General features: G+C 42.7%; 3 protein-coding genes across 5 annotated transcripts; 2 read left to right on the top strand and 1 right to left on the bottom strand.

The window, feature by feature from the left end:
- The first annotated feature begins 702 nt into the window (after nucleotides 1-702).
- On the top strand, nucleotides 703-12,725 carry fam167aa (family with sequence similarity 167 member Aa). Of its 2 annotated transcripts, none has more exons than XM_064330694.1 (4): nucleotides 703-1,059; nucleotides 9,046-10,014; nucleotides 11,291-11,576; nucleotides 12,418-12,725. In XM_064330694.1, exons 2-3 carry the CDS (start codon nucleotides 9,652-9,654, stop codon nucleotides 11,552-11,554), a joined length of 627 nt encoding a protein of 208 aa, XP_064186764.1. In that variant the 5' UTR covers nucleotides 703-1,059; nucleotides 9,046-9,651; the 3' UTR covers nucleotides 11,555-11,576; nucleotides 12,418-12,725. The 2 variants fall into 2 exon arrangements, with proteins under 2 accessions (XP_064186764.1, XP_064186753.1); XM_064330683.1 differs by having other exon boundaries at nucleotides 713-1,059; nucleotides 11,291-11,566.
- A 144-nt stretch (nucleotides 12,726-12,869) lies between these two features.
- Nucleotides 12,870-15,965, top strand: LOC135252513 (ras-related protein Rab-39B). The gene is made up of 2 exons (XM_064330670.1): nucleotides 12,870-14,082; nucleotides 15,132-15,965. Exons 1-2 carry the CDS (start codon nucleotides 13,868-13,870, stop codon nucleotides 15,547-15,549), a joined length of 633 nt encoding a protein of 210 aa, XP_064186740.1. The 5' UTR covers nucleotides 12,870-13,867; the 3' UTR covers nucleotides 15,550-15,965.
- An 8,802-nt stretch (nucleotides 15,966-24,767) lies between these two features.
- Nucleotides 24,768-55,556, bottom strand: LOC135252502 (XK-related protein 6-like). Of its 2 annotated transcripts, XM_064330654.1 has the most exons (5): nucleotides 54,606-54,746; nucleotides 41,510-41,623; nucleotides 38,020-39,127; nucleotides 31,901-32,097; nucleotides 24,768-31,245 (listed from the first exon to the last, which is right to left on the bottom strand). In XM_064330654.1, exons 3-5 carry the CDS (start codon nucleotides 38,208-38,210, stop codon nucleotides 30,275-30,277), a joined length of 1,359 nt encoding a protein of 452 aa, XP_064186724.1. In that variant the 5' UTR covers nucleotides 38,211-39,127; nucleotides 41,510-41,623; nucleotides 54,606-54,746; the 3' UTR covers nucleotides 24,768-30,274. The 2 variants fall into 2 exon arrangements, with proteins under 2 accessions (XP_064186724.1, XP_064186716.1); XM_064330646.1 differs by lacking the exons at nucleotides 38,020-39,127; nucleotides 41,510-41,623 and having other exon boundaries at nucleotides 54,606-55,556.
- Between the last annotated feature and the right edge of the window lie 5,392 nt (nucleotides 55,557-60,948).

Genomic DNA, 60,948 nt, shown 5'->3' with positions numbered 1-60,948 from the left:
ACATGGGAATCATGTACATATCTGTGTGCATTCATATTTTATGAACAGCATGTCCACTTACTGTCAGACAGGGTGTTGGGGGGGTTAGGCAGGCCGATAAAGAGGGAGAAAGAGGGAGGAGCCAATTATTGGTGTTTCTAAGGAAACAGCTGCCATTGTAATCACATTGTTACACAGTAGGAAGTTCTGCCTAATTAGTGATAATGTTTTATCCCAAAGCTAATGAGAGGGAATTTTCTATAGTGTGTGTGTGTGAGAGAGAGAGAGAGAGAGAGAGAGAGAGAGATGCCTGCAGGACCTGGCCCTATAGACCCAAACACCCAAGTCTCAGTAGTCCATGTCCATGAGTGAACATCGTTGTATTTTAGGGCCAATCATCTCAATGGCATGGAGGGCCCTGGTGAATTAGGGATTCGGCATTCATTTTGAGATGAATTTATTATTGAGACTGGCCAAAATGACTGAACAGACGATATGTTTGGTTTCTCTTGGTCAAGACAAATGTTCTAAATAAATAAGATGCCAATTTTCTGTTATTTGTAATATGTAATATCTCAGTTTTTCAGCGGGTTATTTACCTTACAATTTCTCGAAAATTTAAGTTTGAGTCAACTTTGCGTCGACCTTTCTCAATATTCATGCACTAAACAAACTCATCTGGGATTCAAACAAATTTGCCGATGTTAATCAACTCCACGGCTTCTCTGAAGTTCTGCCGAATGCCCCAACCAGAACGGCTTTCGAACACGTGATGCATGGGGCAGGTCTGGGAAATTTTGCCGGTGGTCAGGAGGACGTTGCAGCAGCAGTAGTTAAAACAGAGATAGGGGAGTTGCTGAGCAGAGCAGAATCCTCTCCCATCGGAATCGAGAAAAACAAAATAAATAAATCATGCCTCACCCTATAAACGTGACGTCTATCATTAAAAATGACAAACAAGGGCATCGAGTGCTTTTGCATACACTACATTGAAGAAATGATTATGTTTCCGTCACTTAAGTGGTACTGAGGTGGAGACAGCGATCTGGAACAAGAGTCACAGCATCCACAATTAGACAGGTGAGTCACCGCGTTAATATATTTTAATGTCGGTTTATCGGATTACAAACGTCATGCCTGTGATCCGACCACGCAGTTGCTTTGTATCGTGCCCGATATTTCTCAACTCTTAGCTATACTTTATGGATTATTTGGTAGGCTATAGCTTGATGTGGCAAGCTATATTATTTACATTTTTTATGTGGCACGTCATTCTTGAGTCTTAATTATGCACGTACTGTTCCTCGGTTCGTTCACATTTTGTAAATATCCTAAAATGCATTTCGTCTGATAAATTAATCTAGGTTCCTTCCTTCCTATTTATAGAGAATATGAATTGAAACACGCGTATTGAGGCAAACTAATCCGCTATTATTTTTCGATGTAATTGTTTATGATCTGAATCAAGCAAAATACCAAACTATTCATATGTAAACTACGTCGTGGCGCTTTTTTCGGGCACACCCGTCTGGTCTGAAATCTAAGCGGACCTTCCTTACATACAAGTAGACAGTGACTTGTACAATGTAAACGCAAAATATAATTCCACGTCAAAACGCAGCCTCCAAAAACTCACATAATTATCCTTAATCATGTTAACGAAGAATGTGACAATTGCTTTTTGACAACAAAATTTGCAAACTTGATTTTTTTGGTACTGATTTTTTTGTACTGTGGTGGAATTGCATTGTGCTGCAGCATGCGCAAAAGGGGATGGCAGTGTTGCTGCAGACATAGCTTACCTGTATAATATGTATAATATAAATACGTTAAAATACGTTAAAATACGTATTTCAGGCGGCCAATGTTCCGCATTTTTTGGCACTTGATGTCTAGGTTCTGTTCTGGGTATCCGGTTGTGCTCACCCGCAATTCCTCTGCAGAGTATTGACGTTAATTACCTGATTACGCGCGTGATCTTAATGCAGGCTCGAGGTATGCACGTGGAAGCCTAGTGCTGCATCATCCGTCGGTCATATTCTCTGCTTTCACGATGCACGGTCGGGATTCTGTCTAAGAAACGCACCTGTTTGCACAATATGGCTATTAAGTGAAACTGCGACCCAGAAATACAAGCGTATTTGTGTGTTCAGTTTGGACAGAAATGTACGGGGAACTTCGTGTTTTACCTTTGAAAAACATTATACTGAGGCGATTCCGCTAATAACCAGTTGTATAAAGGCAAATACTATACTGTATGTAAACAGTGTGTGTGAAAATGAGCTTTGCCTTTGCTGGTCTGTCACAAGCATTTCTGAGTAACATTCATGTAGCCTATTTTCAATATCTACAAGGATCCAATTTCATGATTTATTTCTTAGAGAAACATACAGTAAATTAATCTGAGTTCAACCATCCAAACTCTACAGTGAATGCATGATGCTGATGTCAGTGGTATGTATCAGTGTAGCACAGCAATACTTGAGAAATTGAATATGTGCACCCCACCGAACCATAATGTTGTGAGATTCTGATTATGCAGAATATGCACCTTAGTACAGTGGATTCACACTTTGGTATGCTGTATACACCCTATTATACTTCATACAAATCCAAGTGTTCTGAAAGTGGAGTTATACCTGTCCTCCCAATCCTTATTGTGTTCTCTCAGTGTACTTCTGTGCATTTGTGCCTTATTTCCTGTACACTCTGCGCTACCTACAGCGTGGCCAGCATGAAGTTTTCCATGTGGGCTGATGTCATCTTAAAGGCGAGAAGTTTGCCAAATGCCAGCATTGCGCCAGCTCTGTGTGACATTCTGTTCCTGCTGCGAACTGGAACACAACTCTGAGCTGGCTGTCCAGCATGATCCATGTGCTGTTCTGTCATAGCCCCTCAAATCTGCTACCTTCTGTTCAGACTCTGTGTGGCCTGAGTCATGCTGGCTTAGAATTAATCAGCAAAACAACATGAATTACAGCATTAACAACAAGTACTGCATTATAGCGACAGAGTTGTAACCAAGTACTATGCTATGACCAAGTACTGTGTTATAACAAAATACTGCGCAAATACAAAGGACAGCTTTGTAATAAAGTATGGCATACCTTGGCTAATATGCCGAATATTACTCATGTTCACCCATTAAAGTTTGAGTGAATGTTGATCTGCTTGCGCTGAGTCATTGTTTACTCACATTCAGAAATTGCAGTGTTCATGGAGCCATTGTTTAAATATTTGAAGATTTGATGCTGTGAACTGTAGAATATTTAGAACATTCCTATACTCTAAACACACCCCCCTCTTCTCCAGAATAGTCTCTGATATGTGAGCAGAACAGTGTTTTACTGAGCCTCAAAGGTGCTGAGCTTCTTCCTCAGGCAGTGTTGACATAGTACGCTTGCTGTCAAAATGCTGGCACATTTTTCCTGCAGTGGTAAAACACACCTTTTACGGGCAAGACAAGCCTCACCCACACTCTCACAAGGTCACTGCAACTCATTCATTCAGCTTTTCACAGGACACCTTCAGGCTGTGAAGAGAATCTGATTCAACAAACAAAATATTCCTTGAAAATTATTAAGGAGATCACAGCAGTGTTTTTTCCTGTATCAAATGATGTCATTGCAATGACACGTCTTCTTTGTTTTTGTGTTTAAAAAGGAACACACATAAAAGTTCCAATTTTTAAAAGTTTCTTAGATGATCGGAAGAATACGCAAATTGAATTTTTGGTTCAGTCAGAACCAACAGGTTCAAGGGTCAGCTTTCTGCAAAGTGTTTTGCTTTGATGGGGTGGAACTGAAGCCTGGGTTATATCGAGGATTATCAGCCTGACCCAGTCTGTCTCAGAGACTGCTGATTGATGCCTCTCCCAAGTCCTGGAGGTTTCAAATGGTGTTTAGAACTCATTAATGTCCTAACTCTGGCTTTTCTAACACCACCATCAGCTTTGTAATTTATCTGATTGGCAGACATCCTTAATGCAGACATTCCACCTGAACTGTTGCAAATAAAATCCATATGGGTGCTCAGTGCTGTTGGGCCTTTGAAAAACACTATTATACTGAGATGATTTAACTTACAGAGCGTTGGTGCAGTGCAATACAATATATTAGTCTAAACTATGTTTTTCTGCAGTCAGTAATGCCATGAATATATATGAGTATATTGTTAGTAATAACATTTGCGTATGCTAGAAGAATAGCTGTTATCTTGTAGTGAAAGACCTTCCAGGGTAGCTTGTTTCTGGAAAGTTTCAGGAGTTTCTGGCCAAAATGGGGGTTTGTTCTGTGGGTGACTGTAAAACTGTTCAAATAAAATAATTTTATTATGAAGGTCTCACAGTCCATGGAAGTCTGGAATGGTTTCCAAAGTCAATTGAGAAGTTTGGAAGTTGTTTTCTCCAGAAAGAAACTCAGCAGCGCGCAGATTTAAACAAACATAACTTGTTCTAAAGCAGGGGAAAGTGCTGATGGTTCATCTTAGATGTCACTTTGTGAATGCCACATTTTTTTGGGATTGGATACAGACCATTTCTGGTTGGACACGGTTCTTTTGTGGTTGCAGGGAGGAAATGAGTCAAAGAAGCCTCCTTGTGTGCTTCTGTCTTTTGACTCTAAAGGTCTGTCAATTCTCCAGGGGCAAACCCCCAAAGTTGTCTGCAAGTCAAAACCCATGTTGTCATGGAAACCTCCACTGCTGGTCAGCGATGCAACGGTTAACCCCATCTGCCAATAACCCCATTTATATAACCATGGCAACCTCCTTGTTAGCACTGAACACCCCCCGCCAAACAAAGGTCCTTCATGACAGGCTAACAGACAGTGTAGCTACGTGACTTCTAACAGACAGTGTTTGCAGCTATGCTTCCTTCATATGCTCCACTTTCTTGTGATGTCCCTCATGGATACACGCACATACGAAAAACATTTTGTGGACTAGACCTCAGAAAACAAAGTAACCAGTTCAGGAGAATGTGAAATTGGTCTAATTGTGCATTAAAACAAATTGATACTTAATTTGCCCCAAATCTGTCCCACATCTTTGTGGCTTTTGCAAAATCACACAGCCAATGATTAATGAAGTACAGCTGGCTGTGTGTGAATCTTTATGAAATGCCAAGGTAGTTCCTTTTTCAACATTTTTGTCCAAAAAATAGTCTGGATAAATCCGTAGCCGGCCTCCTTGTGTGTTGCATTTGAGCTACTGAATGTCGGACTATTCAGCATTAGCCTGTAGCTTGTCTGGCTAATATGGAAGTCAGTTAAAGTGCGAAGTGCTGACTATGATATGACCTGCAGCATTTGGATTATTCTATTTAGCCATTTCATTTAATTTTAGCATACTGTATTCAGAGAAACATACACTGATTATTCTTAACATTTGTACTTTTTACATGCAGTCAATTAAACAGCTGGATGTTTTTATTGAATTTTTAAACTGATATCTTTACTGATGCAATGCAGGCTACAGTAAGTATCTTGCTTAAGGGTATGAGGGCAGCTGGGAATTGAACTTGCAACCTTTGTGTTTGAACCTGCAATATTTGTGCCCAGTTCTCTAACCATTATACTACTATACAACTTCTGCCCTAGTTACTCCATGAGAGATTAGTAGTAAAGCTGAGAGGTACTGCATAATTGCAAAACATTATCACCTTGGTAAATGCACCACATTCTGCTGAATTGGGGTCTATCATCTGCAGAGTTAGAGGTTCTTACCATGGTATATCCATATCCTATCTGTACCTAACCAGCACATCATCTTTTATAGCTATGGTTATCTGGCAGTGTACTCTCAGTGTTCACAAACATTAAATCCTAGACCTGGTATCACATTGCTGGAAAAGCCCTGGACTGTTTTTGTTTTTGAAATGAATTGCTCTAAACCTGTGGGTTGACATAGCTCAGGAGGTAAGAGCGGTTGTCAGGCAGTCAGAGGGTTGCCGGTTCGATCCCCGCCCTGGGCGTGTCGAAGTGTCCCTGAGCAAGACACCTAACCCCTGCCTAGTGCTGCTGCTCTGGTGAATGAGAGGCATCACTTGTAAAGCGCTATATAAATGCAGTCCATTTACCATTTAAACCTGTTGACGTTTGCAGCCAGTTCTATTACCTCTCCAATACAGTTATTTTGCCTAATGCGAGATTATTTGCTGGATTGAGGACATCTCTTAGAGATGCAGCATTAGGTGGTGTTCATATTCAGATGTTCCAGTGAGAGTGAGTGGGACTGGCTCTCTGCTTCCTGTGTGAGAGAATCAGACCTGCTCTCGGGGGGATCCCAACTTAGAAGGCAGCTGCTGTGGCCTAAATTCAGTCAATTTAGTGCCTCGGAATCTCAGAGGCCACAGGTTCACTAAATAAAATGTAATAGAGGCCCAGTCTGAGTGTGTCAACCAGGGCCGATTAAAAGCCTGGTATGGACATCACAATGTTAAAGCATCATTCTAATGGAACTCAGGATATCTGTTCCCCACACTGCCTGTAGATTGTGGTTTAAACTGTGACTTCAGTAAAGGATTGCGTTACACGGAGCAGGCTCTGCAAAGCAGTGAGGTCCTGAAACTCAGCTTGCAGCGCAGCCTTGGGGGTTCGTCGGCAGCTTTCATGCAAATCAGAGCGCAAAACAAAGCGATAGTGGTCTGCATAACTGCTACCAATGAATAATATATGAATTTTCTGACTAAGTATTCGACAAACTGCAAGTCTGCTGATATTATGTGGCATAGTGCCCACACACATGTAGCATTTTGCCTGTATAATTTGTGCTGCAAATGATGTATGTTAGAATGTATCTCTTTTAATGAAAACATTTGCATAAGTACATTTCAATGTTTTTTCCTGAGCAAAGGTCTCCAAAGCCCTCTGCTCTGTGCACTGTAGTTTATTTTTCTTTATAGTTTCTTCGCCTCTTTTTTTAGACCACCTTCCTTACACCACCCTCCTTACTCCTTTCTTACACCCTTTCTGACAGTCTGTCAAAGAGCTCATCAGCATGCTTCTCATTCCTACTTGTCTGATGTGTTAATCCCAGCGTTCAGGAGGAAAGCAGAGCAATTACTGAGCATCGTGCGCCCTCCCGGTTTATCTCCACCAGCACAGGCATAAGGGAAGCGCTTGCCACCCAGTGCAGTGCGCTGACCCAGGAAGTGCAGGACTTTCCTGCTGATGTCTGTTGCCATGGCAACTGCGCATTTGAAGTCACAGTAGCAATGTGACTGAGAAGGAAGCCTCTCTCTGCATTCTGAATACTACACTTTAGAAAATTCTTAGTATATTTATGGTTCTCCAGTGATTCAGGGAGACTGTGAAAGAGATAAGGAGAGAACGAAATTCTATTTAATGTGCATAATAATTATTATTATGTGCTTTGTTCATAAAGATCTAAAGATAAGGACCTTTATGCTGCTTGTGGTGAAATTATGCTGGGAAGCAGGTGCAAGAGGGTGTGACATGCTGTTTTGATTGACAGCTATAAAGGACTGGCATTAAAGGACAAACAGGACTGCCAACACTGATGCGCATTTATGGGATGAGTGAGAGACAGGGTGTGGAATAAAAAAAAAGAGAGTACAACAAAGGATCTGAAGATAGGAGTGCATTCCTGTCACGGGCATGACGTTGACCCTCAATAAGTCCCAGTGTGGAATCGAGCTTTTAGTTTCCCACCGCAGGTCAGTGCATTAGAACCATAAAGAGGCTTTACACATTGCCTTACAGGTCTTGAGTATTACAACACTGAATCCTGCGTGTTATGTTACTGTATCCTTCACAGTTCACGCAGTTACAGCACAGGCAGTTACTAGGCAGTTACAGTACGATGTTACAAAAGAATGATTAAAATATTTGGTGTTACCTGTTGTCTCTTACACAGGCTGTTGGCCTCAGTTTACTGTCACTAAGTGGTATCCAGTGGTGCTTATTTGTTTTTGCCGTTGTTGGATCATCAGGCGTGGAATTGAGTGGAGCAGCTGTTTCACAGCAGGTATTCTCTGAAACGAATGCAGGGTGTGAATGACCTGTATGTGAATGACACGCTTCCCAGAGATCGGGGAACTGATTTAATCCCGAAAACACACCGAGGACTATTTCATCTGACTCTTAAATGAATCAATGAGTCCAAGGGAACTGTTAGGAGACTGTGGTGCCATTATTATATATTTGCTCTTCAAACGCCCTTATTTAGACTGATTTAATTGGCTTATATTATTACTGCAAATGGACGGATATTTACAAAAGGAAATGTCATTTACGACAGCAGCGCCACTTCCAGGACTCAGCAGACGTCTGGGTAGTAAGGCCTTTTCTTTGCTACACCGCACCCCCCTCCCACTCCCACATTGTGTTTGTTTTCAGTTCTGAGAAAGACATCCTTCTGAAAGGCACGTCCCCTGTAGGCAATACTACAGCCTCACACCTTCATTGGATATCAATGGATGTTGTGTCTTAATCTACCTGCAAAGCAAATTTCCTATCTGGGACAGTAAATGTATTGATTGATTGACTGACTGACTGACTAACTGAGTGACTGTTTGATTGATTGACAGCTGAGGTCAGAGTCGTGTTTACAGTGGTACATAAAATGGATTCCTTTGGAAAGAGCTCAGCAGGATGGTATGCAGTGTGACCCCAGATACAGAAAACTTCAACTCATCATTTATCACCACCAGCAGAGGAAAATTAATTATGTGTTGTGTTTATCTTTTGAATATTAAATCAACCTTATTCATTTTTGCAAAACATTATGTGAATCATTTTATATGTGGGGAGAGACAATGGAGGGGGGATGTAAATATTAAAGGGAGGTGGATAAACTGTCTTAATAAATACAACCTAAAGGCCAGTAATCTGCACTTTATGACTAAGATTAACAGAAAAGTGCATATTAGCTCACCATTGAAGGAAATCCTATTTTAATGCCATTATACCTAACAGTCTATTCTCTGAAATAGGTTAAGGCCATTGCGCACACTTGATCACATGTATTTACTATAAAAATATTCTGACTACATGTGCATTTGCATGACAGATTCAGCACTTAATTCACTTTTGTGTTTTTCTCTAGATCCAAAGTGCTCAGCCCTTCTGCCTGCTGGGTCTGGTGAAAATAAATAGCTAGAATACACACCTTGGATATCCAACAAGAAGAGACATTTGTTTTTATTTCATCACATTATATCATTACCCAAGAGTTTTCTAATATTTAATGAATGCAAGATTATCAGCTCAAATCTGTGCCATCATCAGCCTGCAGTTCAGTGCATTTCTACAAGGCTTGCACCTGGTAGCTGGAGGATAAGGAAGCCATGGCCACAAAGCAGCCATAGCAGGAAGCCTGGTGTCGAGAAACTGGTGCTTTCCTGGAATACGCCTGGAATACGGAAGCGCATATTTTCAATTGAGTGTCATTTTTTTTTTTTTAAATGGCTTAGTTAAGGAGAATGGAAAGGAACCAGAATTACCAGAACACCTTGATTTGGAAGAGGAAGAGTTCCAACAAGGTAGTTTGTGGTAAAAGCCTCAAATAAATGCCATTGTCAACCGCCTGAGCTTCAGTGGAATGGAGATGCTATGAGCCCTGGTCACTGTGCTCATCCTGACACTTTTGTAGTTTTTTGGTCGTAGTTATTTGTCTTCCTCTTTTAAAAAATAAATAAAATAATTCAACGGAATGTCCGTGGACAAAGCGGTGCGGGCGAAGATGAAGACGGAGGATGCGAGCGGGGGGCGGGACCAGGGCGGAGCGGGAGTTGTCCATGACGACCACCTGCGGAGCCTGAAGGCCCTCACCAAGCGGCTCCGGCTGGAGACGGGGCGGCCCTCGTACCCCGAGTGGAAGGCCCAGGTCGAGGCCCAGCGGGGAAAGGGCCTTGGGGGTGCAGGACAGAGGGAGGAAGATCCCCGCACCTCGCTGCGCTGGCCCAAACGATCAGCCCAGGCCCCTGACGCCACCCTGGAGGGTCACCTGCCCACGGGGGGGCTTGGTGGGTTCAGGGATGTCGACGAGGCCCTCGCCTGGCTCAGGAAAGAGTTGGTAAAGACCGCCTGTGCGACCTTTGGCCTTTCACGACCACCTTATTAGTCATCAGACAGTGTGTGAACATACGGCAATACAGGGAGCAAACTTTTCATTAGGCTGTACACTATGGAGTATGGAAAACATACAAATTTACTAAGCATTTAAATATCAATTAGCCCAGTAATGCAACCACAGCCTTTTCTTGAGTTAACCAGGCAAAACTATTTAAAATGACAGTACAAAGTCCCACCACATTTGCTTTGTGACAAAATTGAGGGGAAATTAATTCACTTTTCTCAAACTTAACCAAACTGAAAGTGAAAATGTAACCTAACCACTACTCAGCTTGATCCAGAGCTGGTTAGAACAGCTACAACATTGAGATATTGGTACGTGAGCGGTAAATACCAAACAGGAGAGAGACTGCATGCGTATGCAGCATCTTGCTAAGCTACTGTAGTGGCAAACTACACGTGCACTAATCCTGTTATTGCAGTGAGACACTGCATGTGCATGCATCATTTTAATTTGTAGAGGAAAGTACACAAAGCTTCATGTTGAGTCATGTTAAATAAATGAGTTTAATAATGACAGAACTGTGTCTAAACTGTGTCAGGCTTCACAATGCAGAAACTAGGTGTTTCACTAAATGGCAGAGAATAAGGTATTAAAGACAATTAAATAAAAGATAAAGATGTCTAAATAATCATAATATAAACAGAATGTAAAAAAAAAACACCAAGGTACATAATTTATGAACCACAAGCAATTGTGCACTGCGATTTCGGTTTCTAAATGCCTTAATATTTAGCCCTTAATTTACACATATAATCTGTTACTGTAGTGTGTGTGTGTGTGTGTGTGTGTGTGTGTGTGTGTGTTGGGAAGTATCAGTTTGGATTTGGCTGTCATGCATTTCAGTCTGCACCTATAAATATGATGGGACATTTTGCTGGGAAGGAAAATAGGTCATAGAGATGGGTTATTAATGCTTGACTAATCTTGGTTTGTAAAGTTTTCTAAGAACAATACCATTCCATACAGATTACATTGTGGTGAGAATAAGCATGACATAAATTACATGGTAGCAATTAGCATGAATCCGTTTTGTATTTCTGAGATTAACACTGTTGTTCTCCACTTATGTAAGTTGCTCTGGATAAGAGCATCATCATTACAAAGTGATTGTAGTATAACGTAATATAATGCATGAGGTCATATACTCCTCCCACCCCATTGAGGTCACACCCACCTCAGAGCCTTATCTGGATGCTGATTTGTCGCCCCACAGACGGACATGCGGCTTCAGGACCAGCAGCTGGCCCGGCAACTAATGCGTCTGCGCAGCGACATCAACAAGCTGAAGATCGAGCAGGCCTGCAACCTGCACCGCAAGATGCTCAACGACGCCACCTACGGGCTGGAGGAGCGGGACGAGCTGTCGGACCTGCTGTGCGATTTCCCCGTCACGCCAGGCTTCGGCCTCTCTGCGCCACTCAAACTCATCGGCGTCACCAAGATGAACATCAACTCCCGCCGTTTCTCCCTCTGCTAGCAAGAAGCAGAGGTGTGTGCAAGTGTGTGTAGCTCTTTGTGTGTGTGTGTTTATGTCTGAATGTGCGTGAATCTGTGCATGTGTGCATCCCGGTATGTCCGTGCATCTGTTCATGTTGATGTATGTGAGAATTGGTTGATGTGTGGGACTCTGTCTGGGTGTATCGACTAGTTTGTATTTCGGAAAGAGGCACACACACATACACAGACACACACACAGTGCTACATAGTGTTTGGGACAAAGACACATTTTCTCTTGATTTGGCTCTGTATGGTACAGTTTTAGATTTGTAATTCACATGTGGCTGAAGTGCACATTCTCAGCTTTTATTAAAGTGTATTTTTATACATTTTCGTTTCACCATGTAGAGATCACAGAAGTTACAAAAAATAAAAGGTGAGATTATGCACTTTAACCACATGTGATTTTTTTAAATTACAAATTTTTAAAATTTTAAATTTTAAAATTATGGAGTACAGAGCCAAATTAAGAGAAAAATATATATTTATCCCAAACATTATGGAGCTCAGTGTATGTGCATATACAGTATATAATAGCTGAATATGCTTGCTAATCACAGTTGATAATTCTGACTACTGTGATATTGTACAGTTAATTCCACAATGTCTTGCTCTTACTGACCACCCATATGAAATTAATAAATGCACCTACGTAGTTCATTTTGTAAGTGGCTCTAGATTAGGGCATCAGCTAAACTGATGTAAACTACAGGAGCAAATGAAATGTACTGACATTCTTTTGGCCACTTTAGTAGACAGGTTATTTCACGCTGGCTTGGGACTTACTGTAGAAATCAGCCTGGAAAAAAATCTTAATCATCCCCTCCTCTCTCCCCGCTCCAGTGTGTGAGAGTCAACTCTCTGTGACCTCTGCCTTCATCCTGGACGTGACGTCGACCATCAGACGCCGCAGGGCACGGAAGCTCAGTGCTGAGTCTGCCACTACTTGCTGACTGTTTCAGTCATGGCGCAACCATGCTTTTGTAATCATGTTTTGAATGTGATACTCAGTAATGCCTTAACACCTTGTGATATTGATTGTACATGATCATTAATGAAGGCTGTGCTGTGTTTTGTGTGTGTGTGTGTGTGTGTGGGTGTGGGTGTGAGAGAGTTAGAGAGAGAGAAAGCGAGAGAAAGAAAGACAGGGAGACAGACAGTTTCATCAGTCATTTGAAGCTCTTGCTAAATAGGCTGGTACATTTTCCTTAAATGCCTTTAACTCAACTGTATTAATGATGTAATTTTAATTTTACTGTGTCATTTCAAGTTGTAACATAACAATAGAAAATAAAGTCTACCGAAGTTAGTAACAGGAACAGGAAAGAATGTGTATGTATGTATTATTTTTATGTTTTTACATTGTTAACTGGTATCTTCTTGACTGTTATTAATAATCCCATGTATGAAGAATGAATGTTTGGGGCTGAGTGAAGATTACATCAAAGATTGGGATGGAGCCATGTCTTTAAAGTTCCAATTTCAGTCAGAGTTGTTTAGATTGACTTACATCCTCTTATTTTAACAAAATGGCTGAATCTGTATGGAATACAGTTTGATGTACAGAATTTAAAAAATAGTTGGCCCATAGTACGATTCAAAGGCTAGTAGTTCCCCCCTTCCATAGTTCGAGTCCATCTTCAAATATTGCTGTAGTGTGACACAGGCATACTGAAGGCAGACTACAGGTAATACAGTGGTGTGTTGACACTGTATCAGGGGAAAATATTATTGACACCAAATGTCATTTTTCCAGTTCTATGAATGGTATACAAAACAAAAAAGTCTACAGGAAACTGATAAAAGCTGATGTGAACTACAGTTGATTAAAATAAAAATGTACGGGTCATGTAAACCATCAAAAAATTCCATCATAACCTATAAACTGAAGAACCACACAAACCCACACCAGACACACACGCACACGCATGTAAAAACAAAAATCAAAACTTGGTGCATTCAGAGTGCTTTTTCAACAATTAACGAATACTTTTATTTACACTTCTGTCTAGGATTTCTTATCCGAACAGACTATCCGGACTAACTTAATTAACCGCTCCCTCAGTCGTTATTTAGGTGTGTACTGTCGGACGTTTCCACAACACTTTTTCGTGTTTAACCTGTTTGATTAGTTAATGTCGCAACGGGTATTCGTTTAGTTTTGATGGTTGTCTCGCGAACCCTTTAATAGTCGTAGAAATGCACCAGAACGAACCTGCCTGAACTTCGCTTACGGAGCGCCACATTTAAGGGTTTACAACTGAGCGTGACAGCTGTCGTCGCTTTAACAATTATGGAGGGGCAGTGGAATTTCAGGTTCGGAGTAGTTATCCTAGGTGACTCCGCGGTGGGAAAATCATCACTGCTGCGCCGCTACACCGAGGGGACTTTCGAAGACTCAAACCAGTCTCCTCTGGGAATCGATTTCAAAGTGCAACATCTGAGCTTCGACCCAGGCGTCACCATAAAAATGCTTCTGTGGGACACCGCGGGACAGGAGAGATTCAGGTTGGTGTTCAGTTTCCGATTTATTAAGTTACTGTAACCGTTCACTCACTGCTGGGGTTTGGGGCGCACGATTATTAGAGATATGTGTCAATACATGTATTGGCCAATAAATGCTTTGAAACAGCTAAATGGTAATATCCAAATAAATATAGGCTATTAACTGTTTCTGTGGGTTGTTCACTGTTTTTGTTTATAGTCTATGTAGCCTTCTTCTATTTTTATGTGTCAATGTTTATACAAACAGCGCTTTAGTTTTTTTAAACCAAGCAAGTGCTGCGCAGCTCAGCTAGTGGACTGCACTGAGAGAATGAAACACTCCAGACTACACGCCCTTTGGAGAATAGCCTGCCCTCTTCCGAGTTGACAGGATATTGCAGCGAGGGGATGGGCTTACGGGTGTGATTGTTCACAGCTGACACAAAAGGAAAGCTAATATCGGGGAAAACGATTCTTAAACATTTGGGCAACTTTAATAATGTATACGGAGGTTGGGTCATAAACAGGAGTAAGCAGTTCTATCAGTAATTAAGTTTGACATTACCCTGTGTTGCAGAATAATTGTATGCAGGAGTGTTGGAGTGCATCTGTAGCCCGGTGCAGTTTCTGTTCCTGTGTCCATGGCCAATCGTGAAATGCATTTTATATGAGCTTTAACAAGAGATCTGAGTTAATTACACCAGAATATTTTAAACATACTGGCTGAGCCACTGATTGGCTGAGTTAGCTGAATGCACTACAGACATGATTAGGGTCCAGGGCTGTCACTGCTCTGCTGAATTCCTTCCACTTGATTTGAATACTTCTATGTTGATGCCTGTTACTAGATTTTTGGGAAAATATTGCACTACACAGCAGTCCAAGGTGTGGAATTAAAATATGCCCAAGATTGTATAATGATGAGAACAGGCTATTAAGCCCACCTAAGTTCGTCGTTTTGTTTGTGTGGAACAGCACTAGGGTCTACAACTGTGTTTACTCTACCGATTGGACTGCGTCTGTCGCTGTGCTAAGCGAGCCCAATGGGCGGACTGTGTCTGTTACTTCTGCAGGTCAATCTCCAAGTCCTACATGCGGAACTCGGTGGGCTGCATCCTGCTGTTCGACCTGACCCAGCGGCAGACCTTCGAGCGGGTGAGGGAGTGGCACCGCGAGGTGGTGGAGTACGTGCAGCCGGCCGTCATGGTGTTCACGCTGGTGGGCCACAAGAGCGACATGGTGGTGCGCAGGCAGGTGCGGCGGACGGAGGCGGAGGCGCTGGCCAAAGAGCTGGACATGGGCACTTACGTGGAGGTGTCCTCCAAGGACGACGTCAACGTCACCCTGGCCTTCGAGACTATCGCCAGGGAGATCTACGAGAAGCACCGCAACGGCATGATCCCCATCATCGATGACTGGCACGGGCTGGCCATCGGAGTCCCCGTCGAAAAGGAAACTCCCAAACCTGAGAAAAAAGGTTGCTGCGGGTGACACCCCATCCTTACCCCAAGCTACAACAGTTTCCACATTCAGAAGAGGTTTTTCGATGGATTTTTTTTTTTTTTAAGTCAGTCGGTAATAGTCCCCATTGTCACAGTTACTGCAATCCATTTAGACTCATGGTCCAAGCCCTTTAACTAGTTTGGAAATCATTTGCGTTTTGTTATTCTGGAAAAAGTGTTCAAGTGTGAAAATGGCAGCTGTCATAAGTGAACAGCGGCAAGTCAGCTGATGCTTTTCCCCTTCTGTGCACCAGAGTTGGGGTCAATGCTGTTCATTCAGTTCAGGAAATTATTTGAAATTCAATCAATTAATTGAGAAATTATTGTGAAATATGCACATTTTCAAATTCATGAACAGAATTTCAATTGATTTGTTGAACTGAATAAAGTGACATTTGGAAATGATTCATTTGTGCTAGACGTGTCTCACCAAAACATCCATGTTTGATTTTGTAGCTTATTTACTTCATGAAGAGGTCTTACAACAGTTGTGGCTCTAAGTTGATATGTTTTACAATTACCATGAGGTGTAATTTAGACACAAAGTAATCTATGTGTTAGAATTTGATCTTAGCAAGCACTCATGGCAGTCTATCCATAGAACAAATATATAATGTTGTTACCTTACTGATACATACTTTCAAGAGGCACAGTTGTAGAGCCAGTGGTACAAAAATGTTCTCTATAACGGAATATTACAAAGGAACTATCCGAATGACCCCTCCCACTTCAGTCTGATTTTATCACAAGCCACCAGTCAAATGACAGAGTAAGCTATATCCTGTTGTTTCATCCAATGTAACATGTTATTACATGCTTGCTCCCAAAAGCAAGATTAGGTTACTGCCATTTCCACTTTTTACAGATGCAATCCCTGTGTTGTTGGGGTAGTATGATAATGGGAAACAAATTGACCAAGACTGACGGTCGGCATGGCATTTTACTGTGAACTACAAGTTTCATCATATAATAGCTGTTGTCTGAGAGAAAATGTAGTTATTTGAACCTCTAAACTGCGTGATGTACCTCACTCACACTGCAGCCTTGTAGTGTCCTTCTCGGCATGTGTAATCCATCAGGGCATTGATTACGATCTGGATTCCTATTAACTGCAGAGCTGCACAGACACCAACTTCAATTCCAGCGATGTAACATGGATAAGCCATTTCCACAATCTTGATTTATTGTCTTATTTTACAAGAAAGCTAAACAGAGCTTTTTTTTCCTATTAAAAGGTAAACAGCCCATAGCATTACAAACAATCACATAAAACTGTTTTTATTATTTTTAAAAACAAATGTGCTAGGTTTTATTAGTTAATCGATTATGTTGTTTTAGTCGTGCACAATTACATCTCAAATAGAATATACAGATATTAACTCTTGACTTTCTATTTAAATCAAACCTTTGCTTGAAACTTTCACCAGTGATTTTGAAACTTTCATCACTGATTTTTAAACTTTAACCAGTGATTTTGAAACTTTCACCAGCAGAATGTTCAGTTTACCTTTGTCTTCGCTCCATGCCTGTCACAGATGCCATTATATATGGTACAATAACATCAATGTGAGCTGGCAGAACACCAGCAGCCTGGAGGGGAAAAGTTAGGAATAATTAGGAAAACTAGCTAGAGCTCAGTTCACTAATGAGAAGCTACTCCACTGTCTGCCTAATCAGCTCATGACAGTAATAATTATACTCTTTTCATTAAAGAAAAAACTATTTAAGACACAATGTATCATACTGCAATTCTTTCAAATAATGAAACCCCACACACACTTATAACAAAATGATTTTTAATATATTTTGCTTTCATATCAGTCACAACATTATAATGTATTAAAATGTAAAGATACAAAAGAGAAATAAATTGTTTCTGGGTCGTGTATACGTTTTTATAATCTTGTTTTCCCAATTAGTTGAAAATTATCCTTGGTTATCAATATTATCCATATCAAAACCTTAGACATTATATATATTTTTATTTTACAGTTTGTCGTTCTGTGCAGAACTAAAAAAATTTAAAATAAAAATTTAAAATCAATAGTTGAATAAGCTTGGAATGATAACCTTTTACATTAAAAAAAACATGTATGGTCAAATAAAAATAACATGAAACGTATGAATGGTCAGATTAAAAATAAAAGTTTGTGCTGAAGCTTTTTTTAAGTCTTGATATATTTTTAACATAATAAAAGATTCCATTTATTTGTTTTTTCCAGCCTGTCACCATGTGTTTCCTTGTGCAGTACATTCATTAGTGTCCAAAGGGAACACAGCCAAAGATACTCCCAAAGAAGATATTATAAACAGGGCATTGGAAAACCAAGACAACCAGCTGACAGAAACAGGAAACGGTAATTAACCTAAATAAAAACAAGAGTTGCAGCTTCTAAAAGTGCAAAACGTATCCAGTTTATTTTATTGGAAGCACACTCAAATCAAACATGCCTGTATCCCTAACATTTGAGACAACTTAATGCATTAAAAAAACAAAACTATTTTGTATATTCAATAGTTCAACAGTTGGTAAATGTCCTCCTTTCTAGGGCTTTGAAAGTGTAATCTTCAAGAAACAGATCATCTAAAGAGATGTTTTGGTGAGCCACTGTAATAGATTATGAAGGGCATTTTTTAAAGGGACTGATTAATTGTATTATAATGTAGTTTTCTAAATCACATTTTCTTTCCATAATGCAGATTGAGAAATAATAGTTGTGTCTCACCATAATGCGCCTTTCTTTTATTAGTATGGCTACACCATGACTACAACACAACATTTTAATAATGCATGACATGTTTGTCTTGACATATAGTTATTTCACTATATTGAGACAACTGTTTCAAAAATATACAGTTATCAGTTGTTGAATGACTACAATGACACTTATGGCATGAGAGCAGTGCCATTTAACTAGGACCACCAATATGCGAGCAGATAAATCAAAACAGAATAGTACACAAATGATTAAGCCTAGCCATTTTTCTCCAACTTTCTTCTATAAGATCTAATTAAAACCATCATGTGAACTTGTGCCAACCTCAGTCAAGAATATCAAAGAATACAGAATTTCAACCATCAGTGGTGACAATGTAATTTGGTATTATTGTAATGCAACTTCTCATAATTGATGCTCATATAGCATATCTTATCATGGTCTTTGTCTGTTGGTGGGTTTATGAATATTATTGATCTGTTTAAGGAGGTGCCCTATAGTCCTTATTAAGGTTTTGGGTTGTTCATATTAGCCTTCATCGAAGACAATCTTGTTACTAAGTAGTTTGTTTTCCGCATTGGTTGTTTGAAGTGTTGTAGTGTGTTAATACATGAAGGACACTGAACTGTATATAACCTGACCTATCTGTACTCTAAAAATAACTTTTATCCTTATTCTGAGAATAAGAACCCACATTCTATATGTAGACTCATATATATAATAAAGCACTTGCCATTTCCTGTGGCTTGACTTCACCTAACTACTTATGATGCTTGGTCAGTAATTACACATCCTCATATTTACTGTATTTGATCTTCAGTTTATTCTCCACTGGTCTGGTAATTTACATAAACAATACTGAAGCAATATAATGATTTATTTTTCTCTGCAACTGCAATTTTTGATAGCGAACATCCTTATCATAACTAAAATAATAGGCCTAAGTGTCATTTTATAAACTGACTGTTTAAAACAATTTACAGATTAATGAATAAAAAAATATATCTGTGTATTGTCCACAACTGTATGTAACACATTTTGGTGATAACTCGGTTTTGTAAATTCACAATTCCAACAGGAAGTAAAACAAGAGTATAATTATTGTGTACTGTAAAATATTGCTCATGGGTTAAAAAACAAACAAAAAAAAAAACAAAAACAACAATGAGTTGCTCACAAAACAAAAGCTGGGTTTTGTGGTATAAAGAGCAGTGTATTCGGATAGGCTATTCCTGCTCTAAACAGCTGGTGTTCCTTTTCCAACCCCCTGTTAAGGAGACTGTGCTGTGCCATACCATAATGGCTCCATACCATCCATGCACTGTAAGTGTCACTTCAGTGTTCAGAGTTCAGTGAATCAGTACAGTGCTTGCCTGAAGGAGACCCAGGCAATGTGAACACTGACAGGAAAGAAGACTTAAGACTACTCCGTTGAAAACCGCCTATTTTAACCACCCTACCCCCTACCCTCTACCCCTTACTAACCCCCACACACTTTTTCTGGCTATGTTTTAATGAAGTCATTCTGTTCTGCTAAAATATGTAAGCGCTTCAGCACTATTAACACATTACGATGTAGCTAAAGACTAGACTCTCAGATAAAATGGAGAAATCGCGTAAGAAAAAAATTAGCGGTTTTTTAAATAAAATGACCAGTCAGAGTGTGAGAACTCATCAGGCCACAAAACAGCAGACCTGCTTACCCATAGAGAATGTACAGAAATATTCAATGACAAAAACTTTCCTCTCACGGTAGAACTCTATATCTCTCAAGCACATCGTAACCATGCAAAAGTACACAAACATCTCAAATAGATTTTTTTGTTGAATTATGTTTTTAAAACTATTTTAACACGGACAATATTATTTTTATTTTTTTCTAGTTACAGCGAGATACAGTACAGCCATCTTGTGACGGTTGGATATCAGATACATCATCTACTGTACAACACCACATACCACAATCCTAGAAAATAGGTTTCATCACTGAGCTTCTTTTTTTTTAAAATAAAACCTAAATTACCATCATGGAACTTAGGGGTTGTGCAGAACATAGATTGATGAAGAATACGTATGAAATTAATATTGTAAATTCATATTTAATTCTTATGGTATGGATATTATTCATCAACTGATATGGAGCTATTGCTAATTATGACATGGAAAGGGAAGTAAATTACTATTCTCAAAAATTCAAATCAAAAACTAAGACTCAAACAAATCTGAGGCTCATTCTGCTATGAGTTGATTATCAGAGAAGTGACTGGCATGTAAACAGAAAGAGACTTGGTGAGTAACTCTGACTTGAAAATTAAGAGCTGAATTCTCTGTTATATTTGTTATTTTATGACAAATCTATAGTATTTGCTAAATCCAATGAAGTGTAAAAATATTTGTTAGATATTTTCAAATATGTCCTCTGAAATTAAAACATCTGAGCAGATAGCATTATCAAGTTGAGGAAAATATGTTTAGCTTATTTGCACAAACACACTAAATCAAGTCCAGGTTTGGCTCGATTCGTGCTGCACAACGTGTTCTATTTTGAAATCCAACGTGAATGATCCGCATATAGATATTTACATATAAATATATATTATCATATAAAATATATTTTATATATATCTATATAATTCATATGTCTGTTAATATAGCACTGTCCCAAACCTTGTTTTGCCCCATAATGCAATACATGGGGAATATTAACATTTTTTTTATGAGAGGGTTATGAGGAGGTAGACTCATTGGAATGATACTCACTGGTTGAACGATAAAAACAAGCCGTTTTTTAAATAATGCCTCTAGTCATGCAGATATAAACAATATAGCATGGACTCCTGTATAATGTATGTACTGCTGCAGTGGAGGACACAGTCTCCTTGGCATGAACATAACCCTGAAACGCACCTTTAGAATCAGCACGAGGGGTCGTGACAGAAGGATATGCCCTTTCAGTAGTCCGTACGCTTTCAGTTTTCAGTGCTCTTAAATAGCCCTTTCCCCACATAAATGGATTTAAAACTACATTGTTACTTGCCTACTTTAACTTATCCTTCCGACACACCCAAACACTGCTGATAGAAAGTAAATCAGTGCTATTACATCGTCAACACCTATAGCCATCCGTGGACATAAAGCAGTGAAATCTAAACAACAGCAACGGTCCATATACCATGCATAAATGCATACCATACTTTGATAAGCATGGGTTACAAACACAACTTGGCACTGAATGAAGGCCGGGGCCATAATGTAATTACTTCCCTGCTGCCCTGTTAATGGAGACTACCACTGATATGGCTGTCAGCCATCAACGCATCACTACCAATGGGAACTTATCACCTCACCATCAATCTAGCCTTCAGTACAGGTAGAGGCAGAGCCAGCCCAGACGCTGATGGGACATGAAGTCCATAGTCATGTGGTTCAGTGCCATACGTGTGCTACATGTTCATGTGCTATACAGCTGTTTTTCTAATGTGCGTAAAATAGCTATGCGGTCATGATACGTCTATGGATCCATTCTGAGCCTAAAGAAAAGCTGAAGAAGCTGATGTTTCTATGCCGACAGGTACGTGCATGAATTGACTCAGTTGGTGTGTTAAGCCTACAGCAGAGCACAGGAACGTTTGATAGATTGATGTTTGTAAATCTACAGATGAGTGCTTCAGTTAATCCACACCTCATTCCCAAAACCACTGTATTTTACACAGGAATGAACTCTGCGGTCCATGCACACATACAAATACACACACACACACACAGGCATGCACACAAGTACTACAAACATGCACACACATATATAAACACACACACATAGAGTAACGTGGTATCAGTACGATCTATAAAACAGAACTAGATCTACCAAAATATATAAGCCCAGACATGGGCCAAACCACCAAATGAGTCAGATGTCCTACTCCATTTTTCTGTAGTTTCAAAGTCTGCTGTTGTCTGATTTTTTTTTTTTTTGCATGGGTTATTTGCACTCTCACCTTGCACCAGATTTGAAGCTATTTAAAAGCTGATATATAAAGCCTTTTTTCAAAGTCAAATAATAATGTTAGTAGAACAAATTGGTCTAGGTTGCATAGTTTTTTTTGATTTGTGGGCTTGCATCAAGGTGAGAAAGTGCATTTGTTTGCTGCTGAAACAAAACATTGATTCCTGGCCTAAAAAGAATCAACACTGTTGTTATCTTTGAGCAGTGCAACCGTTAGGTAAGGCAGTGATCTATAGAGTACACTCCTGCAAGCTCGTATCGCGTTCCCTTCTTTTTGAAAAGGCCACTGCTCCAACCTTCACTGCATTGTCGCTGAACGTGTTGTGAATATGAACCATTTCCTGACCCATGTTACAATGGCCCGGGAGGCATTATAGAGATAATAATGTAAAGGAGCAGTGCCACTAGCTACAGTATGCCGTCCATGTCCCTGCAGTTAACTCTCCATTTGTTTCCCACTTGCCTACATGTTACAGTAATTAAGGGCGTTTCTTTGTTCAGTATTTAAGGTTTGTTCTCAAATGCGCAACTAGAGCGTTGACGGGAGACAACTGTAAAGATAAGTCCTACACAATGACAAATATTATGTGTGCTTTTGTCAATCCTCGCCAGACATCAGTTTGCGTAACAGATATCTGATTATCAAAGGCAAATGAACGCAAAAAACGAAGCAAAAAGAATGACAGCAGGTGCGCGAAAGAAACGCATCATCGCTTACAACTCCTGCTCACATGTCTTTTAAGAGCCATTGTTATTGGGAATACCGTTATACATCATACCATTATAATAACACCCCCCTCCCCCGCCCCCCCACAAAAAAATAAATGAAAACAGCAAATATGTACATCGTATAAGTAAACAGGAATTATACATGAATTATATACACTTCAATTTTCTCCATATTTTGAGAATAACAACCTGATACATCCATCTACAGTAAGGCTTTACAGGAACTTTACACAGTTATGTTTCTTCTTTACATCTACAGACCAAAGTAAACAAAAGGAGGTTTGACTTTAGCACCTTGTTTTTTTTTTCTGTTCATAAAAGCTAGAGGGATGAGCGGCTTCGGACATCGCCGCTTATTATTACAGCACATTTACACTACATCTCACACTACACCGTACATGCCATTTCTCGAACCGCTTTTTACTAACAAAGTATCGTTCAGCTGGTTCAGCCGCAGCAGAGCTGAGTTACATGTAGCGTGCTGGATGACATTTTAGCTAGAGGGTACCGTATGAGGAATGCCCCATGGCCATCAATAAAACGACATATTTGTGAATTGTAAAACAATAAAACGACAAAATTCTCTCAAGATTGACTGACTAACTTTGTTCCCCAACATTATAAATAGCTGTGTATATTGAAAGCTATATATAATTTTGACTGGCTGTACACTTTAAAAAAATATGCACAAAAATGTAAAATAAACCTTCTTTGTAATATGTAATATTAATACCAGTACTACACTAATCAGAATCAAAACACTATACACAAGTTGAAGACTTACACAGGACAGGAAAACATTATTTTTTTCTTTTAACATTTGTTTTCACCAATAAGAAAATAATGCATTTTGTTTTAATCAAGCAGAAATAAACATGAGAACGCAAACACGCACACACACACGCGCACGCACGCTAACCCTTATGATCACTTCTGTGCAGGTTGAAGAACAGTGGCACCAAATGCTCTGCTGTAAACGTGTTTGGGCAGGGCACGCGTTCGGACGGGGCAGAGCAGAGTCAGTAGGGCGTGAGGCAGGTCATTTGTGGGCGGAGGGAACCACACTGGGCGGAGCTACAGGGAAGCCCCGCAGTTCGCGTAGCGGTAGCACCTTTGGGTGTGTTTGTCAGCACCATGAATCTAAATGAATTACACTCACCGTCCTGCATAATTTCAGCTCGGCTTTACAGCAGAACAACATGACATAAAGTTCATATTTTTCCAACCGAAGACAGTAATGCGTAATATGTTCCACTTGTATACTTTTCATATATGAAGGCTGGAACAGTGCAGGAAGTAATCTCATCCAGTATGTGCTGAAGTTAGCTAAACTAGGTGACCTCATTTCACCATTTCACTTCACAAGAATACAGAAATTTGGAATTACACCCCAGCGAGCACCACATATTCCATGGAACCATTTGAAATATTTTCATGAATTTTTCGCCCAGATTTTTCTATGCGACAAAAAAACTGAAGACTGAAGACATAACTGTTGCTATTGTTGAATCTTGGCACTTTTCTTGCTATACATTCGGCAAACATTAAAAAAAAAAATGAATAAAACATTCGTTAAAAATGAATAATAAAAAAAAAAAACATTGGACTGAAACTTCACTGAGATAAATCACAAACACGCAACAAAATCTGGTAGGCGTATCCAAGGGCAATAATTAAGGTGCAGATTCAATCAAATCTTTCAGCGCTAAAACTTCTTTCCTTTGCCTACCTCAGAACAAAATCACCTGTTTTCTATGGTCTAAGTGTCACGCCCTTTAGTTTAGTTTTTTTTTTTTTTTTTTTAAATGTATAACACCCTGTATGGCACCTTAATTCAATCACCACCTAGATCTCACACTATTCTGCTGGCCGGCAAGACGGCAGGCCGAGTCGATGGACCCACTCCTGTTCGAGCTCAGAGACGAACGAGGTTCGAGACGCCCTCCTAACGCAGTCACCCTGGCAACGTCTCTCACGCGGCGCCGCCCCCGTTTGAGAGACGCTCCGTTCCAATCGTCAGTCGCACCACAACTTCACGTCAGCCAGAATATTATAACCATAGCAACACTGGAATGTATAATATATGGCGGTATAGTCTCATGTCATTGACACATGCTCATGTACAGATGTGTTGTGTTACTGCACTGGCGCATACATACACATGCGCGCGCACGCACACGCGCGAGCACATACAGACACACACGTAATACAGTACTGGCATTGCTGTTTGCTGGAGGGCCAGCCCTGATGGGGGGGGGAAGGGGTCACTGCCCCCACTGGAGAAAAGGCACAGAGGAGGGAGGGGGGTCAGGTGTTCGAGGAGAGGGGGCTGGTTGTTTTTTTTTTTTTTGTAGATACATGCAGTGCTTGAAAACAGAAGAGAGTCGTGCAATTTTCATCAACTTATTTCATTGCGGTTATAAAAAAATACAAAGACTTAAGAAAATGCATTTCTGCCGTTGTAATATTGCAATATTATTATATTATTTCATGTTTAAAGTTTAAAGCTTGGCTTAAACTACCTTCTCCTGAACATTAGTTGGATGAAAACAGATATTTGTTATTCATCAAACTAGGAAGAAAACTGTTAAAACTTTGGTTTAAACAGTGACAACATAAATACTTCTGCTTCAATGATATTGGAATATTAAGATATCCATTGCTGTTTGCAAAGACCACTTACTGCCATATATTAGTTGGGTGAAAACATTTTAATACAGTGGTTAAAGTAAAAGGAAAAATCTGGGGCCAAAATGCATGTGGCAGTAGTTTAGGACATGGTTATGGATGCAGTGGGCTACACTTTATAAAAACTATTTCAACAAAAATATCTTGTGCTTTTTGTATGGGAAGAAATCTGATGTCACTGGAACAAATACACCAGAAAATAATTTAATCATCCCCATGCTTACTTTGGCACTGTAAATTCCACCCTCTGCCAGAGCTGATAAGCATTATGAGTGTTCTGGTGTAACAGGGGTGGGGGACACACATCATGGGTGTTTGAGGGGAGTCCCCAACCCCACTGTAAAGAGCTCTTAGATTAAAGGTTTTATATATATGCAAATCCATTATTATTATTATTATTATTATTATTACAGTTATTATTACTGTTATTATTATTATTATTATTATTATTATTACTGCATGATAATTATTATTTTTTTATTATTGAATCCATTTTTATCAATTGAACCTAAGTGATTATTGAAACAACTGACATCAGGGTCCAGTACTAAATTATATACATCCTGGGCCCTGTGCTGTTTTTCATGTGAAGAAACTAATGGAATTGCAGTGGGAAAGCCCCCTCTCTCCCCTCTTTTAAACATAGCTCACTGATGCAGGAAGTGTGGTTGAGTACAATGCAACATTTGGAATCTGTGAGGCCCCAACCCTACAGCCTAATCTATCAACCCTGAGGTCTCATATCTATAATCCAATCTGGCAACCATTAGGCCCAACTCTACCAGCTCAAATTGGCAGCCATGAGTCCCCACCTCTACACCCCAATCTGGTAACCCTGAGGACTCAAATCTGTGACCCATACTGGCAACCATAAGGTCTAAATCTACCAGCTCAATCTGGAAACCATGAGGTCCCAACACTACGGCCCAATCTGTGCTGCTATTATATTCTATTCAAAGCCCAGTATTTGTGCCTGCATGCAGACCCTAAAGAAGAGAGATTCTCCAGCAAACAACAGCGAGCCAGAATTGTGCGGGATGGAAAAGGAGACCCTGGGGGAGGTGCATGGATGTGCTCTTCCAATGACCTTGCCACCCGCAGAGTGGGACAGGAGGGGAGGACTTGGTCGGGGAGAGAGAAAATTGATGAAGTCCAGACATATCCTATGATCTGAAAGTTGTGTGTACAGGCTCATCTAAAAAAAAAAAGGTTATAAAGTGGCTGAATTTTCCCATGGTACTCAATTCCTGGAAAGGGACCTAATGCCGACAGAGGTGGCAGGGTTGGCCAATCACAGATGACAAAGATGTGACGGGGGGAAGGGCTACTTGCATGCTCCCACATGATCTCCGTTTATCCCCCACCCCTCCCCGCCCCACCCTAGGTAAAATCCCTAAAAAAAAAAAATTAAAAAAAAAAGAATCTGCACCAGAATACACCTGAGTCCCTCGCTGCTGAGGAGGAAGGGCGAGCAGCAACCAAGGATGGAGCCCAACGCGGCCGAACCGAGCCGAGCGTCCGGGAGGCCAGCCTGCGGAAGTACGGCGACGCCCACGCGCAGACGCGGTCACGCCTGACGGACGACGCCGTCTCGGCGAGACCGAGCGGGATCCGCGGGCGGGAAGAACGCCAGAGGGGCGAGGGACGCCCAGACAGGACCTCGTGAGGACCTTGGAAACTCTGCGCGTGGACTCCCCCCCCCCCCCCCCGCGGGCTGGCCTCGGGTTGTTTTCCATCCCCGGCAAGAACCCTTCTCCCCTGGTCTCACCCGCACTGCTCAGGCCTGGGCTTGCCGGCAGCGCCCAGCCGGTAACCTGCAGGAAGAGAGAAGGCTCTTCCTCTCTGTGAAGCACCTGGACGCTCCTCGAAGTCCTGACCCATCGCTCAAACTCTCACGCGCACCCGATAATAATGCTTATCGCTATTAGCTTTATGATCGTCATAGTACCGATGATGATGCAATTTGTACACGCCTATCAAATTTTATCCCTGACAGCGAGATACTTGGAGGCCAAGTGCACCACAGACCAAGACGGTGGATTACAGTACAGGTGTGTTTACAGGTGTGGTTTGGCTTTTTTTTTAGACAGCGGCCAGCAGAGGGCGACAGTGGTGAGCCCCGCACGCTAAGGGAGTTAAGAAACGCGTCCCGCTTTGAAACTGCCAGGCTGACCTGGTTAGACTGTGTACAAAAATTCAGGTATATTCAGGCAAAGATAGCTTCTATTTTCACAAGCTTTAAAATGTAGATTTTTTTTTTCACATTCTTATATCTAAGCCATCGAAAAATAAACATGATAATGAAAGAGTCACAGTACACACTGAAAAACATGTGTGCATGTCAGGATCCCCTTTGGAATCAGTGACATACACTGGCACCTTGTTGAGTTTATTACTGAAATTGAATTCAATTTGAACCGCGATCTGCGAAAGAGGAGGAAGGATTTAGAAGGGGAAGAAGATAAAGGAGGAGAGGAAGAATTGATATGTTGGGAGGAGCAGAGGGATGATGGGAGGGCAGGAGAGTGGTCTGTGCTTTTAAACGTCATCTTTTAAAGTTTTATATCCATAACCGTTGCTTTTGCTCTGGCTGTTTGCTTGCCTGGAGAGCGGTGACAGCTTCGGTTCTTTGGGAAAATACGGCTGATTCTTAGCCGATATAAATTTGATCCGTCTGGATTCATTGCCGACCTCACCGTGTGCAGCAGCAGTACGCCGCACGTTTAAAAATTGTGCTATTTTCTAAACGAAAAAAAACAACATATTTTCTCAAATGTGAAAAATGGAATGCACTTAGTTCTATTTTTCATCTCTGAAAGACCGCCGAGAGTGGAGCAGCACTTTCACAGAAAGCCCAAATGACTGTTTCCTTTTTTTTTTTTTATGAAAATAGCTCTACATTGATTCACCGCCACTCTGAAACGGGGGAAATGACTGTAAATCTAAACTCCCACGCCGCCGGACGTTAAGAGGAGAGGAATCAATCAAACGCAGTTATTGCCATTTTAACTGCGCTTTGCGAAGGTGTAGCACTAATATGACTCTCACGCTAATAAATACAGGACTGTGGGAAGGCTCTGTACTGATCGATGCTCTACGTCTTCAGCTGGTGGCACACCTCGCCTAACACCTATGTCTTTGCCGCGAGCTTTTGAATCACGGTGTTTAGGCTGTGCTTTGGATTTTGGTGAGAGTCCATTGGTTGGCAAATGTTCTGGCATTTACTTCAGAAGCTTGTACGTATGTGTATCGTTGCCTTTTGAATTTGTTCACGCTCATTTCGGGAAACAAAACAATCACGCTAGATACCTTACCGAAAAATCCGTTATCGATAAATTCCAAGGAAGCCACTGACAAAAGATTTCTGCTCTGAAGCTTTTCATAATGCAAAAGAGGGAAGGGGACACTCTACTGCAGTAATGCTAATTGAAAATATTACTCATCGTATTACTTGATAGTGACATCGTTTTCGAAGAGAGAGATCATTTTTTTAAGGCGGTCTGACTCGTAATGCCACTGTAACACTGCAAGCACCAAATGAGCGAGCTTTGGTGGGTCTTAAATACGATCTGCCACCTGCAGTGGTCACAGTGATATCGGCAAATTCAGTAACCTGCACAGATTCAGCAGAGCTTAAGTAATGGGGGAAGGGGGGGGGGGGGTAAAGGCTGTGCAGGGCTGGGGGTTCAGTCTCTGTACAAGAGACAAAACATGGGCGTTCACCCAGAAAATTGTAGAAGAGGGTGTTTGCTCAGAAAAGAACAACAAAAAAGGGAGCGTTCTCTCTCTGAAAAAAGGCAGAACTAGGTGTAGGTGAAAGAGAGAAAATCGTGTTTACTCTCTGCGCAAGAGCCGGAGCAAGGCATTTAACCAACGAAAAAGGAAGAACGGAGTTGAAGAAGAGATGTGGGTGCATTTGCAGTTGAAGAAAAAATGGCTCATTTTTGTCTCGGGATTTTCAGAGCGGATACACTAACTGCTTAAAACGGCCCCCTGGACTGGGCCTGGAAGTGGCTAGCATTGAGCAGTCTGCAGGGTGGGGGGGGGGGGGCGCTATCACCTAGCCTCCATCCTTCCCATCATGCTCTGTCGGCAGCGTTAGTCAACACACGCCCTGCGACAAGAGATGCTCCTCCTTTGGGTACAGACAGTAATGACCATCACATCTGTGAAGCAGAAACACTGAAACACTTAAACGCTGTACATTTACACACTCTGACAGGCACCCAAACCTAAAACAGCTTATCCGTTTATCGTACATCTGTAGGCTTATGCGTGTTAAAGCAACTGAAAATATATCACTTATACTTTCAGCTGTTTTAACCTGTTTTTGTTGCTACATGTCATCTTTTTATATTGGTTTTCATTAACGAACAATTTGAACATATGAAAACGGACTTGGAGACGGTGACACAAACATTTTACGCTTCTGTCAAGGAACAAACAAATCAAACGCAGGTGAATGGGAAACAGGCGTGGTGACACAGAGAAAGACAGAGAGAGAAAGAGACAGAGGGGAATTGAGAGGGAGACAGAGAGAGAGAGCGGTACGGAGGAAGGGAGGGAGGGATGAGGTCTCATAAGGAGGACTCATACTGAAGCAGCTCGTATAGCAGGGGTCCGTCTCGATAGCGGATCCCTGCGGCGCTGGGCGTGATGTACTGCAGAATATTGATGGTTCTCCTCAGACGCCGGTCCACAAAGTGGGCATCCCAGGCCGGGTAGCGCTTCCTGGGTATGTCTATCTTGATGAGGGGCCCCTCCGGGCGGTAGGGTCGGCCCCTGGTGGTGGTGGGCGTGGTGGACCTCACCTGGAACACGGGCAGGCAGGTGTCCCCTGCCAGTTCCTCCTCCTCCGTGTGGTCCCCCGTGGAGCCCCTGCTGGGCGTGGCCTGGGAGCCACGGGGCCCCGGGGTGGAGGCCATGGGCTCGGCCTCGGGGGGCAGCGGGAGCCCCCAGAGCAGCTCGGCGCAGCAGGAGCTGGCCAGCACGCGCACGCGGGGGCCCATGGGGTGCAGCACGCCGTAGTACAGGAACATGAAGAGCACCCCGGAGGCGAAGCTGAGGTACACGCCGCACAGCGCCGACACGGCGTACGGGTCGGTGGTGGCGGGGTCCCGATACGCGTACCACAGGCAGGTCAGCACCGTGTTCTCCAGCAGCACCACCGAGTAGTAGGCCACCATGCGCCAGCGGGTCCGGCCCTCCTTCACGTTGAACCAGCAGAAGATGTAGACGATGCCCACCACCATGTTGAACAGGACCTCCTCCCACTTGGACATGCAGAAGTCGGTGCCCCCGTGCACCACCCAGAAGGCCATGGCGCACCAGTGCACCACCACGAAGATGCCGAAGTAGAGGTGGAAGATGGAGGCAAAAAGGGCGAAGGAGAGCACCCGTGAGGAGATGGTGAAGAGCCGCCAAAATAAGTGGATCACGGCGCCGCGGTAGCTCATGCTCTTCTTGTCGTCCCGAGAGTCCCGCAGGAGTTTGTGGTAGGAAGCCAGGACCCAGGCCAGGGACACGAGGGACCCAACGGAGGACATACCTGCACCAATGAGAGACAGAGATAGAAAAAGAGTTCAAATAGTCAGCCACAGAACAAGGGTTACAGCAAACATGGATGTGCAGGAACAATACTGTCAGAACTGGGCCCTGGCAATACATATCAAATAGGAAAAGATTCCTAAAAGGAAAAAGTCATAACTTAACAGCTAATTCTTAATGAACTTTGCTCAAAGCCAATATTAGGTCATGTCTTTATTAAAAATTCTGCAAGCAAACTATGGATTCCAGGAGGATTTTCAGACAACATCTGGCCTGCCTATTGGGCCTTACATTATAGTGTCAGGGGGACATCCAGCAGATGGAAGCTTCCCTCAAAAAAAAGATTTACTTTCAAAATTTTCATCACCCTCCATACTCTAATTCAACACCTTCTCTTCAACTTCTCCATCATTTAAATATCCCAGTAATGTTCTGTGTACACCGTATACATAGTAAGGAAAAATAGATTTCTTTACCAATGTCTGTGGCTCCTTGGGGCACCAATCGATTTTAGCGTCTGTTCATTGCGAAAAACCATAACTATACAATGGAGATTGGAGAACGTAACTAAAGTTATGATCACTAAGGACTCAGATGAGCTCATAGCTCGGCCCTGGCCCCTCCCCGTGGGGGCGGAGCCGCAGGGCTCCCCTTACACTGCAGCGTCTCGGCCCGGTTCTTCTGAATCATGATGCAGAGCTGTAGCACCAGCTGGGGGGCGCTCTCCAGGAAGGTCTCCAGGAGCCGCAGCATGTTGACATCAGCGTACTCGTACATCATGGCCCAGTAGAACCGCCGCTGGTGCGCCTTCTGCCGCCGACTCTGAATGCCCAGGTACATGGTGCGGATGTATCTGCGGAAACAAGCCCGGGGGTTAAAGGGGTACGCGGCCGAGAGCTCCACCCACCCGCAGAGACAGGGGAGGCAGTGAAACGGGCACGCGCTGAGGACGCGCCTGCAGAGACGGGTGAGACTTAGACAGGCACAAGGTGAGGATTTACAAATGTTGGGTTAAAGGTGAGGCTGAAGATATTGCTGCACCATGCAGCTCAGGTTTGAGCCAATGGAAGAATTCACACACCCTGCTATGCTCTATTTAAGCACAGAAACAGCCAGCCAAATTGCATACTGCATATGCTTTCACTTAAATATATAAACACAGACTACTACATTTGGCAAAAGAGAAGAAGAAACTTGAATGCTGTAGCAGTGCCACAAGAGGGCGCCAGTCCTCGTATAGACAGCTTAGCGTCATTCACAGCAGTAGAACCAGAACAGGATTTTTGCAGGCAGTGTAAAGGACTGGAATCATACACTCACTGTGACAGCTTGCTTGGTCTGGCACCACGTGTTCTGTGAAGCTGACGCATGCATGACGCCATTATTTTTTTATTTGTGCGCGCTTTCTTCCAATACGAAGCGTGACCTTTAAAATGCGTGGTCCACTTAATCATGTTTCTAAGGATGTTCTTGAGAGAGTCAGCAATGAAACACAGCACATGTTACATAATATGCATTTGCAAACTACAAATGAAGAATGGCTTGAAAGATCTTGTAAGTGAACATGAACATTTAAAGCGTTAAACCTTCATACACCGTTGAGAATTACATTACATTACAGGCATTGAGGAGACGCTCTTATCCAGAGCGACTTACACAACTTGTTACATAGCATTTACATGCCATTAATACAGCTGGATATATACTGAAACAATGCAGTTTAAGTACCTTGCTCAAGGGTACAACAGCATTGTCCTACCTGGGAATCAAAACTGTGACCTTTAAGCTCCTTACCCATTACACAACACTCCCGCCCGCCCAAATGTTTACTCTAACTCCTGAACGGGAGTAGGGGAGAAAGCAAGGACCCTTGACTTAATGATCTTGAAAGTTCTCCCATATCTCCAGATCAAAGGTTACCAGGAAAGTGCGACCGAAAAGTTGGTGACAAACTGACTCTCATCCTCATCCAAAGATGCCCCTTCCTGGGGGTTCTGGTGAAGTGGGCACAACTTAGCCAGTCTCCGTTTAGCCACCGCAGTGTGCCGAACTGCGGCCTGTCTGTCTGGCAGCGCCTCCGCCCCCCCAGCCCGTAATCTCCGCGATTACGCAAACAGGACACGCTTCCCTGGCGGCGGGTAAACCGCTCAATTAGCTAACCGCGCGCGGCAGTCGGAGCGGGAGCTCTGGGAGGGCTCTCTTTGGTGAGGAGACGGGAACCGACACGTCAGAGGAGTTCAGGGAATCCCGCCTCCCTGCCGAGAGCAAACGCGCCGATGCAGACGCGGAATCAGGGATCCGACCCTGCCCTCCGTTTACTCTGAACGTCACCGCGCATCCGCAAGATTCTTTCTGCATTATAACGCCCCCTTTTAAAGAACAAACCGATAATGTTGAACTTTTCCGGGAACAAAGTACAGGAGTACAAACCGTCCCCAAGAAACTCTTGCATGTGCTCAAGATTAAAGAGCAGTGAACAAATATTATGAAATTGTAATTATGAACTTCTAACTAGGAGTGTGACCCGGGAGCTAAAAAAAAAGCGTGATTGGATAAGGGATGAATGTGTTGGAGGGCGGGGACTGTCATGTTATGGGCCGTGAGGCAGCGTGGTTAGACCCGCAGGTCTGAAAGCGTTTAAGGCGGGGAGCGGGACGATGCGCGAAACGACGGCATCCCCAGAGCTCAGTCGGACACTTCAGGGCCTCGCGTTAATCCCAGCCTGTTCTCACATCGTGTAAAAACGCTCCTCCATTAATAATTTGTTGCGAAAATCACGACAAACCACTCGCGCCCGCGCGTCCTCGAGGCCGCCTTTAGCAAGGGCACCGGCCTTTTACCGAAGGGAACTCATTTCCGTAAAGGAATTAAAATTTGATGGCGGATAAGTATCGGGTGCCGCACTTAAACGCTCGACCGAGCGTGACCAGGCTCGCGCCGTAAACCTAGAACCCAAGCAAACCGCTCCGGCGTTTCATTACGCCGTGCGGGAGAACACCGAACCCCATCCAGGGAAAGAGATAACCGTCAATTATATATGAAACACAACGCCATGCCTTTCGAGAGACCTAAAAACAGGATCGTGTCTGGGAAAGAAAAAGAAAAAAGCAAAAGAAGAACGGGAAGATAATCTTGCGGCTTTGTAAATGCAAACGATCGACAGTATTTTCCATTTCTCCCCCCCCCCCCCTTCTGGCTCAAGCTGCTAAAATGTTGCCTGTCCTATTCGGATACCATTCAATGTGATGCACCGCTCCAATACTGGCTGTGGCCAGGAGTCCTGCAGGAAAGGGCATAGTTTGCCACAGTGCTACTCAAGAAGGAGAGTTTCTACTGGCAGGATATTCCCTGCTTCAATAAACAAAGCAGTTCTATTGGTCAGCTGCCTGCAATCAACCTGGGCCGGCTGAGCCAATAGCGCTGGTTTCCACTCCACATACACAAACACAGTCTCGGCTACATTTTCTTGCACAGTCCAATTGGTTTCAGCAGATCTCCACCATAATATTTGATTGGCCGAAGGAGTTTATCATGGCTTCCCTGACATATACTGCCCCTTGTCTGTCCGTATCTTCCCGCTTAAGACAACTAGCTTCAATGGATTACAAAGGGCTACTTGCAATAAGGACTCCCACAATTTGTAAAATGGCAAAACCACATTCTGGTGACTCACTTGTTGACAGAAGTGGCTGACATTGAATATGAATTTTGTCCACAGTGTTATCAAGGCAAAGTGGAAAGGTTACTTGGCTATATACCCTCGAAATATTTCAGCTGGATCTGTCTATATTTACCAAAATGACTGTTTAAACCAATCAATATGCCATTTTCATATAAAAAAGACGACTTACCACATATGCTTGATGTCAGTGAGGTTTTGAATGTCATTCAACGATTTTTATGGCATAACTATTGCAAGTAGCCCATAATCCTGAAGCCAGACACTACAGATATTTTAAATGATTTACAGTCCACTATCTACTAGTCCTTGAATCCATCTCACAGGTTTACAGTGGTCTGTGCATCCCTGCTTTGAAGCTGTAGCAATGCCTATGTTTCAAAACAATCATTTTGAATCAAGACATTCTTGCTTGCATGACTGAAACCAGGCACACTAAACCCCTGGTTTTGGATGGGGGTGAATGTTTCTTAGATGTTTCCATGTCTCCAAGCTCAAAGAAAGAAACCTGTACCCAAAAATTGCCCCAGACTACTCTCTTACCCTGAGCTATACATTAATGTAAAGTAACATGTGCTGCAATGCTGTTGTGCTTTTATTACTCAGAATTCAGCAGTTCTGACTCAAGTGACTTTAAGGGCAGGGACGGAGAGCTAGCCCAAACATTTATGTCATATTTTAGCTACATTTCTTTACATTTCATTTTCAATGACCCAATGAATAACAGCTGTCCCTATAAGGCATGGAAATAGACTCCTGACACAGACAACTTCATGGGGACTAGCCCAGGATACGGAATGCTGGAGCGCTCCTTAGTGTTCCTTATTTCGGGCTAGTCCCTGAGAAGTAAGGAGTAAGGAGTTCTTATCTATAGTTTGACTATCCTGGCTGTTCAGCACCTTTTCCTCTTTTATATAGTTGGCTTAAAGCACATTGGGCATCTTCCTTTTGATGCTTCATGATGGATCCTCTAAGAGAGGATCACCACCGCTGTACACAGTTGATTATCCAGTTAAGACAGGGTACAGTAATTAGTGGGAAAACCTGCCTTCAATGGCCGCTCCGGGAATGGAGTTTTCAACCTCTCTTATTGCCTACATTACTCACCGAAGCATCATCAGAGAACGTTCTGGCTTGGAATTGTAGCATCCAGTTTGAGTCCCGCCTGATTTGACAAAGCAATAACTGGCAAATGGTCTCTGAGCAGAACATGCCCAAAGTTAGGCAGAGTTCTGCTACGTTGGAGTTAGAAGCTAATACACAAGTCAGACAAGGGCAGCTAGCTGCATAATAAAAGCAAAGCTCAGACAGGCCCTCGCCAAACCCAAACTGACGGTGGGCACTGCTGTGATGTGCCAGGCGCAGTTGCAAACGAGCTTCAAGTTTGGAAAAAAAAATCAGGGAAAAGAGCTTTACTATATGCGATTTTGAAGTCTCGTAATGTCTTGCAGTACCGCGCGCAAAAGGTTACGCTGTAGCCTGAAATACAAAGCCGTTCGTTTTATGTTATAGGAAGCTATGGAAGTAACCAGAAACTTCAAGTTCTTCTAGAAGTTCTGCAATGTACGGTGTCGGTGAGTCAAGAGATATACTGCCCTGTCACTGTTCTGCATGACATCACTAGAAGGGAGTGGGCGTGAACCCAAGCTGTGCACCTGTCAGTGCGTCACCACAGCCCACATTTCATGACTGAGAGCAGGGCTCAATAAAAACGTGTTTGCAATCTTTATAACGGGCAACAGGGACACTCACACTGCAACCTAAAGTCTGTCCAAGCAAAGCAAAGGCAAACTTCCTGAGGCTCAGCCAGTAAAGGCTCTCACCATGAGTGAAGACCGGGCCCTAGCACCACTTCAATTCAGGCCTGTTGCCTGCCTACATGACTAACAGAGAGAAATAAAATGTGATTGGGCATTCTATGTTGGAGAAAAAAAGAAAATTAAAAATCATGGATAGCTGCATAGATCAAATAAAACTATATACTGTGGTATGGATAAGCCCGGGCACTCTTGGTCAAATTGCACGTTTTGTTGAATCTCTAAGTGAAAAGAAGTTAACATCTCAGTCAGCTGCTTAGAGGAGTCCATGGTTTTTTGAACATAAGCACAACACACTGATAGAGATTAGAAGGGTCAGAGTATTTATTAAGCTCTGGAATCGTCTTCAACTGGCTTCATTTAAGGCCTAATGAGTCAATCAAAGTTTTGAGACTTAAAAAAAAAAAAAAGATTAATGGATCAACTGGAAGAGTGCCCAAACTTTTGCACATGCCACATTAACAGTTCTTTATCTGTTAAATTCAGCAAATAAAAAATTAATTGTGCGTAAAGATTCGCAGAAATATGTCATATTTAATTTCCCTGGAGAGGCCGAGTTAACATCTTTTCACTTAGAAAATCAACAAAACATGTCATTTGACAGTGGGTGCTCGAACCTCAGCGTACCACCGCATATAGGCTATTACTGTATAAAAGTTTATGACAAATTATGTCAGTATCGCGCTGACTTTACTGGATGAAACAAAGTGACACGAATCAGTTTGGAAAACGTGATTCATTCTTTCGTCCGGGGTGCGGAGTGGCGCTCAGATTCGAGCTCGCGATCGTGTGGAGCGGCGGCGTGCTCGCAGCGGGTCCGTAGGTGTAAGAAACCGAAAACACGACGCTCTCACGACAGACTCCCAAGCCCTATGTGTCACTATCAGAGAGGCACGGCTCCGTGAGCTCGCCGCCGTTGCCGCGGGAACGCCTTCGCGCCACATACGGGGAGAGAGAGAGGGAGGGAGGGAGGGTGGGAGGGAGGGAGGGAGGGGGAGCGACGCCGCACCTCCTCCGAGCGCAGCGTGGCACTTTCGGGGCGCTCGGCGTTGTAAAGAGCTCCAGGCTGCGCGCGGGCAAGGGCTACCTCAGACCCAGCCTTCCGGATTTCACCTGGTTTCATTCATTTCTGTCGTTCTCCCCGACTTTCTGTTCCACACAGAGAGAAGCAGAGAGAGAGAGAGAGAGAGAGAAAGAGAGAGAGAGAGACACAGAGCGAGAGAGAGAGCGGTACGGAGGAAGGGAGGGAGGGATGAGGTCTCATAAGGAGGACTCATACTGAAGCAGCTCGTATAGCAGGGGTCCGTCTCGATAGCGGACCCCTGCGGCGCTGGGCGTGATGTACTGCAGAATATTGATGGTTCTCCTCAGACGCCGGTCCACAAAGTGGGCATCCCAGGCCGGGTAGCGCTTCCTGGGTAGCCACAACCTGAGTGTCTGTGACAAGCACCTAAACAAAATAAATATCATTTATGGTGCATGGCCATTATCATCTACATTATGTCAGTGTACATGTGCAATTAAAAAAAGATTATGCTTTTATTAAAATTTCATATTTTCTTCTCAATCACACTAAGACATTCTGTTTCATTTTCCTCTCATGTTTCTGTTTCAAACGACTTCTCGTTTCCTTTCATCTTCCACCCATTCCGCCTCTCTTCCTCTCTGCTCCTGTCACACTCGCACAGTCCCTTTCTCCTGCCTCCATCCATCATGATAAGTGGTTGATTTCAGCACCCGTGCGGTGTGGACAGCTCCACTGCACCCAGAACACCAGCGATCAGCAAAACATCTGGGCTGGGCTGGGCTGGGCTGGGCTCAAAGGACGCACCTACTCAGAGCACACCACAAACACAAACACAAACGCACGCACATACGCACACGCACATTTACAATCTTAAATCGCATACATCACACGCACACGCATGTGTGCTGGTGCACATACACACACGAGCGCACACACGCGCGCATGTACACACACACACACACACATTTACATTTTTAAATCACATAAATCTCACACACGCACATGCGCTGGTGCACGTGCACGTACACACACACACACATTTACACTCTTCAATCGCATATAGCCGACACACCACACGCGCACAGCCTATACCCGGTTTAATTACAAACATGGCCGCCCATCACCGACATAACAAAGAAGCGTCGGTGGTGCTCTCATTATTCTGTCTCTCTGGCTCTTCCTCCAGAGGACTCCCTTCATGAAGACGGCCGCTGACACGAGCCGCGCGCTCCTCCTGAACGCACGAAGGCCGTCGACGTTAACGCGCTCAGGGGCCGGATCCTGCCTTCCTCACGCGGCTCATGGAGATGACATCGCACAGCGTTGAGCTCGGTCCGAGCCGTCCGGGGCAGGCACCGTGCTAAAAACGCACGATCAGCCAACGGCTGTCAATGCATCATAAAAACCAAAACGTTATTTCACTTAAATCGTGAATAATTCTACGGCTGGTAGCCCGACCGCCCCGCCACCACCACCAACGCCAAAAAGCACCGCTACCGACAACGCCAAACACAGAAAGCAATGCCCACAGTGCCGCCGTTAGAGATGCCGAAACCGCTGCAGACGCCACCGGCAACTCCAGCAACAGGCCCAATTATAAAAATCCATCTATACTGTTATAATCAGTTATTTCTGGTGAGTACTTGGGTTGCCGACGGCTGCGCTCTTGTATCCGTCTGAGAGGGAAATCTGAGCGAGAATCTACAGATGTTTTCTCAGCAAACAGCAGCTGCTCTTTATTCACCCAAAAATAGTTATTTTCTTCTCCCTGCGGGAGGAAACTGAAAGGAGCAATCGAGTTTATATTCGAAGCTACATAATGCATAGATTTAGCTCCAAACATAATTACTGAATCTGTTTTTTAGTTTTTTTTTTTATTTTTTTTTTAAAAAAGCTTAACACATCATGGTGCCAATCCTCGCTTGTGAACACTTCATGATTTAAAATGCTTGCTTTCAGTCAAAGGTCGTGTTTTCGGATTGAGGAATAAAAAACATAAAGTGAAGTGTAATTAAACGAGGCTGCCGCTCACTGTAATTAACTGCAAATTAGGAAGACCCGCCGCCGCCTGCTTTCTCCACTGCGCTCGCGGTGCTCCAGCTAAATTACGCTTAACGTTCAGACGCACAATGCGCGGTTACCGTGTTGTGCCTTTAAATTCCCTCCGTTTCCCCTCCGGAGAGAAAAGCCATTTTCCCCCCCATTCAAAGCCCCGCTGCGCTAAGACTCCGGGAGTGTTTCTTTTCCCGTTTGAAATCTTACGGTAAACGTTCGCGAAAGCAAAGGGAGACGCGGCAGACGGCACAAAAAGGAGGGGGGGCGGCGTTCGCGGCGGAGATGAAAAAAAAAGCCACAGACGCGAGCGGCGGAATTAGCTGCAGGCGGGAGCGCGGCTTTGTTCTGCCTTCCTTCCCGCCGTCGGGAAAGAACGGCGGGCGGGCGGCGACCGAGCGGCGGCGCCGATGAAAGGAGGCGCGGGGGGGATCTCCAATTTCCCTCCAAAAAGAAGCTGGGAGGGGGGGGGGGATTAGCGCGCTGAACGCTCCCTCCCTGCGTGGCGCCTCAGAGGAACAAAAACACCCCTTTCGTTTGGGGAAACACGCGGGGACTTTCACGCGCCGGTTAAGAAGCCCCGGAGCTTCGGTCCCACATTATCCACTGATTTGTGCGTTTTGAGAAAACACCGGACTTTAGCCGTGCTTAAGCGTTCGTTTTGAAAAGCGAGGTTTTATCGTTATCGGAGTTCAGCTGTGCGAGTGTGTTTAAGAAGCGAGAATTTATTGCTGTAGTGTAACTGTGCTTGCAGCAGTTAACCTGTTAATTATGGGCTTCCCAAATGGCAGGGCAAGTACAGGAGCTCAACAGTAAGGCAGGCAAAGCTCCACGGGTCAGGTCTGGGGAACGGTACAAGGCAGCCACACCAGTCACACAATTGGCTTTATCTCACCATGGGTAAGACAGCCAGGATTTCTCACATTAGCACAGAAATACTCTCTCACAATGGGTTCCTCGTGGTTCCCTACAGGGAAATATCTCTGGGCCCTGCTACAGTAACTCAGCAACTTGATGCAATTTACTATGAACGCGCGTAGGAGTTTCACAAGGAAACCCTCCAGCTTCCTGGTCGGCCATTTTGGATCCATATATAAGTGTCGTGTAGCAACACGGGCAATCCAAGATGTTCATATGCTGTATAATACAGTACATTTATGAATGCAGAACTGCAGTTACGCCTTCAAGTACAGCCTAGCGCAGAAGCACAACCGTCTGTGAATGGAGATGAGCTCATGCCGTAATTAGCAGAGGGACGTCTCATTGGGATTCATTGTCAAGTACAAGCTGTACAAGTACAGTGAAAACCTTCCTGTGCCTGTGTTGCTGCCTGTAAATCCAGGTGTGAAGAGACTTGTATATGTAACAGACACCATCACAGAAGGCGCTTCCGTTAATTTTAAATGAGTTTAATTTCAGTTCACCCCAAAATGAGAAAACATCACAGAGCGATAGATAGCATTTTCCCCAATATACCAGTTGGATTTAAAAGCACACCATGGATTTAAGGACAAACAAGCAAAAAAAATCCCCCTTAATGCCCTTGTAAGCTACAACACAGACTAGAATCAACAAGAGGAACTAAATGATATTTGGGAGAGAGAAACAGACATATGCAGGTCTAATTCGGAGAGGAAGTTTCAGACAAGGCACTGAGAATGAGAGAGCAGGGGGAGGGGCAAGCACTTACGAACACCTGGCCCGGCGTCCAGTCGCTCACAGAGACACTGCGGCCCCCCCACTGTCCCCCCCGGCACTGAGGGGAGGGTCCCGCCGGCCTGACCCAGCCTGCCATGCTGGGACACTGAAGCAAACAAACACAAAATAATGGATTCATGAAATGGCAATGGAGCAAGGGAGCAAGAAACACTCACATACACACACACATACACACAACACACACACATACACAACACACACACATTCACAAACTGAAACACATACAGACGCACACACACAACACACACACTCACACATTCACAAACTGAAACACATACAGACGCACACACACAACACACACGCTCACACACACGTACCCAGACACACACACACACACACACGCGCACACACTCACATTCTCTCACACACACTCTCACACACATACACACACACTCAAACACTCTCTCACTCACACACATACTCAGTCTCACACACAATCTCACACACATATACACATACAGGAACAGGGAGGGAGTGAGGAACACACAAAAAGGCAAACAAATCAGACTAAAGGGGGCATTCAATAAAGCCACAATGCGTTTTGTACTGAACTGGGAGAAAAGCAGGCATTTCATACACTGTGGAACTCAGTGAGCGTGTGAGCAGTGTTACGTTCCACGTCATGTGTGTTGTTTTTTTCCCCCTCTGTAATGCTGCAGGAGAGCCTTTCATCATCCCATTCGCTGTCCCCGCTGTCAATCATCATTAACCTGGTCCCGCCTCCACCAATCACATCCCTCCTCTGGAAGATAAAAGCTGCGTGGCTGCCGCTGCTCGTGGTCTCGCTGTCATTGATCTGTTCGTTTTCGCTGTGTGGTTGTGTATGTGCGGTAGAGATTTAGAGACCTGTGTGTGTGCGTGTAAACGTTTCCCCTGCTTGTGTGTGTGTGGTTCAGGCCCTGGGGCAGGTAAGACAGAGGCCTCTATACACCGGTGTTACACGCAGGAGGAAACTTGTATAGACACATTAGAAAAGGGGTGGTTGCCAACTGTGTATTTTTGTTTGTAAGAGTAGTTAGACAGTCTTTTGTTATGCTTAGTTAGTCAGATTATCTTTTGTTCTAGCGCTGTTTGGTTCTGCTTATTTCATTTCTTTGGCTACATCCATGTCCCTCGGCCTTGTGACCTAGTTGTGTCTTGTTTTGTGTAAACTTGACCAAATGTAAATATCACTTCACTTGCACTCTTATAATAATAACACCTTTAATATCACCTGCAACTTTGTCTGCCCTGATTATTTACACTAAATGTGCTCAACACCTTTTCACCCGGACACTTTATTTCACTATAGGCTATATGTTACGTACTCCCTTCTACCCCTCGACACCTTGAGAGATGTAACAAGCAGCAAGACCTGCATTAACACACACACACCCACACACACGCAGTCACAAAAATAAACTCGCACAAACATATTTACATAAACATAAGCACACACCTACGCTGTTCCCATACACACTCCTACATGTGAGTACATCTATAACTTTTTTTTCTGCAATATTTAGAAAACTTTAAAATTGGCTATACTCTATTCTCAAAAGTGGAAAACAAAGTTTATGGTTTGACTAAATGTCCATCATTGAACTCCCAATAAAAAAACTGGAATTCAAGTAGGATAAAAATATAAGAAAGTCACCTGTTTCCCTGTGAGTCATGTGATGCTCTATGACTCTATGAATCACATGAATAAGGTATGAGACTAAGTGAACCACATGCTAGTCCCTGTTTTGCTGCTGTGCAAATGAAGGTCCACTAAAAGAAAACAACTCAATGTTTCCATTGTTTCTGAGCAGCTAGTTTGACTGTGTCTCAGGGCAGTGAGTTTGACTGTTTCTCAGAGCAGTGAATTTGAGTGCTTCTGGGGGTAGTGAGTTTGAGCATTTCTCAAAGCAGTGAGTATGACAGTTTCTCAGAGCAGTGAGCTTCAGCGTTTCTCAGGACAGTGAGTTTCAGTTTGCATGCAGCCACAGACAGCGCCGGAATCCATGCAGCTCCTCCACAGGAGGTAAGAAAGTGAGATGCTGGGCATCAAGCAGCCAAACCCTGCCCCTCACATTTCTCCCACCCCCTAAATAGTTTGATTACATATTTTCTCAGGAGAATACCTTATCCATCTCATGTTTTTTAAACACCTTATCCCAACCCGAAGCCTTCTGGCTATGAGTCCAGGTCCTCTGGGCCAAATCAAATAATGATGCAAGGATTAGGTTCGCAGCCAATCACAGCCGAATATAAGCAAAAACATCGATCGAAAGGATCAGCGTGAACTCACGAGTGAAAGGGCTGGCGTGGGTGCTGCGGGAAGATCCAGGAAGGACTCTGCTTCTCAGCCACAGCCAGAAAGGGGTGAAGAGGGCGAGCTTAAGACGCTCAGTATTCCTTAAGTGCCTCCTGGCAAGCACAGCTACCCAGTCGTTTTTTCCCGAAAGATGCACCACTCCTCCAGTTATGGTTTTTATTTTAAATGGTTACTGTCGATCCACGCAGGTAGTGTACCAACGATGGCTGAGATGAAAAAAACGGAGGGCGATTTTATAAATAATTAAAGAATCGGCCAGCCAAAGTCACCATGTGAGCGGATCCGAGGGACTTAAACGCTGCTGACAGGGAGAGATTTTCTGCACTGTAGACTCCACATGCCGACCTGCCAGCAATGGTTCCTCCTGCCGGGCACTTAATCGCCCTGGCACCTATGCTGGCAAAGCTGGGCAGAGCCCTCTGGCTCCCTCTGCTGGTCAGCTACACACTCAAATAAGCCTTCGCCCTTAGACCAGGACTTCCAATGCTACCACACTGCATTTGAGCGCTACCTCACAACCACACCACAACCTTTATCACTACTCCACTTTTTCACCAGGAACTTTGCCACTACTGCACTGTTACACTAGTACACCAGAGGGAAATCAAGACCCTCTGGTCTAATGTTAACGGTGTCTGACTGGGATTTTTTATTTTATGTAACCAGGAAAAACCCAATTGAGATCGAAATCTCTTTCACAAGGGGGACCTGACATAAAACTCAAGTTGCACAAGACAGTAAACAAACAAGTTACAACATCAAATGGGGAATGAGACAGCAGTGTAACAGTAATTAAAAGCAGAGCAGAGGTTAAAAGCAGGAGCATATTTCAGTCACAGGAGTTGTGAATTACATGTTTAAAGTCAACAATTGAAAGTAATCTGTCAAGTTTAAGATTTCTTTGCAGATTGGTCCAACTGTAAGGTGTAAAATATCTGAAACCCAACTTTACAATTTCAGAAGAGGGACTTCAAAGAGTTCTTCATCACTACAGCGGAGATGATTACTACAGTATGTGTATTTCTAATTAGCAGACAGCTGAGGTTTGAAGGAAGTAGACCAATTATTGTATAAATGAAGGTACACCAGAGGATCAATCTCCGCAGCTGTAAAGAAGTTAATCCGCACGTGGCGCTTCAGATCTCCTGTAAGTGCAGAGGTGTGAGCACTGAAACACTGTTATTCTCAGAGTGTAATGCCTGCCTGCACTAACCAAAGAAAGCTCATAAGTCCAGCTGAATTTGATATGATCATATGTAGAAACTAGGCTACATCATAAGAGCATGTGAACGGGAGACCAGCCTATGAACAGCCCTTTGTAAAAACCACTGGAAATCTAATTCAGAAATACTCGGCCCTTACACTGCACTGCACATATCTGAACACATTTACGCTGTGCATGTCTATGTATGTCAGATTCTGTGGAACCATCAAACAACAATGGTGTCTGGGTCAGCCAGGTTGCATGTCCAGCCTAAGGATACATATTTTGGTCCTGTATCAAATTCCGACAACTGTGGCTGGTGGTCCTATGGGGAAATGCATATTTAGCAACAGCGTTACTCAGGGTGGAGGGTTGGGGGGGGGGGGGTAAGGTGATTCCTTGTTGACAATTGCATATCACTCATTCATTCACGTGCATTCATTTATCAGTCGGCTAGCTAACAAGTAATATTAGCAAGTTAACCTGAATACAGGCCTATACGCTTTGCTCAATATGATCAGTGGGTTGATAACTAAAGTGCTGGTAGAGAGGCTATTATTAAAGTGATGTGGGACGAGAGCCCATGTTTTTTTATTTCGTGCCGAACAGCTCCGTTCAGTAGTGTCAAAATTCAGGCTATAACACAAGTTTATTCCCAAAATGTATTCATCCACAGCTATCCTGACAGACTTAGAAGAGTAGGCTGATTGCACCACCGCAATCATCTACATTGATAAATTACCACCAATTTAGCATAGATAAGGATCGACAATGATGTTTAGACACAACACTCGTGTCAAATTTAGAACCAGAAACATGCAGCAGTACTTTGAAATGTCGTACTAGAGGTGTAACTTCTTGTCTAAAGCGATGGGAATTGTAAAAATTAAAACAGTTAAATAACATTGAACTTTCACAAATCAGTTAAATATTGAAAGTTACAGCGAGGGTAGATGAAAACATGGAGTTAGAAAATTATTTTTTGTCTGTTTGGTATAATGGCAGAGAGCATTTTCTGATCAGTATTTAAAAGTGATATGGGTCTATATGATAAACAGGCTGAGGCATCCTTACCCTCTTTATGGATGACCGTAATAGAAGGAGAGGGTGATTCAATGTTCCTCGCAAGTTCCCTTTTATAAAAACCAACTGAAGACTCAAGAGAACTGGTGCCAGCTGGTCCTTCAATTCCATATAAAATGCATTCATGGTATATCTGAAATCCAAGGGAATTTCCTGATTTAAGCATTTTAATTGGCTGTACAGTTTCTTCTTCAGTTATCCATTTTATAAGGAAAACATCATTGCTCTTGAGATATTTCATTTAATTGAAGATTTCTGAGATATGTTTTTGACTTTGACATATCTATATTCCCTGACGCTGGTTTATGCAGATGTTCACACTACTTCGCAAATTTTTTCTGCTGTGTCATTTTTATTCATTATTTTGGATGCATTTCATTTTAATTTAGCGATAAATCAGTTAGGTTATTCTGTTTTTGAAGTCTATATGCCAGGATCTTCAATCATCTAGAGACTGCCATAATTTTTTAAAAAGAAAATACCAGCAATTTTCAGTTTCTTGAATTAGTCATTCATCTAAAGTAACACATGGTTCCAAGTACTCTGTCCTCGTATTTATGGCTTTCTGGACATTGTTAATAGTTTATTGGCATCTTTTCTTAATTTTTCTTTTTTCCTTTATTCTTTGCAGATGCATGTCATATTTATTTCCCCTCTAAATACTGCCTTGGCTCCTTCGCAACATGGGATTGGGTCAATTTTGTTTGTGTCATTACATCTTAAACATTCATTGGTGTTTCCCGTTATGCTTAAATTCTCCATCTTGAAGTAGAGAGATTCCCACTCAGATCAACTGTTAGAGTAAATCTGGCAAGGTCTGAGAGTGTCATTTTTAAACATGAAGAAAAGTTAAAATCTATTACAGATGGAATGTCTACCTGAAGTAAATAGTATGTATAAACTTTAGTTGTTGGATGTAAAGTTGTCCATATATCAACTAGTCCTCTTTAAAAACACACCAATCTTAAGATGTTGCCGCTTTCTTAGACATGAATTGTTGATCTGTAAGTATCTAATCTCAAATGAAAATTCAAGGTTCTTAACTCGGTGATTAAATTTGATTCAGTTAACAGCCTCTTTTCTCAGAGATTGACAATGTTTGGTGAAAACGTGTTCTAATGAAGAGATGCATCTTTCTTCAGGAGTTGGTTACAATGGACAAAATGCATTTTGGGCTAGATTTGGAGATCTTTCTTCAGCTGTATCCCCGAATTCACCCAGTGACATTACCATTGCAGCAAATAATTGATAATCGCCCAGCTCAGATCTACACCTCTCTTCAAAACTTGGAATAGAGTCTAGTGGAAGTGTTGGCATGCCAAGTCAGCACATTTGCTTGGAATCAAAAACTCACCCTCAAGAAATGTGTGAACTGACAACAGAAATTTTATTTTTTAGTTAATCGGACTGTAGTACATAGCCAGCTTCTCTGCAACCACACTGAAGGCTTCCACGCCTTTTAATAACAGACATGCACAGGATCATACCATCCACTAGAGAACAGCATAATCAATCACTGATTGATCACTAATCAATTACTCAGTCACTCATGGAGAGTCCCTGGCATGAACTACTATCCACTGCTGACAGTACTAGAACTGTGTTTAGCCAAGTTCCTTCATGAATATTCATGAGAATACAGCCAGACCAATTACGGACGCCACCAAATGGGGACAAATTACAATCTAATATAGCGATCAAACCAAATCACTGTCCATCACTGCTGATTGGAAGGATTTTAGACATGCATAGCTCAATTACAGCTCACGGTTGTTTGTGTGCATTAGCAGAAAAAGGTATGCAGCATTCCTGCAGAACAAACAAACGGCAAATGCTGAATATTACCCAATACACAAACAACTAATCAGGGCTGACTGTTGATGCTGGCCATTCAGAGCCATTGTAATAATTGGGTTGTTAATTATGCATGTGCTTCCGTGAGACTGGGAGAAAACTAGGGAACTGGGGCATGCAGGCTGGGTATAAATCAACAATTATACACCCATGTACCAAGTCCATCATTCAAAAGCATGTATTATCAGCTTAATAGTGTGTGATGACAATAACAGGACATTTACCTCACCCTAATGTCCAGAGATCATTCGGAAATATAAGACCTGTCATCACCACTCCAAGCATCTTTGCTTCTACTCCGTGACATGGTAGACCCGCATTAACAAGTCCTTCAACTTTCAACGTAATTTCCCCAGATGCTCCCTGACAATAATCTGGTGACAACCTGATATATCTGCATTCCACTTCTTAATGTCTTTTTAAAACATAAAAGCCTCCATCAAATCCAAATTGAACATGAAGAGATTAAGCACCTTAAGTCCTTCTGTGCACATTTTCAGTTTCATGCCTGGAATAATGCCGCTGCCCTTCTCTGTACCTTCTAAAGCGTTTCTTTATCTTCCAGTGTCCAGAACTGCATGCAGTTCCCTAAATTGTGGTTATATGAAGAAACTGTATAACAGTAGGCCTATATCCAGGCCTGTGCTTTCCCTGTAACAGTATGGTCCACTTTCTTAAACATTGACATTGTAATGACTTCTCTAGGTTCTACTTTTAAAAACATTATAAATATAAGTAATAATCACAAAACGACAATTTAATGCACTCGTATAATCACCCAAATTGTCTGGACTCCCCCACCGCTGTGGTCCGGCCTCTCTTTCGTCGTAAAAATAAACAATATTTGACCTATTTATCTCTGTACCACCAAAATACATATTCCTTGAAGTATTTATAAACAAAACACATATTCTTTATGCATCACTAATGCGCATTCCAGTGAGGCAGGGGGTGATCCCATGCCTTTCTCGAGAGTGGGAAAAAGGGCATCTCCTGCTGTGGGCAGCCCACGCACCAAAGCTTTTACCGAGAGGTTCAGGAGATGAGAACAATCTACTGACTACTCGTCTCTCTTTCTTTTTGTTCCTTTTTCTTCTCTCTTCATCCAGATGCTTGGGGGCGGGGTTCTATCTAGGGACTCAAGAGCTGCTCTTGAATACTGAGCAAGTTGGAGGAGTGGCTGGAGTCCCTAAATTTTCACCGGGAATTTCAATGCAGTTAAACGTTAGCACTGCGGTCAGCGGTCAGCATTTACAGCCAGCAGTCAACATTAAAGTGAGCAGTTAACATTACAGCCAACAGTTAATGTTAAAGTCAGCAGGGAACATTACAGTTGACACACATTTCTCCCCGCTGCACCATCTACATGGCTTGCTCGGTTTGATTCCTGCTGCATCGCCCTCAGCAAACTCCCATCTGGATCCACTAACCGTACAGATCCACCCTCAAATCTGCTTGCATTGATGTGATACTGGTGTGGATAAATAATGAAAAGATATTAGCTATCATAAATAAATCGCCCCAGGCAAAATTTATTTTTGGAGTCTTGTTATTCCACTGGAATGAACAGGATTATATTGGCTAGCTGTACTGCCTCCAGGACGGTGTCCATTGGCTGCTCTGGGAATGCTTCCCAATCTATTCATTAAACTAGAATAGTGCACCCTTCTTCCTCCTATATCTTTTATCTAATGGACATTAGTTGGGAGTCATTGGACATCTGCATGTTACTAAAAACGTTAGGAAATGTTACAAACAAACAACACACAAATAAAAATTTTTTGGTGAATTACCAACATGTTCTTTGGCTTGACAACTTTCTTTGAATCGTAATTGTTGCCTTTCCCATAGTGCTATCTCAGAGAAATACGGCACACTATAATCAGAGTTAATGCGTAAATTAAGGCTGCCATCTCCTTAAGGCACTCAAATACCCATTTCCCTCTCTGGGGTTAGAAAAAGACTGGCTCAGTATATCCCTTATGCACTGTAGAGCTGGGCCCAAGATGGCTCATTATGCCCCTTTCCCACTGTAAAGTCGGAACACGACTAGCTGAATAAATCTAGGCTCCATATATCAATAATAATAATAACAACAACAATAATAATAATCTATTTATTTATATAGCACTTTTCTTTCAAAGCTCTGTACACAACAAAGTATAGATACAACAGAATAAAGAAAATCAATACTAAATACGTTTTTTAAATCAGGTTTTTAAACTAGATTTAAAAGTAGACAGTGTTGGAGACTCATAAAATCTGGCAAATTATTCCATAAAATCAGAGCCCTAGCCACAAATTCCTTGTCCCCTCCCTTTAAAATCTGCTGGCACAGTGAGGAGATCTTTTGCTGAGGGCCTAAAGGAGATTGGTCAGGTGTACTGTATGCTTTTATCAACAATGTATTCTGATGCTAGACCTAGCCTTATCTTAGCCCTATCTCCCCAAGCACTTAAAAAAGGCAATTTTACCTTGTTTTGCACAAACAATTTTAGTTTGTTTTGCACTGCCCTCAAGTAAAGCCATATAACTTTGTGGAAACACACAGCAGAGACATGGTTATTGACAGTATCTGAAGGGCACATGTATACCATCAAGACTACATTATCAAACCTAATGTAATACATGAGGAAGTATTGGTACGCACATAATATACATAAAATTGTAAACAAAAATAACAAACCATAAACCACCTTACAATCAATATGCTCTACTGTTTATTTCACACAATCTACATCAGACAGTGGCAAAATTATTATACATAGTTCATCTCCAACACGTTTGCAGCAACAGGTAAGAATGCTACTAATAAAAATTACACTACTATGAATACATACTAAAAGCCATAACATTCTACAATGGCTTCAAAGGTAAGAATACTTTTCACATTGAAGATTCACTTTTGTTGAGTTCTCCAACTTGGCCTCAGTGAAAAACCTTTTTCTTTGACTATTTGTCATAACCAGTTTAGAAACTAGCCTATATTTTACAAGACAACACCAAGCTGTTTTCAAAACGACCACTTGAGCTTTAAATCCAGCCATTTAAATGGCCTGCTGCCCTCCCGTGGTGTTGTCCGATAAGAGCCCAGGCACTGAACACATAAAACCAACAAGGGCTCATTTGAAACCTTAGAGTCCTGTCCCAAGTCGCCCTACTACTTGATTGGCATGCAAGGAAACCAATCCCTGACAGCAAAATCAAAACCTCAGATTTGTCGCAAAGATATGAGATACGAGGACAGTAGAAAAATATTTTTTAAATCAGTACATAATGTGGTTTATGGAGTAATGAGAGACCAGCGGATGTGAAAGCTCCTTTTGTTTATTGCCCTGAGCTTTAAGGAAGAGCTGATAAGGATAAAAGTGGTGCTGCTAGCTGCAGATGAGGCTCCTAAAGGCTCGGAGTGCAAATTTGCGGCGCGCTTGTTGGTTACGTCTCAATAAATTGTGGATTTGCGACGAGTCCAAATTCCGTGGGCAGTATTGCCCATACCATTAGCGAGCCAGATATACAAGTGATGAGTGAAATTTTCCTTCAGTTCTGAAAGAAACGGGAACTACCGTGATGGCAAAGTGAAGCGGACAAGCGTATGACTGATGTAATAAACCAAGACTGCAGACATTTTGTTTTAATGTCAAGTGCATTCATTGTTTACTTATGGGGAGAAAAATCCCTTTGTTCTTCTGTACAAATTCACAGCACACCCAAAAATCACTTGCTCATTTATACTTTCAGATATGAAACACAAAAAACGTCACGTATACCAAACAGTTGTCCAGGAACCCTTTGTATTGGGAGCCGGATAGAGAAGCATTTTCACTATTTTCACAATTTTGCACACTTCTCCTTCATAGGCATGTCCCAAACCGAAGTCATCAAAAAGATGCGTCTTTCTAAGGTGCCTTATTTCAGTTCAATCTGAAGGCAGCATCTGATGTATCCTTCACCAGGTAGGATATCCCATAGGTCTTTGCGATTACCACAGGCATCTCATCGTAGTTTCGGATATAAAATACAAAAAAACCTCACAGGCATACGAAGAAGTTGACCCAGGACCCTTTGGACTGGGAGCTGGATAGGGCAGACAGAATATAGACAGCAGTAGCACAGCAGTGAGAAAGACATTCTGAGACAGTGAGAAGTATCTCTGATTACGATTTGATGCAGCTTTACGTTTTAAACCCAATGAAACTTGGCCTTGCGGAACTTAGCCTTGGAAAACCCTAGTGAGGCAGCTTTTCAGCACTGGACAGCTTCACTCCAAAATCCCAACAATTCCACTTCCCCATATATGCTGGTTCTGGTGAAATTTTAAGTAATGCCACGATTTTGTTTGTGTGTTTGTTTGTTTGTTTGTTTGTTTTTTTGCCTCAAATGAACAGCAAACGAATCAAAAATAGAGTACTTTGAAAAGGGGGTTTGGCATAAATTTGCATTGCCGGTTTATTTGTGTCCCAGTCAGATAAGTCAGTCTGCTACCGCTGTGGGAAACATTCCTCTAGAGAGATGCTGAGAGAAGATTTTATCATTCCTTCAGAAAGCAGCTGAGAGGGAGAGAGAGAGAGCGATCACAGAGCAGATGGGGCTCCTCTCCATCCATTCACACCTCCTCACTGCTACCAACACTCTGAGAGGCACGGAGGAGCTGGCATCACACACAGGGTGTAAACTGCAGAAAAGGGGGCACCACAGGGTCTTCTGCTCCAGTTCATTAAGAGTCTCTCCTGCTGCTTCACTTCAGCTCTATGCCAAGAGGGCAGCAGGTCACTTTAAACAGAACCAATACGAGCTAAGATAACTGTTCCTCGGGGTACGCTGGAGCATCGAACACCTGTAACAACGGATCCTGGTTTGCCGCACGTGATAGCACTAACCTAACCTAGCTAGTAGCAGCTCAGTGTCTGATCATAGTAGACGGGACACCTCTTTGCCTAGCCACGGTGTTAAAACGTTTTGGGGAAAAAATAACAGGAGACGTCGCAACAATGCTGGATCTATTTTTTTCCGGACAGCACAACCCGCTCACTTGCAATGGGAAGAGGTGGGCTATGGGGGCGACTGTTGTGAAATCCAACCTTCAATTGACTAATGAGGAAAATACAAACGCAAATCGCATATGGTAATTGTGGGTTTTCCTCTGGCATGGCACATGGGGAAGACGAAAGACGAATAACAAATTCTTTATTTAGAAAACAACGCCAGATGGTGTTGTGTGTAAGATGTCGGGTGAATGGTTCCTTACTTGCATCAATTAAGCGAAAGCCAGCGGTTTCTCCTTAAATAAAGGCCAGGCAGCACCCCCACCCCCAGCTACCGCCGCGAGAGCGAACAGGAATACTCACAATATATACAGACGTACAGAGCGATTTTTGAATATCGTACCATATAAATGCAATGAGATGCAGTTGTCTCAAAGAGGTATACGGAGATTGATCGCTACAACCACGATTTTAAGGAACCTAAACTGTTCGTAGACAGAGAAACATCTGTCGAGCCAAAGGCGGATTACAGTTCACATAAACACACGCAGGCTGGCACTGCTAAATTACGACATATCTTAAAACGATATACAACGGCAAACTTATTGACTCCCTATCGAGGCAACATTCTTACGCTATAGCTAAGTACCGACTAAAGCGCAGCCTCCCCCGCACCCTCTTATAAAGGTCGTTCGGCGAAATGACTCATTCAGAATATCGATTCCATACTCCGAAAAGCCATCACAGGGCGTTCTATCTAAAGACAAAGCCATCCACAGTATCAGCATGCATTTTACCAGCAACGCTGTTATCCCATAAGTTACGCATCCAGGCTGCAAAGCGAGCGTTCTTTTTGGTTACTGCAATAGTGCCGTACTGTGTCTTCTGGATAGGCTACTGCTTGACATAATGTGTATACTATATATATTTATGTAAATATGTGGTACATCGAAATATCCACACCTACTTTATTTTTTCAAAGATTCCAGTCACAAATTGCTTTGATGGCTGCTTAATCACAAGAAATTTCACTCTAGAACAGCGTGTCCCCTAAACCAGGTCCTGTCGATGCACTGTAATGTATTAAGCAAGCCACAGCTATCCGGTGTGAGGGCACCAAGGAGACGAGTCCTTACATGCACTTATCGTACCCAGCGTGTAACAGCAGTACACAAGCACCGAGTGCTTATCGAGCACATCCTATTATAACTATTGCTGTTATGACTGGCTTAAAAATGAAACTTTAGGAAAACTTTATAACAAACAGAAGCTGGTAGTGCATCGTTTACGGGCGGTCATTTCCCCAGTGATCCTTCTATTTTGGGTGGTAAACAAGCACTGTGTTAGCTTTGACAGACAGAGTGGTGGTGCAAACACCCAAAAAACTGCTCCTTAAGTTACGTGAAGCGGTGGCAGCACTGGCTTGGGAAAGAGAAGCGTGTCTGCCCTGACGGCGGGCCGCCACACACACTCAGGTGCATTTGTCGCGTGTACTCATGCATGCACAGCAGGTCATCTCAGGTGACGGAGAGACAGACACGCGGGGAAGGGGGTGTGGAGGGAAAAATACGAGAGGGGAGGGGGGAGTCTGCATTTTGGCTACTGTGCGTTTTGTTCGTATTTTAATCCCATCAGTCCTTACCTCCATACTTGTCCCATCTGCAGAATATGTATGACAACCTGCCAGATCCACACAGATATTTGACAGCACCTGTCCCGGCTGTAAATGCCGATGGTCAGCTCCGCAGTGGCTCTCCGGCTGAGTCCCTCTACAGCCCCCAGCCCTCCCCCGGTGTAATCCTGCACGAACCACCTGAAACTCAGGATCTGGACCAGCACCGACGGAACGAGCACGAAGAACAGAGTCAGTCCGAACCACAGGTAGTCTCTCTTGGAGTAGTAGTCGATGGCCAGCCACAAGTCCGTGCCAACGTCCCAAAAGAAGACCAGCAGCGCGAGGATGATCCACAGACAGTCCAGCCATAGGCGCTCCTCCGGCGGCGGCCGCCTGCGTTCGGTCCCCTTCCCCCGGAGAGTACGCAGGCAGGCGCTCCGGCAGCCCCAGTAGCAGGACGAAGTGTTGCAGCAGCGCCAGATGTGAATAGCGCTGCTGTCGCCCGGGTCATCGTCGTCGTACTCCACCGTTTCGTCCAGGTTGTGCAACTGGGCGAAACCGGCAGCGACCCTCACGCCATCAGATTTTGCTGCCATCTTGCTCTCTGAAGCGCCCCCGCCGCCTTCAGGGGACAGTGACGTCACTTCCTAAATACCTGTTCTCTGACTCTACCCCAAATATGGCCGCTGTGTAGAGTCCAGCTCATACCAGAGCACTGCTCAGGCGTCTTCTCCGAAATCTGCTTCCCCACCTCGACGCAACCGTTCTTCATATGACAAGTGCCGCCACCAGCGACGATAAAACCTACGATAAGTTGCATTTTAATTGCATATTGGACCTATGTAGAAATGAAATCCATAGTAAGTGTCGAAGCACTTGATTACAACGACACCCCGCACAGATTGTTTCTTCTAAATCTTCTGCGTGACGCCTCGGGTCTGTGTGCTGTGTCCTCTTACAAAACACTATGCATTTAAAAATATACCATGAATGGACTCACTCACCTCCAATGACGTCATTTTTATAGTCTCCTACAACTCGTCGCTGTTTCCATCTAGTGATTAGTGTTGAAATTACAGGTCCGAAAACATTTGCAGTTTGGATTTATAAACCTTGGATTTACCAAATTACTCAGTTGCGGACCGATGGAAAAAAAGGAGGACAGACCAATCTGTAAATAGCATTTTGATATTTACACATTTAAAAAAAAACAAACTTTGCGTGTAAAGAATTATTATAGCCTAATATGTAAAATAATTAGAAGATATTATTATTATTATTATTATTATTATTATTATTATTATTATTATCATCCACAGAACCTGTATTTTGATATACAAATTCAAGTTAGAGACAAAATCAAATTTTGCTATTTTTATTTACAAGGGATGAGGTATAGAAGCAGGAAGAAGCATTATATACAAAATGTGCATAACTGTAGTGAAGCTCTTGTTAATTTTAGCATACTATGTGATACTAAACACTCAAAATGTTTTACTGTTATTACCGCATGCATTTTGCATGTCCATTTGGTATATTTGGTGGGATGCATACTGACTACTGTGAAGTTTGGCGGGGGAGGAATAATGGTATGGGCTGTTTTTCATGCTTTGTGCAAGGCCCCTTAGTTACAGTGAAGGGAAATACTACAGCATACATGACATTCTAGAGAATTGTGCACTTCCGAAACTGTGGCAACAGTTGGTTTTGGAATGAAATGTTCCACAAGTTCATGTGGGTGTGATGTTCAGGTGTCCACATACTTTAGGAAATGTAGTGTATATATACTGTATATATAAACATAATGCAACCTATCTGTTTTTCATCTTACAGAGTTTGATGAAAAATTAAAGATTTTTCCAGTTCAAAAATGGTTATTTTATTACGTTAGTACTGCCCTTACATGAAATTTCAATTCTTGAAATAAATTCATAAATATTTGAATGTATTATTCCTGTTCAAGGAAAGTTCATGTTCAATTAGACATAACAGAAATTCATAAGGTTATATTGTAAAGAGAGAAAATTTAAATTGATATTTTGTTCTGCACTTGTCTTTAAGAACACTTGTATAAAATACAAATACAAAACTACTGCATAGTGTATGTATATCCGGAAAATCTAAGAGTGATCTCTCTCTCTCTCTCTCTCTCTCTCTCTCTCTCTCTCTCTCTCTCTCTCTCTCTCTCTCTCTCTCTCTCTCTCTCTCTCTCTCTCTCTCTCTCTCTCTCTCTCTTTATTCAGAAGTCCATACCAGTGGCCAGTTCCAACTCTTATGTTACACCATTGCATTTGGAGAATAACCCTCTCAATTACAATCTTTGTCCCACAGGCCCATGTACAATTTCAATTTTTCTTTGGCAAAATTGTAAGATAAAATTGATTTTAATGTTCATGGTAAAGCCGATGTGCAGCATATCATTTTCCTATTGGCTCACATATTCATATTCCGTCACACATACACATGCACTCACGCACACAGCTTCACCCACATTGCTGCCCCCTAATTTTACATGTACATCATAGTGTGGGAGATTATGAACAGTTAAATTGTTATTTTGAGCAGTGCACTGTAGCTCAGCTGTACTACATAGGCTAAACCCGAAGGGATTCTCTGCTCTATGGTGCCCAGCAGATGAGCACAGAATCAGTGGTCAAAGCACATTAAGTTAATTCGGCCCTGCCTCTCTGATTAAGCTGATTAAGTGACTTTATAGTTTTATAGACTTAAAGTTACAGTGTCAACATCCATCCAACAACCACTGAAAGGGGAAGATGACAAAGATATTCCAGGATAGCCGTGTCCCTCAAATGCCAGCGATATCGCGGGAAGCGCCGTGCCCAGAGCACATTAGACACGGTACAAACCGAGGGAAACATGTGGAACGCTGGCGAAGTGGTTCGCGACCGGTGAAAGACCAGCGCACTACACAATATGACAGCTTTGTCCGCGCGCGCCCGACCACTCCGGATTGCTGGGCGCGCGACACGTTATCCGCGCAGAAAATTCGGTCACAGCTAAAAGCTTTTTTCTTTTTCCAGAAGTAGCATTAATTTTTTATGAAAGTGAAAGCGGGGGGCAGTTCCTCGCGGGCAGGGGTTAAATGCGTAGACCACGTGGGGGTGAGTAATGCATGGTGGATAATCGTGGAACAGATCCCCAGGGAGCTCAGTGCTTTCATGTATACAAACCATAGAGCGTATATAGGAACTGGAGAGGTTGGGAGGAGCCAGGGAGTGAATCCCCCGGAAGTAACACTGCTCATTGAACTGAATGTAGAAAACCAAGCTGCTTTTACTACCAAAGAAAGCTTAATCAGTTAAATTTTTGTCATCTAAATTTCATTATGTATAGCAGTGAAATAATAAAGTTTTTGGTCCAGAGGTTTTGGCAAAGTAGAATGTTTATTTTAGAAAAAATAAATCCTGCAGAGTCCTGTCTACAATATCTATACCACTATACCTAAATAAGTGTAGTCAAATTACAGTGACAGGGAGAAAGAAATTGCCCCCGTCCTGATTGCCTCTATTATTACATATTTGTCACACTGAATCATTTCAGATCTTTAGATGCAATGTAAAATTAGACAAAGGGAATCTGGATAAACACGAAACACATAAATTATTATTTAATTTATTTAATGAAAAAAGTTATCAATTACCCATATAACCTACTTGAAAAAGTAATTGTTCCCTTAGTTACTCAATCAACAAATTAACCTAATTTAATTGATAATTAGATTCAGCTGATTGAACACAGCCAGGCTTGATTGTAGCCAGCCCCTGCTAAATATAAACCTCACTGATATTGTACCCTGCCCGGATGAAGTATTCACCTCAATATTTCTACAAGAACACTATGCTACGATCAAAAAAAATTCTAGGGAAAAAATATATCAGTCTGGATAGGGTTACAGTGTCATTTCTAAGGTTCTGGGACTCCACCAAACCACAGTGAGAGCCATTATCTCCAAATGGAGATCACTTGGCGCAGTGGTGAATCCTCCCAGGAGTGCCCAAAATTTCTCCAAGGGCGCAGTGACAATTCATCCAGGAAGTCACAAAAGATCCCAGAAGAACATCCAAAGAACTGCAGGACCTCTCTAGCCTCAGTATGGTCAGTGTTCATGACTCCACAATGAGAAAGAGACTAGGCAAAATGGGATTCATGGGAGAGTAGCAAGGTAAAGACTGCTGCTAACCAAGAGACACGTTAATGCTCATCTCACATGTAAAATAGCACCTGGATGATTCCCAAGCCTTCTTGGATAATGTTCTATGGACAAATGAGTCAAAAGTGGAACATTTTGGATTACACAGGTCCCATTACGTCTGGCATAAAGCAAATGCAGCATTTCACTGTAGGAACATCTTTTCAAAGTTTAACACGGTGGCGGTAGTGTGATGTGAGGATTCTTTGCTGCCTCGCAACCTGGGCGACTTTGCCATTATTGAAGGAGAACGTCCAGTCATCTGTCCATGAGCTGAAGTTGAAGTGTAATTGGGTTATGACCCAAAACACAAAAGGACGTCCACATCTAAATGTTAAATTGAACTTTTGGAGTGGCTTAGTCAAAGTCCTGACTAGAACCCAATAGAGATGCTGTGACAGGACCTGAAATGAGCAGTTCATGCTCAGACCTCAAACCTTTCAATTTGTCTGAATTAAAGCAGTTCTGCAAAGAAGAGTGGGCTAACATTCTTCCACGGTGATGTGAAAGACTGATATGAAATTGTAGGAAGCTTTTGGTCATAGTTATTGCTGCTAAAGTTGGTGTAACCAGTTATTAAGTTTAAGGGACAAATACTTTTCACATGGGTGACATGGGTGTTTGATAACTTTTATCATTAAATTAATGAAATATTAATTAAAAAAATGTGTTTACTTGTGTTTAGTAATGAAATAATGTCATTTTCTATAATCACAATTTGCGTAACTGTATACTTTGATGTATTGCATGGTAATAGTTGAATCCATCATAATTCTCCTGGCTTTTCCTATTTCTAATAGGTGAGTATTGTGGTAAAGTGCACAATGTCACATGAATCAGCAGATATCTGCAAGATGGCTTACTGAGGTATCTTGTGAGAAGGCACAGTGAGCGGTGTTAGTCATCTTATTTTCCACGTAATGCAGGGAGTCGTGATTAAATGCAATGGTTGGATGTGGAACACGTATAACAGTCCAACAGATGAGTCAAAATGAGTCAAGCACAGAATGACGGCCAACCAGGGCTAAGCCCACATGGTGTTTGGTGCTTACCAGTTTAGCGATGCATTACTGTGCACTAAAAGGTGGCTGTAGAGTAGATACTCAGAATAAACAGCCTGCCTCTGAGAAATACCCCTGGCATTTCCCAAGGAAAGCTCATGCTGCCCCCTTCTGGTCCTGGGGGAAGTTGACACTGGAATAATTTGGGTTTATCTCTTCAGAATGCATTTCATAGATCATTCCTTATTTCTTCATCACACACATAGTTGTTACAGCTAACTAAATTTCAGTTGCACGCAGTGTTTTTATTTAACACATTAATAACCATTGGTGTGTTTGCTTCACCTTTTTGGCAATGGAACCGGGATCATTACCCCGAGGGGGTATTTCTGCAGTTATATTTGTCTCTCAGTTAATTGAAACCATTCTGGCGTCTGTCGTATTGACTGTTGACTGCGGCAAAGGAGTGCTGGGTCCCTTTTCCTTCTCAGATTCCTGTTTTCAATCTCTCTCCCTCTCATTCTCTCCCCCCTCTCTCTCTCTCTCTCACTCACTGTCCACAGGATTAGCCAAGCAGTTACCATGACGACCATTGTTCTGTATCTGAAAGGCAGTGTGGGTAATTCAGCATCCAAGCTGCCCCCTCTCTCTCTCCCTCAGAGGCAGAGCTGGGACTGCAGCACACTGAAATGGATCTTTAAACTGGAGATGGAAACAGAGAAAAAAAGGTTTCTGCCATTAAAACAATACAACATGCTATGTGAAACAGTCAGTCTCCAGTGTTTATAAGAGGGAATTAAGACACCATTCTATGCAGTAATGAACCATTCAATCTTAATTATTTTGTGATTGTGACTGTGTGACTGTGTTTGAGCACCATCAACGCAGTTTAAGCCTCTATTCGATCTAATCGCTACAACCTGTGCCCTTAATTTTGAGGGACACATTGAAACAGATGTTAACATTTTTCATTTTGCACACATCTATATGGGCTCTGCTGCCACTGACGTTAATAAAATACGCTGGGGAAGAAAATAAGCGTGACACTTGTGTAAATTTGTTCCAGAGCACATTTGTGTTTAGATTGAGCACCCCCATCGGTCCAGCTACTCCTGCATAGGAAATGAGGTGATTGATCACCCCACTCTTCCTCTGCCCA

This window comes from Anguilla rostrata, chromosome 1 (genome assembly GCF_018555375.3).
Source record: "Anguilla rostrata isolate EN2019 chromosome 1, ASM1855537v3, whole genome shotgun sequence".
In the NCBI taxonomy this organism is placed as follows: domain Eukaryota; kingdom Metazoa; phylum Chordata; class Actinopteri; order Anguilliformes; family Anguillidae; genus Anguilla; species Anguilla rostrata.
The sequence above is the reverse complement of the archived record's forward strand: the minus strand, read 5'-3'. Positions and strand labels throughout refer to the sequence as shown.

Bases quoted from the DNA above. Each gene is read 5' to 3' on its own strand.
- LOC135252513 (XM_064330670.1), top strand. From the start codon at position 13,868: ATGGAGGGGCAGTGGAATTTCAGGTTCGGAGTAGTTATCCTAGGTGAC. The intron at 14,083-15,131 runs GTTGGTGTTCAG...TTACTTCTGCAG, and splicing joins GCGGGACAGGAGAGATTCAG to GTCAATCTCCAAGTCCTACA.
- fam167aa (XM_064330694.1), top strand. From the start codon at position 9,652: ATGTCCGTGGACAAAGCGGTGCGGGCGAAGATGAAGACGGAGGATGCG. The intron at 10,015-11,290 runs GTAAAGACCGCC...GTCGCCCCACAG, and splicing joins CCTGGCTCAGGAAAGAGTTG to ACGGACATGCGGCTTCAGGA.
- LOC135252502 (XM_064330646.1), bottom strand. From the start codon at position 55,174: ATGGCAGCAAAATCTGATGGCGTGAGGGTCGCTGCCGGTTTCGCCCAG. The intron at 32,098-54,605 runs GTAAGGACTGAT...TTGTTTCCGCAG, and splicing joins CAGATGGGACAAGTATGGAG to ATACATCCGCACCATGTACC. The intron at 31,246-31,900 runs GTAAGGGGAGCC...TCATTGGTGCAG, and splicing joins CCGGGCCGAGACGCTGCAGT to GTATGTCCTCCGTTGGGTCC.